This window comes from Zonotrichia leucophrys, chromosome 2 (genome assembly GCF_028769735.1).
Source record: "Zonotrichia leucophrys gambelii isolate GWCS_2022_RI chromosome 2, RI_Zleu_2.0, whole genome shotgun sequence".
Classification (NCBI taxonomy): Eukaryota; Metazoa; Chordata; class Aves; order Passeriformes; family Passerellidae; genus Zonotrichia; species Zonotrichia leucophrys.
Window position 1 is genome coordinate 89,996,227 of NC_088171.1, and position 72,089 is coordinate 90,068,315.

Sequence of the window (72,089 nt, forward strand, 5' to 3'; positions counted from 1 at the left end):
TCCTGCGTGCTTCTTTTATTCCCCAGTGGAAATATCTACAAGAAATGCACAGGGGACAATGTGGATTGAAATTTACTTTTCATATTATACAAAAGTTTTTTCCTATTTTGATAATCTGAGATTTTAGCAGTGTTTCATTATATAGAATAAGTAAATAGTGGACACGTAAAAATTGTACAGCTGCATGTGCAGTGTACATCACCTGTAAAATTCATTTCCCACCCTACTGATCCATTTTTGTTTTAGTGCTTTAAAAAACAAAATAAAAAAGAATATTTAATGTAGTGTACAACCCCTCAATGCTCACATGAACCACAGAATTCTTTCTGGCTTGATTCCCTAGTCCTTCATTTACTCAAATAAAAATCTCTACAGAAGTTATGAGCTTCAATCAACATGCAGAAAAATTTGTATTTCAAAGTCCTGTTTTAATTTGGCATGATTATTCACTAGTCAATGTAGACATCTTTTCCTAGTTTACTTTAAATACAGGTGTATTTGGTACAAATACAAAAACAAAAAAGATCATTTCATTTAGTCTCCCCTTTCCCATCGACATTTACAGCCATGCTTTCCAGATATCATCTACAGCACAAGTGCTGTTGGTGTGTAGAATGGACTCTTCTCCAGTTTCATATTAGAAGTAGCTCTGCTATCAGGCCAAACAGATGATAAATTATTAATTAGTAAGAAGCAGAGGAGATACATTCATTCCTTCGTTCAATAAACTACAAAATACAAGAGGAAGTACTTTCCCAAATACATACATATTTTAAATATTCTTGATATAAATGGGTAGTTCCAGTTTCCCATTTTAATCAAATGATTTTCAAGCATGATTAATTAATTGTTTCTTCTTGTTATAGCATCACAAAGGCAGGCTCAGTTGATTAGCTTATTAATGCACAGTGACAGTGTTTGAGGGCTCCATTCGGAGTCTGGGATGTCCTGCAATCAGACACATGGACCCTTGTGTCAGTAAAATTTCCAGCTCCTACAGCAGCTTTAGTTCCACAGATTGGAGTGAATTGTGAGAATACTTTGATATAGAGATTCCAGTACAGTACTATACCACAGTACTGTACTACATTCCTTGACACTGTGCCTGCTGGTGAGGCCACACCTTGAGTCCTGCATCTAGTTTTGGGCCTCTCAATTTAGTAAGGGTGAGTGAGTGAGTCTAGACGAGGGCAATGAAGCTGGTGAAGTCTAATGAGTAGCAGCTGAAGGAGCTGAGGTTGTGAAGAGGATGTTCAAGGGGGGCACCTTATAATTCTCTACAAGGACCTGAAAGGAGGGTGTAGCCAGGTGAGGGTTGGTCTCTTCTCCCAGGTAACAAGACTGGACGAGAGGAAAAAGTCTTAAGCTGTGCCATGGGAGGTTTAGTTTGGACATCAGAAAGAATTTCTTCAAATGAAGAGTGATTAGAAATGGGTGGACTACTCAGGGAGGTGGTGGAGTCACCATCCTGGAGGTGTTTGAGGGAAGACTGGGCATGGCAATTATTGCCATGGTTTAGTTAATATGGTGATCGCTGGTCATTGGTTAGACTCAGTGATCTCAGAGGTCTTCCCAGCCTAATTGTTTCATTAATTCAGTGATTTGGTAATTTTTGCACCCTTTGGTACCACTGTGAACACAGCTTGATATTGCAGCTACAATCCATCAGCTGGCAGTTGCTACTCTGTAGCAGAATGGGAAATGTGCTGCCTGCAAAGTAAACAGAAACAGCAGTGTAAGAGGTGGAAAGGAGGAGAAAAAATTTTGGAGGCCAAGATTATTCAGGAGCTCAAGATTAGAAGAAATTAAGGTGAGAAAAATCTGAAAATAGCTTCTCAAAAACATAGTTTGAAATAATGGAAGATACCGCACATCAAAATAGTTAGAGAGCAAAAAATGCCAGCAATGAAGACTGTGCACCTGGCAAGCCTGAAAGAACAGGTGACCACACAAATCTTTGAAGAAGCCACTAGGTTCACAGTTTGCAGTAAGTAAACATGATCCATCCACTTCTGTTTTACCAGCTGTCTCTTTCTGGTGGAAACCCAAAGGCTGGCTGGCTTCTGATGCTTCACTACCAACTTCATCAGTTTCTATTGCACATTTGCAGAACTTTTTCATTATGATTTCCATCCTGGCAGTTAGGAAGACTCATGATTCAGGTTTTTATTAATTCCTTCCTGCAGTAAGACGAAGTGTGAAAATGAGAATTGATACTGAATATCTTTGGCATTTAGCTACAGTGAGACACATCTGAGCTGAATGCAACATACTATCACTCTATTAACTTCAAACTCTCTTGTCAGTAAGCTCCTAAATTTGCATATTGACAAACATTCTTGAAAAACATGTTTAATCAATCCTGCACAGGAGAGAAGTCTTGTTATTGTGATGTGCAGTAAGTACTTTAATGAAAGCAGAGATAGTAATTTGTAGAACTAGAAACTGGAAAGAAGCTGCTGGGTGTCCAGGCCTAGGACAGAATATCTTCATACTGACATTAATGTTTTAACATAAAAGAGAAAATGAAATTATAAAAAAAGCCATTTGGAATGTAATCTAAAAAGAATCAGATGATCTCAGAGATAGAAAAATCAGAAATGGGATAGCAATTTAAATTTGAACTATTGATTTTTTTCTGTACAAATATAATCTTTTGATGTATTTGACAAGCTATTGCTGGATACAATATATTATACCAATTCTCCATTTTGAAGATGAATTACACCAATAAAATACAGAAGACTGCTACAGTAATTGGGAGAATGGAAAGCAAAACTGATGAAGAGTAAAGAAATGGGGCTTCTTGCCTTGACAAAATAAGGGGTAAGAGGATATAAAATGGACTGCTGCTATCCATAGGTACAGCAGAAGAATGGAAGAGCAGAAGACAGACTACCAAAGAGACAAAGAGGGATTAATTACATAAGTCTAAATAAAATTGTGATCAAAGAACTGCAGGGCCATGAACAAGACTAGGAAATAGTAGGAAGTATTTTAATTACCATAAAGTAACCAGTGCAGCAGAAATGAGCTGGATGTCCTAAAAATCAATTCCTCTCTCCTTCCTTTACTAAAAAGAATAACTTTTCAGTGAAAACCAGGATTTAGTGTAGCTACTTTCCTAGATTAATTTACACATTCTAGCCTTTATCACAAAACTCTGGGATTCTGTGTGTTTATGTACATAAACTTAATGGCAGAGACCACATGACTTTCATGTGGATCTCACAGTCTGTAAGGATCTCTTTGATTACTTTCATTTCACAGTGTGTTAATATTGCTGACATGGCAAATTACTCCGGACTAGAAAGGATGCGTTGAATTCACACCTGCAGCATATTACAAAAGAAGGTTTCCATGTAAATGCATCCGGAAATGATGAGGAATCTAACTGTAGGCTGTGCACGTGAAGGTAACTACCTCCTGGGAAAGATCTCCTATCAAAGCAAAAGGATTCCACTGAGGAAATTGCTGGTATTCCTGGCATGTTAAGATCTTACGATAAACTTTGCCTTTCCTTTACAGATAAGTCTTAGGTATGAAAGTTCAGTCCTGCTGTTCAACAAGTAAAGCTTAAAAATTTATAGCCTGGTTCACTTTTCTATCAGAGCAGTATGAAACAGGGGTCACAAAATGGTATAGCCCTTTTAATTCAAACAGTAGATATGGTATGCAGCTAATGAGCTTTCAGAATTGGACAAAAACTTACACTGAATCTTAAATCTATGAAGATGATTCATAGAAGTTGGTCAAAATCTTTTACATTGTCCCACTGTAAAAGTCTAAGGGTTATTCTACAAGGTTAGTGGTTGACAGATGCAAAATGAATGAAAAATTGAATTTAGCACAGCTCACAGCAATTTCAGGATCTTTATTTTGAATGATACCTCTGAGGTGTAATAAGAAGATATGGAAACCTTTCTTCCCTATCTGCCACACTTAGCCCAGCAGGGTGGAGCATGCAGGTAAGAAAGAAATTCTTCAAAGGAAACATTGGCTCTCAGGAGGTGTATATGTTAGCTGAGTTCATGTACAAAATCTGAACTCTACCTGCCTATAAAGTAAACAAAAACATATTAATTTTAAACAAAACTACATTTATCCATATCCCCCCAAGTGTAAATATGTGTGAAAACATGTCTAAAAATAGAGTTCAAAGACAAATGCCTTTCCTATGGGGATCAATGAGAGAGAATTTCTTTTCATCTCAGTAAAACCTCAATTCAAAAGGAAGGCTGAAGCCTTTGGGGAAATACCTAAAAACAATGTTAAGATATTTCAAAAACTGTTTTAAACAGTTTTGAGACAAGCTCACCTGAGCTTAAATTTCTGAGGCATGACAGACCTTGTTAAGTAATTTAAAAAGCAAAAGCAAAAGTAGCAATACAAACCCAGTAAAACTCTCAGATGTCTGTTTCCTTTCTATGTCTAAAAGCAAATATATTCCTTCAGCATTGTTCCACTAAAAAAAAAATGTTCTAATAGGGAATAAACCCCACTGTTCAAGGTACTGCCTGAAGCTCCCATGAAAACCTTTTCCATACCTTTTGCACTCTTGGAAAAGTCCCTCCACTAAGTTAAATTTCCTCCTCTGCCTCTAGACAAAAAACTGCAAGTAATGAAATGAACATAGTCATTGCACCCTGAAATCACAGACATCCTCAGTGCTGGGAGCACTTTAAATCACATGCTTGACTGGTACTAGACCTAAACTTTAATGAGCCAGACCCATACGCAGCCTAGTACCAGGCATGTGTCTGGTATACAGACCATTTATTCAATATTCTAGGAAACACATTAATAGAGACAGACTTGCCATTGTTAAGTATGAGCTATGGCAAATGTTGCCTATGGACCCACCCTTCAACAACTCCAAAAAACATAATTTCATGAGAGAAATTTTTGTCACAACTAAGTTCCTTCCCTTCTATGTATATTTTCTGGACACTCCAAAATGATTTTGCCTTGTACACCATTACAAGGTCCTTAGCATTTTGCTGAAACCAAAGATCAGTTTCTTTAACCCATTATATCACTCATTTGTAATGCAAATTGGATGTTTTATATTTCTACAGTAGACATTGTGATCTGTCATCACTGTCTGAATTTCTGTTATACCAGGCACTGAGTAAACTGGGAAAAAGGTGTGATCCCTCTTTCAAACTGCTTCCAGGCTAAGTAACTCTAAAAACCAATGAGAGTTTTTTGACTTATGCAAGATCTGTCTCATTATTTTCCAGCTTATTTCTGTTTATTTGTTCATCTCTAACAATACTTTATCATCCTCTCTCACATACTAGTTTTCTGACAAACAGATTAATAAATACTTAGGTTAATATGCCAGAAGAATTTATAATGTGTAGCACTGGGCTCCATGTGAGATATATCAGACTTGAGAATTATTGCAATGTAATTAAGATTGAAAACCTAGCTCCCTCTGGCTTGATATTCTCCAGAAGAAGGAGATGAAAGGCTTGTCTGTATATGTGTGGGTTTGTGGAAGAAAGTCGAGTTTCCAGGTACTTACTTCTCTTCCAAAGTAAAGGTAATCCATGCAGAAAAGCCTGGATGCCTTTTTCTCCTACACAAATTTAATGTTTTCAGCTCTTGCTGATTAGATGGTGCACTTGCTCGCATTCTCTCTTTTAAAATCCATGAGTAAATGTCATAAAATTCATATAAGCTTTTACTGAATTACTTTTTAAAGGGAAATGTACTGGGGTAAAAACCAAGATTTCACACTAAAATTATCTAAGGTGAAAAAGAAGGAAATCTGTATTATCCTAAAATGTCTTTGATTAAAATGTAGACTTATTTTCTTTTGAAGAGAAGAGGAATTTGATTTTGATTTTTAAGCCTCCTGAAGTGTCCATGTGTGCATCTCAGCTGTAAGATATGAAAATGAAATGCAGGACAGAAGATCTAAACCAGAAAATAATTTTAGAGCAAGATGATAATATTTCAAGAAGATGCATATACCATCAATTTTAAAGTGAATACCTAATTTTCTATAAAAATAATTCATTGTAGATTTGCAAAACCTCAACGCGTAAAATGGCTGAAGTTTATATAATGATTTAAACTATTCAGTGTTTGATATAAGCACAGACAATTTTTTCCTTTACAGATAATATGCTGGAAGTGTAAAGAAGAAAGTTGCCAGGAATTGCCATAATGTGCATGGTTGATTTTAAGTATATTGGAGGAATTAAATATATGTATATATGGAAAGGAAGTGAAAAAGTAAAGGAATGGTCCTGTAAAGAGGATAACAGATGGCTCCATTTGATCAGAAAGAAGGGTATGATTTCCTTGCCTCCACTTTTTGATAATTTCTAAGAATTATTTTCTTAGTTCATTTAGCTTGTGGATGTTAAATGTCTGATTTATACATCACTTTCTGAAGGTTTGACTTAAATAAAAGGTAACACAAGACATCTGCTCACTATCTTTGATATTTATAAATATCTAGACATAATATAGAATGAAGTTACTAAATTAGAAGAAAAGAAAATATGTGATAAGAAGTCAATGCCACTTGTTAAATTTACTCTTTTCTGTTTTCCTGGGTGATATATCACAGAAAGGTTGTCTGAGCTGTCATTGTGGCATCACTAAGAGGATGTACACAACATCTTCCATTCAAATTACCTTTCAAATCAATCACCCTCATCAGGCTGCTATCTTCATCTGATGGCTGTAGGACAAATGTTTTGGCTTATAGGTAGGAAATGTTAGCATTTGAAAGACCTCTGAGAAAGAAGGTTCCATGGTAAACTTTGATAAATTGTGTTAGGAAAGGGCAGCAAGTAATATGATTGTTGAAACCCTTCATCCAACTGGCTTGCAATTTTTGAAATAAAAGTCTGTTCTATAGTTTCTTTTCTTTTTTTTTCTTCTCTCCAAACTGATCAAAAAATGTGCCCCTAAAAACCTGGAACAAATACTTACTGAGTTTTTGCAGGGTTGTATTATTCAAAAATGCACTAGTGTGGCTACCCTTGTACTGCTTGTAGAACTGTCTTCTGAGTCCTAAATTCCTTGGTTTATCTGTAAGACTGAATTTTCCTACTGATGTGTGAGTGTTTGTGTAAGTGTAGAAAAGTGAGAGGTAAATAGCTGGGGCGGCATGAAGGTTTGTGTTATGTTCCAGTCAGATTAAACTATAAATCAGAAGCCTGGGTATTTTAATAACACATTAAATAGTCCTATGCCCTTAGTACTGCATAATTATGTGTTAAACAGCAGCTTCAAGTATTTTCTGTGGTATTCTCATTTTTTATACAGTAGCCTTTTAAATGTGATAAATGATACTCAGCTTCAAATGCATTGTAAATATTGCATGTATATTACCAATATACATTTTAGAATTTTCTAATCTTGCTTTAACACATATGGTATTATCAATTACCTACAGTATTTTAATATAATGTAACATTACTTTAAAATGACATACAATTTATACTGGATGTCACTAGCCCCTAGACTACCTTGGCACATATTTATATATTTCAGCTACAATTTATCACTTTGTGAAATATATTTTGCATAATTGAAAATAATGACACAAAAATCATCTACTCCTATACACTGGTAGTATGATATACAATCCTGATAGCTTAGTGTACTATATGAAGTCAGTCTGCACAGCCATGCCTTTGAAATATGATTTAAAACAGAATTTATAATGTCGCAGAATTACATAAAACTGTGTGAAATTGTGCAGATAATCATTTAAATCTCCCTACATGAAAAGATAATTGCTCCAGAAATTAGCTGTACCTGGGGTTCATTCATTTGGTCATGGCTAGTTTCTTATATAGTGATGATTTGATATTACAGCTAATTAAGATCAGGTCAGAGTTGCTGAAGGTCAGACATTAATGCACAGGATCATTGAAATGATAATTATAAACAGATTAGGAAGCTACGGTCTTTTATAAGGGGTTATTAGATAATTACTGTGAGAGTGTACGGCTTACTGTAATAATGGATTATCGACTACTTACAGCGTTTTAAGGGTGAGAGTATATTACTTCCTCAAGGACTAAGAGGAATAATGTTGTTGGAACTCTGTAAATAAAATAGCACCAATTGCTTTTCAATTTTCTTCTACAGAATACGTTCCCTCATTGGAATAAACTGTATCATTTTATCTCAATGAGACTTTAAATAAGAAAGGTCTTTAATTCTTCTTTTTTCCTTTTCAGAGATGAAAGAAGAAAATGAATTTTAAAAATAAATATTTTATTCTATTTTAAGTACATAGCTAGGGCTGCCTGAAGCTTTACAGACAGCAATAGAATGGGAACAGTAAACATTTTACAATGATACATGGAATAGGAAATTATTAACCCAAAACTTACCAACATAACAATTGCACACCTATTGCTATGGCTTTTATTCTAACATACCCTTTCACAAATAAAAGAAGAGCAAAATAAATAACTAAATAATAAAATGCTTATTGTCTAGCTGTAGCACACCTTGATCTGCTACTGGTTGAACTCCATTTCATTTGGAGCTCTGCGCATCAGAGCACGACCTATAAATCAGTAAGGGGGAACAGGGCTTGAAAAGAGCTTCTGAAAAGACAGCATCATTTAAATACTGCAGAAGACACTCACAGATTCCAAAAGCAGCCAGTGTAAAAGAAAAGAGAAATCATTTGTGCCACCTGTGGTGACAGTGACTATGCGACCAAAAAAGTAAAACAAGCATGAGGGACACCTGTGTGGTCTCCTTTGAAAAGAAGACTGTTTTTATTGTGTAGTCCCTCTATGCAGAACAAAAGAGATAACCTTTGGAGACACAGTACTTTATTCTCTTGGATGAAAGTTGTCATACATAATAGCAGTGTTGAGTTGTAGATGGGAAAGGTTATATTTAGCTCAATCTTTTCCATGGAGGGAGGAACAAGACAAATGAAAGTGGGTCTTCCTAGGTGGGTCCCACTTCTAGTTGTAGAGAAGACTGGAAAGGCTACAAGGGAGCTGAGTGGCACTGGCAGTGGAGAAAGCAGACCAGTTACACCTGCAGAACCTTGAAAATATTTTGGCACGTACAATTCAATAAAACCAGCTAAAATCAAGAACAGAAAGGGGGCTTTCCTTGCCCACAATTATGAGACAAGATCTCCACCATCTGACTCTTCTCAGATCTTTCGCCATCCATGGCAATAGGAGGCTTGTTATGCCCTACTGTGCCTTAGGATATGCTGCAATATTAGGCGAGTATTTCAGCATTGGAGACAGGAAAGTCCCCTCTCTGGTGTTTGGAAAGAAGCAAACTGGGAGGAGCTTTGAGTCATTGTTTTTTCACCTAGGAGACAAAGGCATTCTAGACCATTCTTGTGGAGGCCAGAATCCAATACTTCTGTCTTAAAAAAGCCTGTGTTGGATTTGAACTGATCCCTGATCTCTACTCTTCTTACACCATCAAGTTCAGGCATCAAATTGAAAACAAAGCCATTATCTTCCCAGTTTCACTTCTAAAAATATGTAAATATCATTTATTCACAGCAACATTGAACCATAGACTCATTGAAACATCAAGGTTGGAAGGAACCTCCAAGATCCTGTAGTCCAACTGTTAATCTAGCTTCATGCCAGACATACCTAAACCATATTCCCAAGTGCCATGAATTAATTAAATAAATTAAAGGCAATAAAAAAAGGGAAGCATTAGTATCCATTTAACATTAGCTTTATTTTGTTATACAGGCCCAAAATTCCCCACTATCACATATGTATATCAAAAATACACCAGATGATTCAATTTTTATTTGCATATGTTGGAGGTCAGCCTGTTCTCTATCTTTTTAGTATAAATCTTGCAGCACTGCCACATAAACACAAGAGTTACACAAATCCATTGGGCCATATCCTCACTCTTCCACTGAGACTCTTGGGGCTGCTTGGAGCAATGGATGAAGGAAAAGTTTACAGGTATATGGTACAGGTATAAAAGCTGTGTACAAAAGCTGTACCATGTTCTATAAAACACTTCTCCTGTATTATGGAGACCACACATCATTTTGCTCCCTCATCTCTTCACGTGGGGGAAAATCTGACTCACCTACGCAATTTTAACAGAATAGCTCTTAAAACTGGAGAAGTTCAGGACTGCCTCTGTGAAGATTTGCATGCCAATATGTGAAAGAGACCCCAAGGATAACACCCTGAACTGTGTTTTTTATGCAGCAGGTTAGAGTTTCTGTCACAGAATAGCTATATTTATTATATTTAATAGTGAACAATGAATACTGATGACCTACTGCCTTTGAATGTTGCTGCACAATGAATATTTTACACATTTTCTTACTATAAAATATGTCTACTTCTCATCTGAAAGTTATTTTAGGCTTCCACTAAATTTGCGCAATTGCTGAAATATACTGACTTTTCCCCCCTAGCTACTACTGTTGAAATACTTTTTAACTTATGGACTGTCATTTACCTACTGTACATCAATTGATTAAAGACGCTGAATTGTGATGGACATTCATGGGATATCAGAAAAAAATCCATGCTATTTTTAATTAGATTTTTTTCTTTGTATAATTCTACAGCTAGATTTAAACCACTCCAGTGTAAAATTCTGACTTTTCTTTAAAGGAATGAATCAGAACAAAATAGATATCTGATCTTTATCATGTTGGTTTTTTCAGGCATTATTACAAACATGTTTTAAAACAAAAGCACTTTACCTTAAAGGAGGAATCTAATTATAGTAGATATGTTAGATGAAGCCTTCTGTGTGTGAGTCACAGAAGTTTAATTGAAGAGAGACTTTTGTTTGTTGCTATTCAATCACTGAGTCTACACTTTGTACAATGGTGGTGTTGAAAGAAGATTTACACAATCATAATGTTATACCCTCCCTTTGTTCAGCTTTTGTGGAAGAAAATTACACACATCTCAACAGTTCCCGGAAGATTAAATCTGCAGTTTAAATTTGCTATTTGAACCCTGTATTCAAAACAGCATTCCACAATTAGTAAGCCATGCTGTGTGGCCTGGGGTTAAACTAAGCAGGAGACAAGGGCAAGGGGAACCCAGGACCAGTGTTTTCTGGTAGGGTGTGTAAATAATGCTGCTTTGATATTGCAGTTCTCAGCCCATACAGGGCTCATTCATATGTGTCCATTTTTGACAGTTATGCAGGTCGGAAAAGATTCCTTTCCGTGGGTGAATAGTGGCAGCACTTAGGAACAGCATTACTGCCTGTCAAAGTAGAGAAGAAAATCCTGGATGTTGGGATCTTCCCTGTCGTTCTTGCTTTGCATGAATGATACTACGATGGCCATGGAGAGATAGAAAAACAACTCTTTTAGAAGCCAGGAAAAAAAATAAAGCTGAATATTTACCACAACTTGCAGGCCCTAAAATACCTTTGACCACACATCAGTTTTATCTGTTTACAGTCAGAGAAGGCTGAAGTAAAGTTTTCCTGAGACATGAGCAAAGTGGGGTGAAGGAAGAGGGAGAAGCAAGCACAGAGGGGCACTTGCAGACAGTGAAATCTTAAAACACCTTCATGAACTGCAGATTACATTGACTGTTTCTTGAAGGTCTCACAAGATCTAATAAAAATCTCAGAAAAACATTACATTTAATGTATATAGGACGGATGCACAGATAACCCTTTATTTTTGCTCTGATATTTATGTCTATCAGTAAGGTCATTACATTATACTATGTCTTTAATAAATACTGGCCACATGTTTTAGATATTTATATCTAGGAACTAATGATATATCTATTTAAACAGAGTTTTTGTTACAATGCTGAAGTATTTTTTCCATCTCAGCAATAGTAAAAACCTTACAAATAATCCTAAATACAGTCTATGCATAAGTTTGTGATTAAGTATGTCTGTGTTAATATATGCATTGTAGAATAATTTTTCTGAGAATAAAATTTTCTGAGAAGGTAGTTCTAAGGTCTAAGATTTCAGGGTCTAAGAATAAGTAATAGGCAATTTCTCCCTGCCCACAGCTTCACCAGGAAGCACTTCCAAAGCAATGACATCATACACTATTTTTTTTTTCCTGTAGGATAATGTAAGTCACAGGTGGGTTTAAGGCTCATGTTGAAAAGGTTAATACTTTCTCCTTGGGACTAAACAGAATACTTGCACCCACTAGCTATGGTACTACAACAAATAATGTTGAAACTTCAAAGCCTTCAATACACATGAGAAAGACCCTCAAGAAATAAAATTTCAAATGAATCTCCTTTTGGAATTTTTCTTTGATTTTTTTTTTTTTGGAACTACCTTTGTAGTGTTTGCACAAATATTTCCACTGGGTGGATGCTGAAATTTTTTTTTCTATTGTTAAAAATGAAATTAATGAAGCACTGTACTGGAAATTGGAGTATGGATGAATAAATGGAGACTGAGCTAGGACAAGAATAGCTAGAATAGGAGGACAGAAGTGAAAGGGAACAAGAAAGAAGATATATAGAGAGAAATAAAAACCTAGAAATGCAAAATAAAGAGAAAAAAAATATATTGGGAAGGCCAGAACAACGTAGTGAAGGCAGTAACATGAACTTGTAAATATTTTTTGGCCATCTAAAATTTTATACTGAATCTTGGGATGCAACCTATCAAACCAAATGTTATCTGTCTTCATACCACCCCCCCCCCCATTCTTCTAACCTTTCTCTGACAACAGAAGCCCCATCTCACCACCATGCTGGCATATTGTACCTCTGCTCAAGAGATCACTTGTGTTTCTCCTAATTTTTTTAAATTTTTTCTTCTATTTTAGAAATGTTATCTGGTCAAAATAGTCACTGTAGTTTTATTAGCATAAACATAAGTTGAACCCATTTTAGAATCTATCAAAAGTATTTCTATTATAAAAAAAGAAGAAAACAGCCTATTATTCAAAACTTATTATTTTTGAGAAATTTGCATTATTCATTATTAAATGATTAAGCATTTCCAGGTTAATGTAAAAATGAAACAATTATTTTAATTCATGTCATTTCAATTGTTTTTTGGAAGTTGGAGGTTTCAGTTTCCAAGCTACTTGTAGGATAGGAAACTTTTAAAACTAAGAAACTCTCAAAGGATGAAATTTTTTTCTGGTTATCCCATTAGTCCGCAAGTCCAGAAAAAACAAAATATGTAGCCATAGTCCAAAAGGACAGATAGTAATTTCCTGATAAAATCCTGATTGTGCCAAGGCACTGTGAGTTGAAGATCCTATCAGGACCTCTGTTGAAAAAATAAAAGAGGTAGAACAATTTCTATTCAGAGGGAAAGGTCTCCGATGTTTTCCTTCTCTTATCCAATCTCTCTTTTCTGTTGAAAGAAGAAAATGAATTAGGTCCCCTACTTCTTCAATTTTAAGTAGATGATCAAATAAAAGAAACAACTAACAGCCTTCAGGTTTTTTAGCTTAAGATTTTTTCCTCCTTAGTCTTCTGGCCTATTCTTCAGCAATACTGGGAAATGAAAAACTGGTAAAATTTTGTATTGTTAAGTTTGTGGCAAACAGGTATATGTGCATACTCCAGAAAGTGGTGTAACGATCTTCAGAGTCCAGTCCATGCTTTGGCATTTTTCTGCTCTAAAACTGAAGCACAAGAGATTGAGAAATATTCAAACCTTGGTGTTGTTTGAAGTTTATGTTTAAGCAGGACTTATATTTCTCTTAATGACATTATAAAAAGTGAGGGGAAGGTACAAAAGGACCATTTTGCCCTCATAAAGAAGTTCCATTCTCTCAAATTTTATTGTTTTGCAGGCTGAGACTTTGAGTGGGGAAGACAGAGATGTACCTCCTCACTACATGGTGGTGGGTAGCTGGGAGCATCACAAGTACAATGAGACCAGGGAGAAATTTTCTGATGTAAGGATGATCCAGAGGAGAGGTGTGTTCAGAGAGTTTATGGATTGCTAGGTTCCTCAAATGCAAATTTCATATCTGGAGGTGATGGATGTACTCCCCACTTCCCTCCCTAGCCAATTCCCAATTATTTTTTTGATGCAGACATACCTACATCAGCTGCTGTTGTTGCAGCCATTTGCTTCATGATTATGGCATGCTCACCAAGAAGATGGGAGAATTGATTGGAGCTCTGCCTTGAGCTGGGAGTTTCTAAGCTAGGATCTCTACCTAGGGGCCTAATCACTACAGACTTGTGCTGGCAGAATTTTTAATAACTCCTTGTGACTCCATTATAAGTCCTGGAGAAGAAAGGCTTGGTTAAAAAGAGACATAAGGAATTTTAGTGCTGATTTTGAATTTTATTAAAATGCTAAAATTTCTTCATATATATAGAAATGAAGTTTAATATTTCTAAAGATGATCAGATCTTTTACATTTCTTCTAATTCCATCGGCTTTGCTGCAGAAAATTGCCTTTATAAATTGAATGAACTGATTGAAACAAATATGAGGTGAATGAAAATAAGTGCAGAGAAGCCCAATTTGTGTTTTTGTTTTAATTATTAGACCTAGAATGACTTTCAGAATGTTTAACTTACTTCTTACCCAGATACATGATTTTTTTAAAAACAAGGATTTTTTATGCCTGTTGTCATTTAATGAAGATATTTCTTGTTTGTCTATTTCTGACTAACCCATGCCTCAGTAGAAAACATAAGAGCATATAAAGACTATAAGTTATTGGGATAAATTTCACCTTTTTCTCTTCCAAAGGACATAAAGCTATATTTTTGGGTAACCATCACACAAAAATGCTCAGTTTCCTTGAAACAGAATTCATTATTATCAAGTCATTCACTAGTGCATGAGATTTTTTTTTCCTTTATTTAAATCCTTAGAAGAATATGTTATAGTCTCATATCTTGATTTTCAGTAATTACAAAGCTGAGCTCCAAATATGTCTATAAGTAAATTCTATGCCTATCTAGAAATGTATTGGTATTTTGATGAAAATAAGAGATTGATTCACCTTCCTTGGCTTGACTAAGTCAGTGCTCACTGCTCAGTGTAACAAATCTTAAGGTTAACCTCTACAGAAGTCAATCAATACATCTTTATTATTCTGTGTATGTGTGTAAAACATCAAAGACTAACTGACAAGAGACAGCTAACATTTCATTTCTAGGACAAGAACCTGTGAAACCTTACTGTATGGTTAATGGCTGAATCTTAAATAAATTTAATCTCTTCTCGTATTTCAGTGTCTGAAGAGCTCAAAAAGTTGAAGTACGTACATGAAATGAAATAGAAAAGAACGTGTGTGCAGGAAAAATGAAATACAAAAAAAAGGGTAAATTTAAGGAACTTTTAAAACTATCTTTCACTACGAGGATCTTCATTATACTAGCTGCTTTCTGTAAACATGTGCTTCTAGGCAACATTTATATTATCCAGGTTGGTTGATTTTCTTATTTGATGAAATATACACTTCAGAAACACGTCTAGTTGGTTCAGAGGAAGAAGTCAGTCTTAAAAGCATACATTCAATTCCCACAGTATATTTTATATATCCTTTCAGTTGAAAGAACAGCTTTCAAAATGCATGAAACGATGCTGAAAAATTTTTCCACTTCAAATGGGAAATAAATGAAAAATCTTGTGTAAAAAAATGTACACCATCTATGTTGATATGGTATGTCCTTAGTACGCTTTCATAAGACAGTTACCCTATAAATAATTTGATTTAATAGGAATGTTATCACATTTTGAAAATGAAAGTGTTTTCTAAAAAATATATTTAAGTATTTACAGAGCAGTTATGTAGTGTTTTCCCTAATTCACTTTTCAAGCTTTGTGTAAACATTAAAAAATAACATTGTTCAACTACTTTTATTATATGAAACTAAAGTGAAAATAATTAATAAAACCCCCTCCATGTTCTGAAAGGTTGAGTATATTGTAAACACAACATCAGCTCTTTTGTTATTACCTGATCCTGCAAAGACTTCTGACATCAACCCTTTAATGTTTGCATTATAAAACATTTAAAATCAAATCTCTCTGAGACTTCAGCAAAATGAAGCACCTGGCCTATCCTATATGCAGTGTTTCCACACCTCTCTAAATGGGTGCCATGAAAATATGTTGTGCTTGTATCCCAAATGGTGTGGGAGATACACATGTTAATAAATTTCAAAAAGTCTCAAACTCATGACCCACATTAGTTTTAGACAAGGGAGGCTCCCTACTTACACAGATCCAAGTGTGGTCCAAACTTCTCATGATCCTCCATACCTGTCGGTAGTGCTTGAGGTGCTTGAGGAAAAAGTGGGGCAAGAATTACCAAAGATGAGGAAAATGGGATTGCTTAAATAAATTTAAAGTCTACTTTAAGCACTAGCTGCCCATTAAGTGAAGCGGCATTTTACTAGAGTTTTCTGTCTAAGCCAGGTCAAACATAAGTTTAAGAGAAATTGTAGTGTGATAACCTTGGCTAACAGCAAAACTCCCATCCATTTGCTCTCTCTCACTTTTGCTTCAGTAAGGTGGGACAGGGGAAAAAAAAGAAGAATGAGAATGAGAAAGAAAGCTCATATGTCAAGGTAAAGAAGGGCTACTGTTTCTCAGTTACTCTCACAGGCCAAACAGACTCAGAGAAAGTACATGTACCGACAATTAAAATTAATATTTTTGGTAGCAAAATACAAACAGAATCAAAGACACAAACATTAAAATGTCTTCTTTCCTATTTCCTTTCTCAGAGTCAACTTCACACCTTCAGTCCAGATTCCCTTACCCTCCAGAGACCTGCTCCAAGCTGCACAAAGAGAATGGAGGTTGTAGTTAGCACCTAACCATTTTTTGATTCTGCTCTTTTTTCTTCATGGTTTTCCTTGGCACCAGAATGTGCTGTCTACAGGCCATGGCTACTGGCAAGAATATTCAGGGCAGGGTCTTCACAATCTGAAGTCATCTGCCTTTATAGGATCTTTTGTCCTTTCTTAAATACACTTTCCCAGTCTGGCTGTGGGGCTCAGCTGTGCCCTGTGCTGGGTCTGTTGGAGCCAACGAGAATTGACTGGAAGCATCTGTGTCCAGCACAGGGCAGTGCCTGACCTCTTGTCACAGAGGGTGCCTTTGCAACAGAGACCCAGATACCCATCCAACCTTGTTTTGGGGCAAATATCACAAACCAGATTCGATTCTTGCAGTTGAAAATTTTGCTAGTGCCAGCAAGGCGTGCCCTGATTCCGAGAGAAGCATGAAGAATTTGGCCATGAAGAATTTTTTTCAGAGTGCCTGTCAGCAGAAGATGAATGCAGCATTCATATTTGTGCAATTGGATCCCTAAAACCTGATCATTAGATGAAAAGAGGCACACAAAATCTACCAGCCCTAGTTAAAGTCAGAGGAATGGAAATTGACAAAAAAAATTTGGAAAGGGGCTCAAAGCATGATCTAGGCAACTGTAGGTCTAGAATAATGAGTAAGAAGGGTGACAAAGTTGTACAAGGCCTTGAGGTACTGAATGACAGTGGTAAAATTATAAGAGAAATACTGATAAATGATCAGTAAATTATACAAGGAAACCAAAGCCTAGCTGTACACAGAGTGAGTGACCTGAAATTATTAACATCAAAGAAGAGTCTCAGAATGATTGCTTTAAAGTGTTAGTACTTTGAAACCATCAGTTTAATGTTCAGTTCATCTGACAAAGAAATGCCAAAAATGTGAGGGATTATTAGAAACAGAAGAGAAAACACATGAAACCACAGTGTAAATCTAATGATCTCACTTTTAAAAATATTGCATCCAGATCTAGTTCTAGTTCTAGACACCATATCACAAAGTAAAAGGAAACCATCAATGCTTTATGACAGGAAGGATGATTCTGTGAGTGCTGGATGCCTCAGTTTTTGAAGGGAAGACATATAGGGGGAATGGTAGATGAGATGTTTAACCATATATAAGAGATCCATGTACAATACAAGCTGGGATTTTTGTGTATGTTTTATTTATTTATGTTGTTCCCCTGGACTTCTTCATTCCCTTTTTAAAAATGGCTGTTATGTTTCCCTTCCTTTAGTCAGTGACATCTTCACCAGACTGACACAACTTTTCAAGTATGATGGATGGTGACTTAAACTCTTTTTCTACCTGTTCCCTCAGAGCCCAGCAATATAGCTCATCAGGTCCCAAGGACTTGTGCACCTACAGGTTCCTTAAATGATCTTGGACCTCTTTTTCCTAAAGTATTACAGAAGAAATTTCTGAGGCCCAGTCTTGAGATTTTGGTTCTGCAAGAATGATTTCACAAACCAAATTATTTTGATTTAAAATCTCTAAAGGCATAATAGGCTTAATTTTTCAAATATCTTAATTATTCTTTTTTTTTTTTGCACAAAAATGAATTTAAAAAGGAGAAAAGACATGTATTAAACAAGACTTATGATTAGAATTTTAAATGTTAATTTGTTAACAAATAAAAAATAAAACACACAAAAATCACAGCTTGTAATGTACATGGCTCTTTTGTTGATGGCTAAACATAGCCTGTCTACCATTCCCCCTGTATGTCCTCCCTTCAAAAACTGAGGCATCCAGCACTCACAGAATCATCCTTCCCGTCATAAAGCATTGATGGTTTCCTTTTAATGTGTGATATGGTGTCTAGAACTAGAACTAGATCTTGATGTAATATTTTAAAAAGTCACTCTGTGCACAGCAAGATCAGAGAGCACATTCTCCTGAAAATTATGCCAAGGCACATGTTAAATAAGGAGATGAGTGGTGGCAGTCAACATGGCTTCGCTAAGGGCATTGTGACTGACAAGTCTGGTGACATTTTATGATGGAATTAGAACAGTGGTGGGCAAGGGAAGAGCAACCAACATGATCTATGTGGACTTGTGCAAAGTACTTGACACTCTCTTGGATGAAATTCTTGTTTCTAAACTGGACAGACGTGGATTTGATGGATAGGCCACTCAGTGAATAAAGAATTGTCTGGATTATTGTACTCAAAGGGCTGCAGTCAATGACTCAATGTCCAAGGGGAGTCCAGTGACAAGTGACTTGTGTCCTCAGGGACTGGAATTGAGACCAGTGCTCATTTTTGTTGGTGACAAGGACAGGGGGATTGAAGGCAATCTTAGCAAGTTTCTGGCAACATCTGGCTGTGTGGTGCAATTGACATGTGGAAGGGAAGGGATGTCATCCAGATCGACCTCAACAGGCTTGAGAGGTGGGTCTGGTGAACCTCATGAAGTTCAAGAAGGCCAAGGGCAAGGTCCTGCACCTGGGTTGGGGCAATCCCAAGCACAAATAGAAGCTGTTCAGAGAATGAATCGACAGCAGCCCTGAGAAGATAGACTTAGGGAGCTGCTAGTAGATGCGCAGCTCAATATGAAACCTGCCCAAAACCATACCCTGGCCTTCATCAAAATAAGCATCGCCAGCAAAGCCAAACCTGGCAAAGGAACATCTTTTCTGCTGCACAAGAAAACTTGGCTACCTGGAGAAAAGCAGAAGTAGGACGAGTAGGGCTGCAAGGAAAGCGGGGCCCATTCCCACGCCGCGGGCCATGGCTCCAGCCCCAGCCGCGGCCGCGGTGGCGCTGCAGTCTCGGCGCTGGGCAGTAGAGGGCGCCGCTCGGTTGTGCTGCCGGCCGGGAGCGGGGCCGTGCCGGGCCCGAGGACTCCCGGCCTGCCCGGGCCTGGGGCCATGTTGAGATGGTGCTCCTGGGGCTGGGGCCATGCTGGGATGGTGCCCCCGGGGCTGGGGCCATGCTGGGATGGTGCCCCTGGGGCTGGGGCCATGCTGGGATGGTGCCCCCGGGCTTGGGGCCATGCTGGGATGGTGATCCTGGGGCTGGGGCCATGCTGGGGCCATGCTGGGATGGTGCCCCCGGGCCTGGGGCCATGCTGGGATGGTGCTTCCAGGCCTGGGGCCATGCTGGGGTGCTATGCCCACGCCTGAGGCCATGCTGGGGTGCTGTCCACAGCCCTGCCATCCACACAGGCTGGTGCTCCCTTCTATGGGACAGGGGCAACTGGTAAAACAGAAGAAACCCCTCTGCCTCCCACATCAATATTGCTTGTGCACCTCCAACTGTGCTTACAATCTGTTATAGCACTTGGGTCAGCATTGGAAAACAACAAACTGGTACTTTGCAACAGAGCTTTTTGAGCATTGCTGCTTTTACATTGTCTTTGAGCAGAAAACAGTATGTACTCTGTGCTCACTCTTTGCAGGTGTTCGGTATTGTTTCATTGATGCTCATTTTTTTCCCTCCTCACTTGTCTAAAGGACTCACCCTAGCTGAATCCTTTAAGCTTTGTGAACACAGACCTGGTCTGAGAAACTGTTGCAAGGAAGGTGATTCTCCCATGGTCATAGAACATGGCATATGACATGGTAACAGGAACACCAGGCATAAGGGAGGACTTACTGTTAGAATCAGACCTATGGTCACAGCTGCAACTTGACTGGGTTTAGAAAAGTCTGGAGTTTAGAGCAGAAGCTGAGGAAATCGGCAGTGATTTGGCTTTTGTAAAGCTACAGGGTTAAAAAACTATTAAAATACAAGGAAAACTATACTGTTGATGAAAATCTATACAAAATCTGAAAATTATAATGATCCTACAAGAGAAATGCAATCTTTGGGGAAAGAATAGATATTATCTTCTGCCATTGTCATGAATCCCAATCTAAAATATGTGATGTGGCCAGGAGAATGTGTTCAGTTTTGAACATGAATAGTTGTAGTCATGCACAGTAAATGATTTTGTTACACTGGTGAAAAATGCCCCAAAGCAATCTCCCAAAGTCCCACATGTGCCCAAATCAGGCTGTTGAAGCATTATGTGATAGTGTCTCTTTATTTGCTATATCTGTCCTGTAGAGACAGCATGCTTGAATTTATTTCTCTCCAAAGATCATGGATTTCTGAAGGGTTTTGTGTGAAAACAAAGACCTATAGAATAAGTAATCCAATAAATGTAAAAAATGCTGTGTATGTACATATTTGCAAACAGTACTTTTGATTCTCAAGAGGCAGGCTGCACTCCAGAATTGCCTAGATGACATTACTACACTTGGAAACGTTGCTAGAGGTCATGGAATCATATACAAACATCAGTTAGACTAGGCTGAAAGAAGATGTCCAAATGTCTCTACAAATAAACAGGCATGCCTTCCTTGAAGGCTAAGAGGAGCAGAGAATGCTCTTTCAAACAAATTAAGAAGCTGTTCTTAATAATTTATTTGCAATTAAATTCTTTTCCTGAATACCCTTGAAGATTCAGGGTGAATCTAATTGTGACCTTCCAATCCCTGAAGGGAGTCTACAAGAAACATGGAAAGAGACTATTTACAAGAGTATTTACAAGACAGGACAAGGGGGAATGATTTCAAACTGAAAGAGAAGAGGTTTATATTAGATATCAGAAATCAGTTCTTTAATGTGAGGGTGATAAGGCACTGGAACATGTTGCCCAGAGATGCTGTGGATGTCTCATCCCTAGAGGTGTTCAAGGCCAGGCTGGATGGGGCTCTAAGCAACCTGGTCTAGTGTAAGGTGTCTCTGCCCATGGAAGGAGGGCTGGAACTAAATGATCATTAGGGTCCCTTCCAGCCTAAGACATTCTGATTCTATGTATTTCTTACAATTCCTTTATATTTAATGTCCTGGCTGGAAACTATGTTCAAATTACACTGATTTGGAGTTGCTACAAGCAGGACCCACATACCATCCTAGGCTGCTGTCAGCCAATTCCTGAAAAAAGAAAAAAAATCTTTGAACACAATCATGCAAGATTCTTTGTTTCTGTGCTAACTATACCTGTGATGACTGACATAAAGAACATGTCTGTCTTGTCCAGAACACTCAAGATTGCCTCTCTCCCTTAAATTCATCCTGAGAAATTAATGTTTAATGTGAGCAGTTTCTCTGGGGACCAGAGGTAGTGGTGATAATTGAAATATGGTAGACTATCTTTCTGAAAGTTCTGTCAGCTCAGAGATGATGTTCTTTGAAGGGAAACCAACAAATGACAAAAAAGGCTCATATTGCTGAAGAACTTTTTACCAGTAATCATAACCATTCTATGAAGATCACTATGTTTATTTTCCAGTGAAACACATTTGGGGGAAAAAAGAAGAAAAATCAAGAATTATTGAGAGAGGAATAAACACAAGAAAGTGCTTATTTGCATATTGGCTACACAAAAATGAAGATCCTGCTGTGGAAGACACAGATTCAAAAGAACCATAGATTACTTGGTGATGGTACGAGAAAACAAGGACTCAAAGGGTAGGGATCTGAATTATCACAGAGCTGCTGAGATTTTTTTTTTGTTCTCTTATGACAAGAGTTATACAAAAGACCACTTCAAGTGCTTGTTCTTCATTAGACACTTCACAAGAAAATTGCAAAACAAGGACAATTATTGCATTAACAGAATTTTAAATTTAAAGCCTAACATGTATAAATTACCATAAAACAGGTGAGTTCCTTGCAGTGATATACTAAAAAATACTGAAAAACTTGGTATAAGGTTCACTCTTCCACATAACGTTTGTCAGAAAAGCTATGAACTAGATATGTGGTATGACATACTCATCTGCTGTGCTAGAGAGAATAGATGAGAAAATTTCATGCCAGTGAAATATTAGATCAAAAATCTGGCCTAAAGATAGGCATTGGTTATTGCCATAGGATATTTAGATTTAAGGCACTTTAAACTCCTGTGTTGCTTCTTCATGGCCATTTGACATGCACCATGCAATGAAGGTGCACAATGACCCACTCTCTCCTAGAGTCTTCAAACCCCACAACATTTAGTGTCAATCCATTTGACAGTGTAGCACTTGATTGCCTTGATTTGACCACTATGATAATGGTTTCAGAACAGGCCAGAAGCAGCTTCATTTCTGTATGCTGATTTAGGTATTTCTGAGAGAGCACACCACCATTTTACCTGTGTACTAAAGCAAGCTAGCTGAAAAGTGAAATATGTCAGTATTTGAAACAGAGTTTACACACAAATAATCTGAAAGAAAAAACTTTAGCAGATTTTCCTATATTTGGCATCTTCTGAGTTGCTGGTTTGAGGGAAGGTATAATAGAACTCGATTGTTGGTTCTACTAGACCGTTGCTCAAAACAGCAATTCAGAAGATGCCAAATGAATTCTATATGGAAAGAGATGTGTTAAATATTGCTAGGTTATGGATGCCTAAGGCTAGAACATGAGTCCAGATGGCTGAAGTTCAACAGATGCCACAGAACTACAGAACTTGCATAAATATGTGATGTCAAGTGTGGGAAATCAGAGTGAGGTTTTTCTGTGCAAGTATGAAAGCCTGAGTATTAAAAAAAAAAAAAAAAAAAAGTTCTCTGTCTTACATTTTCATTAAAAGAAAAGAAAAAAAAGAAAAAGAAGACCGTGTTCTATGTGTCTATCCTATCCATCAGATACTGATGGAATTTTTCTTGCAAGTTCCTGCAAAAAAAAATTCAGAATATCTATTGTAAAATATCAAAGATATGGGCTTTATTTCAGATCTAATAAGTTTATGGAGATTGATATCATAATTAGAAACATACCAAAAAGACTACGTAGTCATATATGTTCAGTTCTCAAAATACAATGCAGCACTGCTGAGACATAAGGTTTGACACAATATTCTCTTCTGTAGAGAATGAATGAAAATCAGCTTGCTTGTACTGTGAGAAAACTTATGCCAAAGATTTGGAGCATTTAGATGTACCAGGTGGCACAGTGTGAAATAAAAAGCTAAATCTCACTTACATTTAGTGCCACCACTTCCCAGAAATAGATGTTGGACATTTGTAATGAGAAACAATGGTCGCATGAAGTGCTGGTGTCCTGAGAGATTGGTGCAGTAGTCATATCAAATCCTCAATGCACACAAGCACGCTGAGCAGGGAAGCAGCCACTGCTTCATCCAAATTCCATGAGGGAAAAATTGCAAGAGGCTCTGAGAGCCTTCGGGCAGAGAGGCAGGGCAGGTGCAGCCAGCTGAGCCATAGGATGCATCACTTCACTCGGAGAGCTGCCGGACCCTTTGCAGCAGCAGTGCTGATGGCTGAGGGTGCCTCAGAGTGATTGAAAATCGTTGTGCGGGTGAGACTTTGCGCCTTTTTAACCAAACAAAGCACAGTTTCTGACTCTTTTAAAGAAACAATCACCTCTTTTAATGTAGTAGAAACATTATTTGGAGAGCTTATGTTCGAGAGGTTCAGCTGGGATGCCTTCCAAGGAGGAGTTAGATGCTCATTAACTTCAGCATTTAGCACTGCGAGACTATTCCTAGGCTCCGATTATTGCGTGACACACATTGCCCAGGGGAAGTCTCTTTTAGTACTTTCATCAGAGTATTTTTCAGTGTACTAAGTCTATACCTAGAGGAAAATGAGATCACTACCACCTTTTTATCTTTGTGATGTTTTACATTTTATTCCTTATGAAGTTTGTGTATTTGTGTCTCAAAAATCTATTCATTTCCTTTGCTGACAATCTTCTTCAGGAACATCTCCAGCTTCTCTAAAACTTCCTCTGTCCATTTGAGACCCTGCTTTTTTTAAATTTTTTTTTTTTGGCCAGACACAAAACCAAAATTTTTTGCGTTTTGTGTCTAGTTCCAATTCCAAACTAAATATTCTAAATATTAAGTGGTGAGAGATGATGAAAAAAATTACTATCAAAGGTAATCTGATCAAAAGTAGTTTGTTATACAGGCAGGATATCTGAAAAACAGTTTTCTATGTCTTCATAAGAAAGAATGAAAATGCAGCCAAATCTCACCTTCCTTCTATAAAGCAGATTTCCTCGGTGATGCTGGATTTGTACTTTAGGCAGTAGCCACTACATTTGGACTCAATGATTACATATCTTGACTTTTGCCATTAGTTATAATAAAACAAATATGTATGAATTTTTATTTTTTTTTTACCGTGAGCACTTTACAGGACATGAGTTAAGCATATGTGTGGCTCCAGACTGCATGAGCATAATCCAAGCGTAAAACAGCACATTATCTCTGAAGTCTCACATGTCCTTTCTTTAAACTTTCCAGTTTGGTCTGAAAAATCTTGCTGAAAAAGAACTTTCATATACAAATAATTGGAAGAAAGATGAGGATTCTTTTTTCTGACCTTGACATAATTTAAAAATATTTTTAAAAATACAGGAAATTATGAGGGCAGAGCATAACATTGTAGATCATGTGTTTTGGTAAAAATGAAGACCCTTTGATGTTAGTAAAAAAAGAATCACAGTTGTGGAGAAGTAGGCCCTCTAGCTGACAAAAAATAATGTCTGACTAGAACTTTTCCAAATTCAGCTATTTTAGTGAAAGACAAAAAAAAATTTAAAAATGAAGCTGTTGTTTGAAAATTAGAAATTATGATTGTTTTTTCTTTCTCTTCTTTGTGTGTCTGCCCATGAAAGCTGTTTTTCCGTGCTTGCTTTCTTTTTTTTTAGAAGTATAATTTGCTATATATTTGTAAGTCATGAAGGTTTATGTTGCATTTGTTCTATGGCTAATTGTTTTTCTTAGATTCTGTAACAATTTTTTTTTCCCAAGGCTGAATCCTCCTCCTTACTTTTTTACAGTGTTTTAATATTAACTGAAGCAACTTACTTGAATACTATATATAAATATGTATGGCAAGTGAAGCAGCTGCTAACAGTGGGACAGCCAAGAAACCTGTATAGAGAAGAGCCAGCATTTCTTTTTTTTCCTGGTGGAACCTTTCTTGTGATTGTGATGCTTCCAGTATCTCTGAATGTCTGCAGAATTTAGAATTTTGTGATGTCAAGGCTTCTGACTTCATAGAAGGGAAGCAGACAATTGCTTAAAAAATGTCATAAATGGCAGATGATCTGTAAAAACATGAAAATGCATTAATTTCTTCATAAATGTGTTAGTTAAAACGACTTCCATAAAGCTGTTCTATCCAAAGTGGCAGTTATTAAAAAGACAGAGCCAGACTCATGCATGCAGAGCAAAAACAAGAAAACAGTCACAAGCTGAAGGAAAATACTGATGACATAATACGACGAATAAAAAATTCACAATGAAGGTAATTAAGCAGTGGAAAGAGATTTTTCTGAATCTGATTTGAAAAGACTATGAGCAAAATGATCTAACTCTGAAGTTAACCTTCCTAGATGATCTGCAGAGGCCTCTTCTAACCTTTTCTATGTCATATATATCTATAAGCATACATATATAAATGTATGTGTATATATGTAATTGTTCTATTTATACATAATATATATTTTTTGCTGAAAATCCCAATAAGGGAAAGAAAAAATGGCATCTTCTGTCCAGAGGCTTTCAAACTGCTAACTTGAAGAAAATCCTAAGCAAAACAGATATGCATCCAGGAGATCAAGGGCATGAAGAAGGTATTGGGACATTTCAGAACCATATCTAAATTGATGAAGGAAAACATCCTTTCAATTTTTTTTTCTCAGTAATTGCTATTTGTTAAGAAATCATATTTTAAAAAAAGTATTTATAGAAAAAGAAAACCAGATTTAGAACAAGGTAGGACCTAGAAAGACAGTCTGTTCTACCTCATAGCCAAAGCTCAGTGATCTATCCTTTCCTTTTTTAATATTCAAGTATATCTAGCTGAATTATTCTGGCATGTAAATGCATTTTGTCAATTCAGAAGATTTATAATCTGCAGTTTAATACTCAAAAATAAATTCCCCTTCCTGTTTAATTCATCTTTCCCAAAAAAAAAGCCCAAACAAAAACTTAGAAATGTTTTTGGATTTCATCAAGTTGTAAGCTTGAACTTTAGTCTCAAAATCATGCTTTAAAGTTAAGAAGATCAAAGTTCTGCAATTCATGCCATGAAATGTTTTCTTCACTAGTTTTTAATTGAGGAGAACATTTTGCATCAGTTTGTTGAGAAGTGCTCTGGCTGAATGTCAGGTTTCTGCTACTGGAGTGCAGCATTACTGCAAGACAGTTTTAAAGCAGGCTTTCTGGCTGGATGAACAGATGATTGCCTGTTCTGCAGTTGCCTTATTGAAACCTACTACTCACACAATCTTACTCCTAGAAGGAATAAAAATACCATAATTCAAAAATATAGAAAAGATTAATTTTCAAGCACTTAAGACTGACTCTTGAACAAAAGGTCCTGTGTAGTCTTACACACATGCCAGTAGTATATAATTCTGCACCTCTTAGAAGAGTAATGCCTCATTACCTGAGTCATACCCTGGGTGAAGACCACCTGAATGATGTTAGATTCAGGCAACACAGAGGTGGAAAGAGGAAAATATTTAGTAATATAAATCACAACTAAGGCCATCTGTCCTGCAATTGTCAAGGCAGTAGACCGCCTCAGGCTCCTCCTGGGCTCTTCATCACTACCAGCTACCTGAATAGTAACAGCTGCTGCACTTTCTTTCATCTGTGGATAGTGAGGAGGCAGTATTCCAGCTTGTCAGCTGCTAGTGTGCCCACAGTGAGCCATATATTTTTTATCTTTTGAATCAGGCTATTACAGTAACACACTTCACATGGGAATACGTTCCTATATATAGAAAAATTTCCAATGTCTTAACATTTTAATACAGTGGATGCACTTCAACCAGCAACTTTTTTTTCCTTTGATTAAACACTGACTGTTCCTCAGTTATCAAATCAAATTTGAGATCTTAGTTCTTGGTCTTCAAAGCTCTCAAGAGAGTGGATAAATTTAGAAATATAAATGTTATAATAGACTGGAAGGTTGCATGAAGAGAACATCTAATCCATCTTTCCTGCCAGAAGGCATAATCAACAAGGCAAATATCACCTCAGGTATATATTGGTCCAAGCTATTTTTATATATCTCCAAAGGGAGAAGTTTCACAGACTCCCCAGACAATCTGTTCTCTTTGCTAACTTTGATAAAAAAAAAAATCATATTAGTAACCTAAATCTTCTCTGTTGCAATTGAAACCCATTATTTCCTGTTCTATCCAGCTTGAATGTGGAAAACAGATTTTTCTTTTCCTACCTGCAGCAGCCTTTTGCTTACTTGAAGACTCTTGTGCGTATCTTCAATCTCCTCTTTAGGTTAAACAACTATAACTCATCAAGACTTTCACAAACCTTCTCATCAATCTCAGTGCTGACTTTCAGACTCTTTTCAGTTAGTTCAAAACAGAACAGAGTGCTGCAAATAAAGCTTTATTTTAGCTTCTGAATAAATGAAATAAAAAGGCTAAAATATTAAAAAAATACAGACAAAGGTAATTGTCTTTATGGCTTAATTCTCATTGAATACTGGTAAGGTAATATTTTCAAAAGTCAGATGAAAATGGGTTTTAAAAGCTGAGATACCAGATTATAGGAACATGAAAGAAACATGTAAGGACATATTAGATTAAATATACTGAAAAACATTACAAAATAATTCCATCTGGCTCTGAAGTGCTTAATGAAAGGGCAAAATAAGAGATGGCACAAATGGGTATCAACCTAAGAACACTAACACTGAAAGGGGAACAAGAATAAAGTATTAGGCATGTGCTTTAGCCATGCTAAGTTTCAGGTGGTATGTAAGTATCCATTGAAAATATTAGAGAGAGAATTGTGACAGGAACTGTGAACTGAATCAAGGGATCCAAGTCTCATTTCTGAAACCTACAAATATGCCCATCAAATCCATTCACCAGATATTTCTGCACATTCTATTGATAGAGCTAGAATAAAGAGGAATTTAATTATATTCCTAAACACAGCACTGCCAAATTCCTATGGAGAATTATAAAAATGTACGTAAAGGACGTGTCTATCTTGTCCAGAACACTCCATGGACTCAAGGTTCCCTCCCTCAAATGTCATCTTGAGAAATTAATGTTTATTATGAGCAGTTTTAGTGGGGACCAAAGGTAATGGTGATAATTTAATTATGGTAGACTATCTTTCTGAAAGTTTTGTCATCTCAGAGAGAGATATTAGTTCTCTGAAGGAAAACTAACAAATGACAAAAAAAACCCCTTCTCTTTAATATGCTCTGTTTTTTATACAAAAAGCTGAATCTATCAGAACTATATTAAACATAGCATCCGTTGGCTTTGGATCATGCATTTGGATCATCTACTACAGAAGATTTTCTATAAGCAAGTAATAATCCCAAATATATACTCTTAATTCTGAATACTGTGGAAATCTTCCAGATGTGAATGGAGCTGTAGCTGAAACAGCAGTGCCTGTTCAAATCTGAACAGTGACTCAAGGCTATGAACTCTTTTATCCCCTGTTGATAATGACACTTCATTGCCACTGTAATCTATTTAATAAATTCACACAAAAGAAAAGGCAATGGAGAAAAGGTAGAGAGGTAAGAGAGAAAACATGGAGAAGCAGGAATTAATAGCTTCTTTCAGAAAAGGAGGGGAAGGGAGGAAATAGAGCAAAAGGAAGGTAATAAGCTAGAAAAAGAAGCAAGTGGTAGAAGTAGCAGTCTTTAAACAGTCATTTTAAATTGAATTGTACTGAGTATACCAACCACCTCTTTGTTTAGACTCCAAAAGTTAGGGACCTTAGTCCGAAGGAGATCTGTGTGTATTACAATAAATTAAAAGTAGCCATTGACATGTAGAATAAATCTGTTTCAAAAATACAGCATTACATTGCAGTGACAGGCCATCTCTGTTATGTAATATTAATTAAAGATTTAATTTTTCTAGAATAAACAGCCGTATGGTGGACAAATCCAGTTCATCTGTTAGAGTTTTGGCAGTACTATTGAAAATGCTTGGGAATGATAACTTAGGTCTATTAACAATTTTCTCACCTTTTGAGATTTTTATCTGAAGAAGTAAGAGCAGGCCAAGAAGAGTTCTGCCTAGATAGTTGTGATTTTTACAGGATGTCCTCCATTTAGGGATCTTTTGACCTGGAGGTGAATGTACTTAGTGGCAACAGATCTTGAGGAATTTGTGCCTGCATTTGGTAATCTCACTTGATGTCTCCTCACTTGTCTGAACAGCACTTCCTTATCAATCCTCATTTCACACATAATTGTAAAGTTATGATCCCATGCTTCATCTTCTATCTCTCTGTGGATTCCTTACTTGTAATTTCTTAATTTGGAATAAAAAATACTAATCTTTTAACTCAGTTGTCATAAACAGCTTTCTGTACGCTTTTATTACCCTTCCTTGTAGCTTTACAGTCTTACTGTATACTTCTGAGATGAGTAGCCTAAAAATATAAAGTGTGTACAAGTTCTTGAGCAGTCTACATAACTTGGACAAAATGTTTTCTTTTCCATTCTACTCATTTTAACTCCTAAAATTTACTTTCTTTTCTAAACACCTTAGTGTATTGGCCTGAGGCTCCAGGATTTTTTGCATGGTAACATTTAGTTTGGAGCTCATTGCTGCATATGAACAGTACCGCATATGAACAGTGAGTACATTTTCCCATGTACATCACTTTGAACTTGCCCATGTTGGTATTGTCTACCACTTTATTTCCCAGTGATTCGGCAGTATGACAGTGTCCCACAGTGTTGCACCAAAGTATTCCTTCTAGTAGATCCTTAATGCATGTTGCAAAATGGGAGTCCCAGCACCCTAGTTCTATCCTATTCTAGTGTTAAAATCATCAACTTTGTAATTAATTGCTTTCTGTCTTTCTATACATTTATTATTAGTCCATGGAAACTCAATTTCATTATAAATCTTTCCTGAAAAAGTTCTTAAAATCTTCCTGAAAAGCCAGTGTCAAGTAAGTATTTTCCATTTGGTCATTGATTCTTTGAATAAACTCCAGAAATATATTTACAGGAGGAAAATTATTTCTTCCTCTTTATGCTCACATTTCTCCAAATACTTATTCAGTCTACTTTTTATTCTATTTTCTACCATTTTCTCCAGCATGGAACTCAGGCTTTCTAGTCTGAACCTCAGTTCAGTCTGAGAACCTTTCTATGAACTAAAACTTTATTTCCCACCATCCGTGCTACCAAGGATATTTTATATTTTAACTGAATCATTTATTGCATTGCATCTTTTTCATATTTTAGTCCCTTTGAAACTCCTAGGTGAGTACCATCTGGTCCTTGCAATTTGCTACAACTCATGTTATTGATTTGTTCTTCATAAAAATGTAAGAATGACTGCACTATGTCAGACCAAAGGTCTATTCTACATCAGTATCATTCTCGGACAACACCAGATGTTGAGGGAAGTTTATAAGAAAGAAAGAAAAGTGTTTGGGTAGTTCCTTTAAATTTTCCCCTGGCCTTGAACCATTTGTCATTCAAAGATAGCTCAACACCAAATTGTCTGTTTATTTTAACATTCTTAATGAATTTTTCTTCTACAAACCTTATAGCTGTGGAAGAAAAGACTGGACTTACTTCTCACATCTGCCAGACACCATAGCAGAGGTACTGTGTACTGTGCACAAAGAAACAGATCCTTTTGTTTTGTTTCATGGTTTTAACTTCTGGCAAGGAAATTCACTTCCTTTTCTGCATCTTCATTAAGTTTGCAGATACTCATTAATTTCACAGACTTCCATCTCATCCATCCCATCCATCCTTGATTATCACTTTCCAAGCTGAAGCATTGTATCTTTTCAATTGTTCCTTGCATGGAATTCTTTCCATATACTTATACTATTACTGCCTCTGTCTCAGCCTTGTGGTGGGATGTTTTTGTGGTCAGCAAGGAATCTCCAAGCTTCCTCTGATTATAACTTTTCAAATGCACCTTCTACTTTATTTTTAATATACTGTCACATCAGATGATTTCCCTGTTTGAAACGAAATCCCATTTGCCCTTATACCTGATCTTACCAGCAGATGAATGTGTGGTTACAATCTGTCAGAGTAGGTATTTGATAGAAAAATTTTGAATGGTATCCCAGTCAGTCCTGGGAGTAAGGTAAGCACTAGATGTCTTCTCTTGGATTTGCTAACTAACAGCTCCCAAGAGGGCTTTCAGTATCTCTGGATGAGATACCAGAGTGTCATCTCTCTCATGTCCTAACCCAATATATAGCCAGACTATATATGATTGAAATCTGCTTTCATTATTGAGTTTTCTGATGCTGCATCCTTTCTCATTTTCTTGTCCCCAGTCACTTTGACCATCATGATGTGAAGAGGAATACAGAAATAATTAATGTAACTCTAGTATTACTCACTTTCTATACAATCATAGGTGCTGAACACTCCTGATTGATATCACGTTATGCCCTTTCTCATTTGACCCTATTTATACTACAATGTCCCAGTATGGTCAAATGATGGAATGACTGGTACTTTGTAATTATTTTCTTCTTACTTATTTTCCTTACATCACATTTGTAATATGGATCTTAAGTCAATATCTTAATTTAAAAACAGGCATTCTATTTGAATAGTCTTGCTTTTGGGAATCATCTCTTCCTTTGGATCCAGTGAAGTGATTTTGCAGGGCTTTGTTGAACTAGATTGAAAATTAGATTCATTGCAGTCGGGGTAAATGTCATATCATGTAGATATTATGCTTCTGGGAGTACATTTTTCATCTGTCCTTCTCTACCTTTTTAGATGCATTTCCTTGCTCTCTTTGATTTGCCAACTATGAGGGTAGAAAATAACACTGACAAGGAAATGATTCCTCAGGAAGCAGAATGTGCTGAAAACAGTTACTTGTTCAGGTAGTGCCTCTCATTCTATTTACTGCAGTTTCTGGGAAAACACAAATCAAAACAGAAAGTTTTTGCCTATCTCTGAAAGATACTAATTCCATTCAATCACTCTTACAGCCAACCTCTAACCTACCTCACTTTAGCAGAAGTCAAGATTTTGTTATCTAAACATTTTATCATGCCAAGGAAGAAGGGAAGGAGAAAATTTAGTCATCAGTCCACACAAAGGTTGGAGATAGTCCATAATAGTCTGCAAGAGCTGTCATGAAAAAAGATGCAAAGCCTATGCCTGCAAATGTAGATAAAAAAAGGCCTGTTTAGTTTTGAATTAGTAAAGTTCTGACTCAGCAACCACCTGAAAACAAGGTATTCATCTTATATGACCTTCCTTTTGAACAATCAAAAGATGAATGGGAAAAAAATATTGAGAACAGAAATTAGCTGGGTGAGCAGTACATGTAAACTCGAGTGGAAAAGCTAACTTCAGTAATTTAGAAAAGAAAGAATGAACAGATATACTGACTAGTGAATTGTGTAATGAAGATAGATGGTTTGGTGCTCTTAATTTAGTCTTATAATGTGAGAACAAGAAGACACTCAATTACTCTGAGTGTTAGCAAATTTAAAAGTGATAAAAGGAAACAGTTCTTTATGCTGTGAATAGTAAATCTTTGGAACTCAAATAGTCTAACATTCAGTTACCTGAGAAGTTTAGATTATTAAAATCAGGCCTTACTGAATGAGAACAATCACAGCTTTGGTTGCTGTTTTGAAACAGGAAAGCGCAGTGAAATAACTTCACTATATCTAGAATGTCTTTTAGAATGTTGGAGAGCATTTGCCATTTGATTTCAAGAGCATGATCTGCATTGGACATTCACAAAAATTTGTGACAACTTTTGCTGTTTTATGATCTCTCAAAGAGCAGCTGTGGTGTGCTGCTTCAAGTCCTCACCTACAGTGGCAGATTTATTCTCATGTCCTAGGCAGAGAATTGTAGTCAGCATGCCACCCTTCCTGTGAGGATTGGAATAAAATCCCTTGGGCAATTGATCTGGCTTCTACACCTAAGTCTGAGATAAGCACTATTACTTTTGTAAGCCATGTGACTGAATCTTTCTTCTCTTATTGGCATTCTGCTTGATGACATCTCTCTTCATACTGAGGCTGAATTATAGCTGAATTCCTGTTCACTGGATAGCTTGGCTATCTGCAGGGTGTATGTATCTGTGAGAAGTGTGCTTGGTAGAACAAGGAACAGGTTGATTAAAGTAAAGAAGCTCAGGTGAATATTTACAGGTGCCAAGGACAAACTTCAGACATTAAGGCTTTCAGGCAGCATTTACACTGTTGGAGTGATGATCTGCTATTCTCAGGATTAGGTTCAACAGTCAATCATTGGCATGGTGCACAAGACATTTTGACATTTCAGTATTAAGATTTCACTGTTAATGAGAAATGTCCTCCCTAAGGCAGGCCAGTGCTATGTCATGGGTGGGTCAAAGGATGCCATTTTAGCAGAGTGCATAAGTCTGGCCAACTTGCAAGCCCTAACTCACGTGCTCCACCAACTTCTACAGATACTGTATTAGAATATGGCACATGAGATCTTAAGCCATGGTTTTAGTATCCATTTGTGACCCTGTTGTTTATGAATTTTTCAGTACCTTTTCTTCTTCAGATCTCCCTGTTTCTACTGCCCCCCTGAGCATCAAGTTCCAGATATTCTCCAACCACTGGTTGAACAGATATTTTGTTCTAAATCCATGTTTTACTACCTCGGAGCCACTTTACTTAGTGTCACAGAATTTGTCTATTGCTGGGTTTAGTGAAGAACAGCTCTGCACTTCTGGTAACCTCCCCCTCTGAGTTCATAACCCCTGGTCAGGCCCTTTCCTTAGTGTTCTCTACAGGAAGGATGCTAACCTATGCTTGTGATGTAGCTACTCTGTATCCTTGATTATTTCAGTTTTTCTTTCCTTGTATTCACATTGTCTATATCCACTACATCCTTCTGAGCTGCAGAGATAAAGGACACACAAGCTACAAGGACGTAGCCATGCTAGACGCAGTCTTTGCCACAGCCTTAATGGCCTTAACAATCCTATGTGACTTATGCACATGTAACTGCCAGTTCAGAGCATATCCTAATTCACCCCTCATAAGAAGTCAGCAGCCTAGGAACACAAGCCCATCTATTATCCTCCTACTCGAACTCTAAAATGTCTTACACAGGGCTTGACACTTCTGCCAGTCAAACTTCCACATTATAGACCCCATGTGACTATTTTAGTTTCCACTGCTGACAGTTTGGTTCTGTTACAATGAAGGTTCAGCCAAGTCTTTCTAATGTAGGCTCTTTCGTTGTCATACATGGAGATTATGAATCCCTGCCTGCCCCTCACAACCTGCACAATTTCAAAGAATATTACTATGCAGGTCAGGGACTTTAGTCCCCTACCTAGCAGAGTGAATTTAGCTTTCAGACTTTCCCTCTCGCATTTGCCCCCTGTGACTAGACCGACAAGAACCAAGTTTCTCTCCGGCATCCTTAGCAGGTTTAGTATTTTAACCCACTTGATTGAAAATAAAATAGTCTCACATTTGGACATTTTCCTTTGGTTTTGGGAAAGACAGAAACTGTTACAGTCATGCACTTGTGTATGATTGTGGTGGGAGGGATTCCGTGATGGATGGTAAAAGATTTTGATGTTAAGGAACATGTTGTCTGAGATTGCCAGGAGAATGTGGTTAGCTGAACGGAAACTATAAGTACTTAAACATTTTGTAGGCACTACATACCTCCTGTTGTCTGAGGAAAGAGTGTTCAAATGTCCTGCAATCTTAATGACAGTAGGGGTGGGAACAGATCTTCAGCTTATCTGTGGAGTTAGGCACAAAGGCCCCATGGTCTTCCCACTGTAGCATAGGATGTTTTAATGTTTATCTTTGCAGTTCATCTTCTCAGCATTTATACAACTCTGATTCCATGGTACCATGATATGGCAATTCTCTAAGGAACTTTTTTAGCATCTCTTTTTTACTTGCAGAATCACAGATATCTTCATTTAGTATTACTGGCAATTTTTTTTCTCTGCTTGCCCTTTCTGCTACCTACCCCTTTGCACCACTGGGGCCAGCATTCAGGTTGTTACTACAAATTAATTTTTTTTTCCTTGAGCTGCACACTTTTGCTTGCATTGACATAATTAACATACACAAATCATAATTACCATGCTGGAGTGACCTCTTGGATGGATCTTTTCTCAGCTTTGAACAAGCAGGAAATATGAAGATTTTTGAAGATCTATTTTTACAGCTCCTGCCATGCATCGGATGCTGACACTACTGCTTGTGCCCTGAGGTGCCCAGCACTGTCAGTGCCCTGTGCTCAGGGTATTAATTGGCCAGCCAACAGCAAAACAGCCAATCAAACAACTTAAGTAACAAAGGCAGCATTGTATATTTACTCTGATTATCTTACTTTTGCCTAATGAAGCTGCTTTAAGGTTTCTCTCCTGGCAAGGATCCAAAATGCTTTTATCTGCCTGCATGCAGTGGGCTGTCAAGCTGAGAGAAAAAGCCTCCTTTGTGTGCACGGTCTGTCTTGTTTTCAGAGGAGTTGCTACAGAGGAAAGGGTGGATATCATTGTGGGTGCCTTGACTTTCATATGTTGAAGGAGGCCTATAAGGGTGTCTTTTTTATAAATGTTCTGATTTTTTTTTTAAACTTTGATCCCAGTGAATGGAGCGTGTGTTGAGAGTGCATCAGAAACACAGTTTCATGTGGCTCCTCCATTTTGGTTAATTTTTGTGTCACTAGTGATATTACTGGGCTCACTGCTTGTTTGCTAATTCCCTCTAGAATTGGCTATATAGCCCTGTCCCCATTCTTCTCAAAAAGAGTGGAGGGATCTTAATGCAATTCTTATAAAGAAGCTTCCGAAGGAAGAAATCAAAAAATACATCAAGAAATGAACTTGGGAAAGACTTCAAATTAACATGGCCTTAGTTTCCAGTGCAATATTCAACACAGTGATGCAATTCTTTAAGAAAAATGGCGAGAAGTGTGAAGAGGATGTAAGCAGTATAAGAGCAATCAGGTTTGTGCTCTCAGGAAAGAAAATCATTAGTTTGTGTACTTATTTCTCAACTTTTATTTCCAGTTAAGATCTTCTCTGAATTTACAACAAAATTTTTCTTCAATTCTAGAGTTAAAACACTTTCAACAAAATTGTTCCTAAAATTTTGCAAAAGATATGGCATATTAAAAATGTGATGATTTTATGTATTGTGGAATATTTTTCCCAATTATTTTATGACTGAAAAAATATGGTTCCACTCTTGTCTATATATAATTTTATTTTTCACTTAAGAAGTTCCTTTCATAGTCAAATGATGCCCTGCAATAACTATAGGCCATGCAAAGAAACTTGTGTTGGAATGAGTTCATACTTGCTCCAACCAAATATGTAATTTTCACTGCTGTATGTCAGAGTGCTTCAGTATACTTCAGATTGAATTTGCAAAATGCTGCTTTTTCCATTGTTGTTTGGCTTTTTTGGGTTTTTTCTCTTATGTTTGCCTAAACATTTACAAAATAGGACTGCCTGGCTTCATAATTTCCATAGAAATACAGCCAGCCACCAAACTGAAACTCTTGGAATTAGGAGTAACTAGGAATAACTCTAGGATTATTTCCTGAATAGATGTCAGGGTGCTGCCTGCATGCCTCTGCTCATCTTCAGCAAGGATGGTGACCAGATCTGTGCAGGGACTCAGATATCCCTGAGTCCTGACAGCCAGATCCTGGGAAGGATGTATTAAGTTGTCTGGCACTAAGTCCTTAAAAGAAATGCACTAACCTGGAGAAAATGCAGGGTATTAGGAGGACAGGGATCAAATTGGTGGAAGGTGGTAGTAACTTGATCTCTGCACTTTTATAATCAAGATAGTTCTTTGTTTTTTATGGCTGCAATACCAGAATTTACAGATTTTTATGAGTGATTTGGTAAGAGTCCAAGGACAGAATAAGTGTTATGTTCCAGGGAGACTGGCATTGGGAGCTGCATAATGATGCAGCAGGTCTCTGTCTGACACCTTCTTGTTTCTCCAATGACAGAGGAGATTGAAGTGCATCTGGAAACTTGAAGGAAAGCGAAATCACAGTGATTACAAATGTTCTTATGCTGAAATCACCATTTTTCTCCATTAATCCATTAATGAGGGGGACTGAATTAAAGAGGAGAGAAGTAAACTGCTAGAGATGGCACTCGAAACCTAATTCCATCCAACCAGCTCTTTCTGTTTGGAGAGTCCTATCAATGTCAAATCATACCTGTATAAAAACCTTTAACATATGCAACATTTTTAATGCACAAACTCTTTTTTTTCCTCCTATACAGTCCTTTTGATCTCATTTCCCTTCTGCTGCTGTCTATTTCTATTCTAAGTTCTCAAGTAAGAAATTTTTGTGTCTGTCCTGGTAGTGCTTATTGCTACTGCTCTAATAATAATTAATCAAATGTTGTTATTATTTTATTATTATCCTTCAGATAATGTTTTATCCTGTTATATAATTTGACACTAACCATTCAAAACCAGATGAATGGAAAATCTATTTTATCTAACAATAAAAGGTAATTTTTCATTAATATGCAGAATAGTTTGCATTTTTTCTACAATAATTACTTATTTAACCTTTCAAAACTTAGATTTTTTTATGAACAACAGTATCAGATATTGTTAGATCATTTTGCTGGCTTTTGCAAAAGATAATGAGTAGTCTTCCTTTGCATGTTCAGTGTAAAGTAATTGCAGCTATCTTGTGGTTTTAAGAAATGTTCAGCCACCATAAACAATGTATTTCAGCTCATGAAAGACGTACCATATATGTCACTTTCTGTTTAGTGTGTGCCTATTCCAAGATACCAAAGGAGCTGAAGTAGGTTCATAATGGATGTCGTTGTTTGCTTTAGGTAAAGCAAATAAGTTTTTTTGATCCTGTGTGTATGAACAGAAAATGCTGTGTGACAAATCCATAGATAAAAGACATATGCAGCTGCTTCTCAGTATCTCAAGCATGGTGCAGAGCAAATAACTAATCAATTTTCTTTTAGATCAGTAACAAGTCATGTATTAATGAGTAAAACCTGTTTCACAGTTACGTGCCGTATGAAAATTCATCCTCTGGAAACATAACTTGGTTGCTGGACAACATGCAACCTTTCTGTAACAGTCAGTGTTCTCTTTCCAGTATCATGTTAAGCTATTGATAACCAGCCCAAACACTCAAATATCTTACATCACTGAATCAACAAAGCCTTTTGCAGAAAGTCTGTTACTTCATTGATTATAATCCAGACTTATAATTCAAATTTCCTTGTATTTCTTATGCAATGATGAAAAAAAAGGAAAAGAACACCAGAAAAGCAAACCAGTCTCACTCAAATTATGATTAGAATGTAATTTAATTCTTATTTCTCCATACCTGTTACTGACAGGTAACTATTCGGTGCTGCATCAGAATGGAACATCCCACACAGTGAAAATTAAATGGATTGCTGCTCGATGTATCAAAGATCTAATTAGAAAAGCTTAACATTTTTTGTGTTTTGACTCATTTTCAGTTTTACAGTATCTTTACCCATATATGTGATAGCTATGAATTTTCATTTTAAGTGGGCTTATTTCACCATGAAATTATTTTTGGGGTTTTTACCTTCCCTGAGTGAATCTTTCAAAAGAAAGAAAACTTTTACCTTACTGTCTACATAAAAATCTTAATACATTTTTCTTTCTATGCAGAATCAACATAAATGTCCAGAATCATAGAATCACAGAATATGCTGAATTGAAAGTGACCTATCAGAATCATTGAGTTCAGCTCCTGGCCCTACAGAGGACATTCCAAGAATCACATCATATCTGAAAGCATTGTCCAAATGCTCCTTGAACTCTGTCAGGCTTGGTGCTGTGGCCACCTCCCTGGGGAGCCTGTTCCAGTGCCCAAACATCCTCTGGGTGAAAAATCTTTTCTTGATATCCATCCCTGACACGGTTTCATGCCATTTCCTTGAGTTCTGTTACTGGTAATCACAATAAAACATAATCTTATTATAAGTAGGAGTATGTGGGTGTGAGTTTAGGTCCTAGATTTGTGAAAGAAGAATGTAGAAGGTAGCTGGGATTGCCTTTGTCTCTGGTATGTCTGCAGTAGCAAGTAGACCAGCAGACGCAAGATCGGCCCTATGAAACACTTGGTGTTCATGCCCACACAAGTCACATTTTAATGGGGGGGGAAGGAGAGGGGATAAACTCTAGGCTATCCTATAGTCTCCTGCCCATTTGCAGCTGGTGTGCATTGGAACTCCTCCTTCTTCCTTAGTTTCACCTCAAAGGATTTCAGTTCAAGTGCTCCATAGCAGCTCCATGGTGCATATCAAAATAGAGTAAATGGGGACAACTGGCAGTTCAAAACTGCTCTCCTGATACAAATTAAGACACAAAGGTAGGCACGTATACTTTGTCTCAAAAGCTGTAATCAGGCCATAATCAAAAATATAGGAAATGGCGCTTAAAAGGCAACAATAGGACTTAAGAAATGGCAGGTCTCAAGGAAAAGTATATTTACTATGGATATCAATGCACAAAACCAAAGAAATGAAATGAATGCTGTAACCTGATCAGAAGGTATGAGATGTAGGGAAAAAAGACTGTTCTTAATACTATAGCTAAGGGACATTAGTATTTTCTTCATAATATTAAGGAACAAATGGAATTAGAAAGCAACATTCCCTGGTCTTTATACAAAGAAGGTCTGTCAAACAAAATACTGAAAAACCACAAATATTCAGCACAAAAAGTCTGTCTAGGGACAAGCGACAATACAGATGTAGTATGCTGCATTCCAAAAAAAATAAGCCTTTATACAAGCTTGAACAAGTAGAGGGACTGGAGGATTTGAGAAAAGATATAGTGTGCAGAACCATCTGCTGCTGAAACAGAGGATTTACAAACTGAAATTCTCCTGAGTTGCATTGGACAAGAGCCCTTTTTCTTCTCACACACTTTTCATTGCAGTTACAGGTGTAGCAGCATGATATATGAGGGAAAGAATAATAAAAGAAGAGGGAGCAAAGAAACTGCACAGATGTCTTCTCCCTGCCCCTCGCCCTGATTATTCCTACAGGTTCTGCTGAGACATTAGAATATCTATGAATTCATTGGTGAGGATCTGTGCCATCTAATAAAGAAAACTGACTCATGAAAGGAAGACCTTATTTCTTGCTATTTGAGTGGGAAATTCCCTCATAGCAGAACACTTGTTGCCATCTAAACATAATGCAATAAATAGATGGCATCCACTTTGTATTTATTGAGCAATGTGTTTACTGTAATTCACTTGAATACATATAAATCTGTACTAAAATTTTTTTAGTAGGTGCTGGGCTTGACTCAGTAGGTGTTAACTTTGATTTAGTAGATTTAATCTCTGATTCAGCATATAATTCACATGTTTCAACAGGTTGTATAGTTGATTCAACCTATGAAGTATCTGTCAGTGTTTATTTTTTCCAAAGCTTGTTTTATGCACATTAGAATGAACTTTGTTTTGTTCTCCATATGACACATTGCTTTAAGTGCAAGTTAAACATTTTATCAGGAATCTATATTGTAACGTGTTCATTTAAATATATTTATACAGCCTTTCTGAATTTCAGATTATTTTCTTTATGAAAAGTTTTGTGTTTAAACATTATTATTCTATTAATACTAGTTTTTATTCAGTTTTGAAACTGAAGTTTCAGAATAAAAAAAGATATTTTTCTAGAGTTTTTTTAACTATTTCATACCCAAAGGATAACAAAAGCTGAAAGCAGAATAGGGAAAAGATGCAGGTTTCAAAATATGATGGTTCATCTTTGAGAAATGGATATTTATTTTTTGGTTTTTTTCCCAGTTCTTTTATATCTTACAGGTTGCACAGCAGAAACTAATTTAAAAGAAACCTTGACAATAAAGTAGACAGAGGAGAACTGGCATGGAGAAATATGAAGGAGAAAGAGTAAGGAAAAATTAAAGATTAATATGGTGGTGTTGGTTGAATATCTAAGGACAGACTGTGGAAGAACATGTTACAACACCCTCCTGAAGTAAATGTTTTGGCAATAGGTAACATTTAAGTACACACGAACTGTATACAGTTCACAGGAGCTGTATCAAAAATGAATGCAGAGAAGAACTGTAGCATTTCACAGTAATGTGTGTCAGAGCTAAGAAAGAGCATCTATTTTAGGAGGCACCACAAACATCCAGGGAAGTCGTTGCCCTGTCTGTCACACCCCCATCTAGTGGTCCTTTCTGAGAGTCTCGCTATACAAAAGTAAATGTAATCTTGGCTAGCAGAATGGGCTGGTTATGAATCTTTCCTGGAGTCTTAGCAGTAGATTTAACTGGATTTTAATGGCTAAAATCATGGAATCAGGTAAGCAGGAGTTGAAAAGTAGGATCCTAAGTACTCAGGCCAAAGTCCATCATAGCTAGACACATACCTCTTTTTACACTCATCAAGTGCTCAGTGTTTTGTATCTGTTTTTCCTTTCACACGTTAGACTACTGATGGCAAGACATAAACCTGTAGTGAAAATCATAGGACTTTATTTTGACTTCCTAGAGATTTCACTGAAAGCTACTACTCCATACAACTTATCCATCTTGGGGTGGCAAATATTCTTTTGTTTGATTGGACTTCTATTTTCTCTTGTTCTAAATTATAATTGCAGTTCATCACTTCAGACAGATAAACTTGTTTTATTTTGCAATTATTTTTTTAATTTGCATTTTAGTTATATAATTAGTGTTTTCTAGGTATAAGAGAAAGCTGGATTGTTCTGGAAAATATCAGGCATGGCAAACAGTAGTAGGAAGATACAAAATATTAAATAGGTAAGACAAGAGAAGAACAACTACTGAACTCTTGTAAATAAGTTATAAGGTTTTAGCCTTTCAATCTTATATTAGGCTATCATAACTTTACATTTCACAGTCATACTGAGTATTGCCTATACTGACTGCTTTTATTTACATCTGAATGGATTAATAAATTAAGATGCAATATTTGCATCTCTAATCTTATTCTTTGTAAAATGCTAAAATTAGAATTTCCTAGACAAAGTGATTTCATTTATTGAAATTGATTTTGGATGTTGCTTGCTGTTGACTTTTTAAACACCTGTGCTAAAGAACTGTAAATATGAAGTTCACGTACTATGTTCTTGATCTATGTTGGAATGGGCGAAGTTTTACCTTTGTAATGCATGACTAAAGATATTAGAGGTAAAGAAAGCATGAATATCAATCTGTTTCTGTACTCAAAATGACCCCTGGTTTTATTAGTAATGGAATCTAAGTGACATCATCTTTTGACAGTCATGATCTTTAACCCAGTTTGATCTAAACCAGACTCCTTTGGAATGATATCATTAAGGTAAATCCCTGAAAGAAGAGCAAACCATTTTATTATAAACCATTTAAGGGTATTAAGTTACTGGGAATGATTTCACTGATTTTTTTCCTTATAGAGGACAAACAATTTCAAGATTGCATGTTAATATCAAGTCACAACTGAACTTTGAATTTTTTGCGGTTGTATTATGTTTAATCTTCTTAAATAAATTAAAAGTCCTCACGTCTTTTAAAACATGATTCAGAAGTCACTGAAATATTTCTTACCTGAACACTGCCATGCAAACTATATTATTATATCTAATTCTATTAAACAATATTGAACTTCAATAAAAATGAAAAACGAGTAACTATTTTGTAGAAGGAATCTTATTCTTTCCATCCTGTCCACTCTAAACCCATTCCATCTGTCCTGTGAATTCATGATTCCTTTCAGTAACTGGCCATCCTGGGTTTGTTCTCCTTTACTGTCACATATTGACTCAGAATTTAATGAACTTACCAAGGTCTTTTGTTTATGCTGTATCACAAAAGATTATTTTAAAAATTGGACACTAATAGTAAATGAAGAATGCTAAGTTTTGATTTGATACCAGAGAGAAAAGTATTGTTCAAAATACCCACTTAGGCAATAAAAGTTGTAAGCAAAAATGTGTGATTTGATTGTGATAGAAATTTTTGCTCTTGATTTTTTCCATTTTTAAAAACTTTTAAGTCATTGAATAGAAATGAAAATAGCAACTGGACACTCTCAATAGCAAAAATGCACAAATACACTTTGAAGAGTATTGCTGCTACAAAGAGAAACATTATCTTAGAATCAATTGATTTGTTTTGTCAATGTTTTTCCCTGAAAGCAGATTGCATACAGACAGTCTTATAGTGGCATTATCTTGAGCTTAATCCTGATATTTTTGGTAGCCTTACTTTTGTTTTTATCTTCCAGCCAGGTGTTTCCAATAGTTTTGACTGTAAGATAACCCAATAGCTGGTGATTAATGTATCCCATCGTAAAGAATATAAACAGTCCCGGAAACAGAACTCAAAGTTCAAATATGGATGCTAACAGTAATTGCTTTTAACAAGTGCAAGGAAGAAGTGAGAGGAAATCTGGTATTGAATTTTGTGTTTCCAAAGAGCAACTGACCAGCGATAACAGAAGCATCAGAAACACAGAGTGCAGAGAGGTAGCACTTTGCACAGGAAGTATCATGAAACAGCCCATGTCAGCCCAGTAGTAATTGGGCCTTTGAAGTTTCAAATGTGAGAAGAGATGAACATTCATCTTTAAAGTGTGCTGAGTCTCAGGGATTACTTTTGGTTAAAGTAGGAATGTGCAGTTATTTGAAACCTGACCCTGAGGTCTCTAAAAAGTTTGGCTTAGGTTGTGCTGGAGCTGACCTTGTAAATTTAGACAGCTGCTAGACTACTGCTAGGAGCAAATTATTACAGCAATTGTGATTTTCATGACTAGCATAAAAGCAAAGGGCACCTATTTAAGACCTGTGAGGTCAACTTTCACATTTACTACATTGCAGAGAAGGAGAAGTGGTGCAGTCTCGCGAGAATAAGGTACTCCGAAGAACTTTGAGATTCTGCATAAAGCTGGAGGAAAAAGAAGAAAAACACACATAAATATAGCAGTACAGTTCTTTCAAGACATGAGTCATTCTGGCAAAAAAGATATTAATTCAGAATATTTTATTTAAAAACAAAATTCTCATTTACAAGTATTTAGAGAGAATGTGCCAAATATTAAAAATATATAGCAAACCTTGAAGTCATAATAGGTTTTTTAATTTGATTGTTTTGCCTCTACTTTTAAAAGAATAAATACTTAGAAAAAATGGGTTTATCAAAATCAGTTGATTTTTTTTTTTGAGTTTGTTGCAATTGAAGACTGGATATAAGCCTAAAGATATGATTTTGTGCTTACTTTATTTAATGCCTTGTCAATCAGAGATAAAAATCATCATTATTTTATTTGAACTTTTGAATGGTTTCTATTTGATCTATGTTTTTAAGTTTGGGTGATTGGAATTCTGCAGTTTTATTCACGTGAACTAAAAAAGCTGAGAATTATTTCTTTATGTGAGATTTTAGGATTTCATGTTGAAGCAAGTTTTTGGGGTAGGTTTTTTTTGGGGTGGGGGTTTGCTTCACTTTTAATTAAAAGAACAAAATTACTGCTATGGTTTTTAGCCTCTTCACACATCTGCACTGCATTTGATTATGTACTTTCCTAAGAACACTTCATATTTGAGGCACCCAGAATTCAAGCACTCATGTACACCAATCTTTCCTTATTCAACTTACTGACACATCAGAATTAACCCCTTTATTTGGTTTATTTTCACCTTTTTGAAAGTAAATGTTTATCAGCAAACCACCTGAATTCTAGAGAAAAAAATCAAAAATTGATTTTGTATGTCTGTAATAAAATCGTCATCCAAAATGTTGAAAGCTGATTTTAATATGGTTAATATTACTATAATTTGGAGCTCAGACTCATGAGCTTTGTTGTGCTGAATACTATACTCATCAAAAGTAGAGCCTACAAAAGCCAGGTAGAAAAAGAAGCAGCAAATCAGATTTTACAATGAGTGATATTGGTTATGTTGTTCAGGTGTTGGGAGCATCACATTTAAAAGATATTTTGAGGAGGAACTCACTGACAGATAAATTGGAAAGATTAGGGAAAAACCTAAAAAAGTAATGGCAGATGGTCATAAGAAGATAGGCATTTAAAAAAAAATTGGAGTTGATGAGTAACTGAGAGAACAAGGAGAAAAGTGAATACTGGTTGTCTAGGAAGATGCCATTGGGGATTTGAATGAGAGTGGTTTTGACTGATTGCAAAGCATAGGATCTTATTTGAGAGGATCTATGATGGAGTGCATTTGAATTTGTGTATCGTATAGAACTTCATTTAGCTCAGAGGTGCAAGACAGATGGACCACCTGGGCAAGCAGATCAGTAAGCTACACATATATTCAAGGAGACAGAGACAGAGGAGTTTTAGAAGTGTGGAAAAACAAGAAAATGCATAAGAATGAACTCAGGAAGGATCAACAAATGAGCTGGATTCACTGGTGAGCATGTAGGAAAGTGTTTGGTCTTGGGTTTTGTCAGTCATTATTTAAAATGAATCAGTGAGCTCCTGTGTGCTGAAACAGAGATCTGAGGAATAAGCCAAATGCCACAAAGTGTGATGTGGACAGGGCACATGAGTTCTAGGAAGAAAAGCAGACCTGTTTGGCCTGAACATAGACCTGCTCATTAGATAAATTCCAGAGCTGAAGAAGAATATGAATATAGATATTTTTTAGGCATTCACTAATGGTGAGTACCATCAGAAAAACAGACTGCAAGAATGAGTGATGGCTTGCAATCGTAGAGTAGACCTTGCACTACAAGAAATGGAAGGTGAATGAAGGACAGGAAAAAGTGAGAAACAGTAAAGATCACGTTTTAATGATAACCATAGGCTCTTTGCCTTTGTACATGCTCAGCAGTCATCTCTTCACCTTTTAGATCCATTAATACAGACAGGAATCTTTTTTTATTTATATTGCGACTTTTAACCCCCTGGAGCTAAACAGAGCTAAATAAATCCTTTGGTGTCCTTTATGTTTTCTAGAACTGGAAGGCTTCCTGTATGTCTGTTCTTAATCCTCTTCAGGTTTCAACATTTTTTTTAAAGTGTGTGAACAGAAGTTAAATTTTCCAGAAGGTATTTTTTTAGTCTATACTCACTCTAAGGTCACATCAATACATATTATCATGTTCTTGGTGCAACAATTAAGTATCTTCTAAAGTTTAAGAAACTTATTTTTATTTCTTTCCTGTCAGTAAGGTTTAAATTTTTGTGGAATTCATGTATTTTGGAAGAAATACTGAAGAAAGTTTATTCAGTAATCATTGGATTAATTAGTTTACTGACTGTGCTACCAAAAGAATTTAGATGGTGGTAAATGTGCAACTAGAAGCCTCACTTTTAAAAGGGAGAAGTTGGTTGGTACAAGAAGCATGTATTTCTGCTGCCATGGTGTAATTTTGCTATTGATTCCAAAAGCAGAAATCAATGCTTGTTCATTAGGATTACCCACACTGACCCCTACCCTGTGCTCTTTGCTGACTTTTTTCTGTTCAAAAAATATTAAAACTCTTTGTTGAGCTTACTTACTCTCTTCTACTGATGAATTCATAATTTTAGTATTTCCTAAATGTTTAATATTTGTAAGTGACATTAAGTATTGTGTACTCTGCTGTTTCTGACTGACACTTCACACCTAGCCCTTTCACTCTCATCTCAGTAGTGTAACAACATTGTTCACTATAATTTCAGTTGTCAGTGGAGATGAAAGTTATTCCCAGCAAAATCTGCCATGGAGTTGACAGTCATAGAACAACTGACATCAAGCAAAGCCCTTTCTGTCAGGGTTATGGCATGATACTGGTTGGAATAATGTTAGAGTTTTGTATGCCACCCACTTCTGGTGAATAAACAATAGATATGCTTGTTGGACATTCTTAAAACCTAACACCAGGGCTGGTAATTGTAGTGGATTGTTCTTGAAAGTCAATGCATTTTCTTTGTGGTCGATTATTTGCTCTTCTGCCTATAGAAGAGAACTGTATATATTTCTTTATAAAACCTAATAAAATGTTGGGACATCTATTAGCAAAATACTAAGATGCAAAGACTTAAAAAACATTTATGTAATCTCACCTTTACGAGCATCAAGCTCTTCTAATGACTTGGTAAGAGATGGAGATGGAATTTTGTAGAAGGGAGTCCAGTCTGTCTTTGGGTATTCTGCAATTTAGGACTCACAGATGGTTTCATCCAGGTGGATCTAGCTTCATTTGCTTTGTTAAATGCACTAATCCTGATGAGCAGGCCTCAAATGCAAAACTAGCTTGGACAGGTATTGTCAATAACCCTTTATGGTAATGAATATTCCTGTAAATTGTGTCCACTGTTTAAGCAATGTGTTGTGTAGAGTAAAAGTTCTTAAAGATGGAGGAGAGACATGGATAGAAACATCTTAAAGATGGGCTGGTAAAAGGGGAGAGATTTCAAGAGCCAGAAAAGCATGGCACCCTGACAAACAGGTAAAAATATCTGGGATTAGGGAAAACATTTCTGCAGTTTGGGTGAAAAGACACAGAGGAATTTAGCAACCAGGATCTTCTAATAAATTCTGAGAAGTATTTTCTTTTGGAATTTTTCTTTCTTGTTCGGTTTTATGTCTGAAGTTCTATTGAGAGGTATTTCTGCGTTTCCTCGCCCCTAAAAATTGGCTCCAAAATAACCAAAATAATTTTCCAAGCTCTTTTGAGCTGTCCCAGCTTGACTGATACTACTTTTCCGTTGGATTAATCACTGTGCTGTCAAATAACACTCACGTTACTCCTTTAATGTGAATTTTAGTGCAGGCTCAATTCAGGCTCCAATTGCAATTCATGCATCTTCTCAGCATTAAAAAATGGGGAGGATATGTGTGTTTGTGAGCATACTGACTAAAGTGCTTTCAGTAGACTGTAGCTGGTGTGTCCAAGAGAGAATACAGAAATTAAAATATCATGACTAAATCGTATCTGTATAGCAGTATCACAGTGTCACTAATCTAGTCATTGTTTCGGTCATCACTCAGTGCTTACTAATGGATTTTTCCAACTTTTTACCCTTGATTGGCTGAACTGATCTTGATTCAACTCTAGGAAAAGGATGGAAAGTGCAACTGCTTAGGAACAGGCAACAAGAACCCCCATGTTAAAATACTTACCGAGAGTGCATGAAGCACCTGAGGTCTCTCAGTGGTTGACTATAATGCTATAAGATGGTTACTGTAATAATAATATGCCTGTTTGGATAAAAAAAAAAAACAAACACTTCAAGACTATCACTGAAGCATTTTCATAGCCTTTTTTCAGGTATCCAGGGGCAGTTCTAAATGATCTTGATTATTCTATCATGTACTTTGCACATTTGAGGCTTGTGTTCTGCACTTTCTTACACCTTGAGAAACAGCGTTGTTTTGCCAAGTAACCTATATATGACCCCCTCCCCCATCAGTTATTAACTCTGTGCTAATTTAAAGAAATATTATGCGTTACAGTTTTGCTATTTATACAACACCTGAAAGCTTGTTTACATTGCTCCATTTCAAAAGAAACTCACTGCTCTATGAAATGCTTGAGGTTGTCTCAAGTCCGGTCAGGGCTCACATCATTAAATAAATATCAAAGCAAAAAACTGAGTTTTGTCTTTGATTGGAGAACTTCAAGGAATAAATATGCCAGTATACTTCAGTCCTGCCATAACTTTACCATGATTGCTTATATGCTTATGAAATGAAACAGTCTATTAGTACAAAGTAAATGTTGAAAATGTGAACCAATATTTATCTCAATCATAAGCCAAGCTGTTTCTTTTCCGAACGAAACGTTTACAATTGCATCTGCCTGCTGTGACTGATAAAGCTTGATAGTACTTTTGCTAAGTATGCCTCTAAAGTTTTTCATGCATGTTGACTTTACAACCTCCTGCAGACAGAACAGTCATAACATAACCTACCTGTAAAAAGAAATGAAGAAGTTGTCAGTAATGTATGCTAGCAATCTGAATACTACAGACCCTTTTAAAAAGCAGGTTTACATGTATTTATTGCAAAAAGAAATTCTATTGGATTTCTATCACAAATAGTAAATGGTAAAACAATGGCCCAATTTTTAAGGTGTAAATGGGTTTCTATTAATTAAACTGATTCAATTTTGCTTCCACGTAGAACTACTGTCTGGGTCAATGAAACTGGTACTGCTGTACTAATAACCCACAAATGTGCACAGAAATGTGAACAAGCCTGCTATATTATGTACTGTGGTTAAGCACGTCTCGTGAAATTTGGAATGGTAAGTTTCTTCCAAAATAGCTAACACTTCTTTTTTTCTTCTCTTCTGAATAATGTTGCCACTTTTAAAAAAGCTCATTTTGCTTTTCTAATTAAGAAAACTCCCAATTGCATCCTTTCTGGTGGCTTGCAATGCTCATTTGAAGCTGATGGAAATATTTTTATTTTATGTTAAAAGAAGAATTAAGAAAATGAAAATTACCATAAAAAGGATGGAAATGTACTGTTTCATAAAGCAAAGAGATACCACCTTAGGAAAACCAAGTAAATATGTTAGGAAAACTAAGGAAAAGGAGAGAACTGTGGGCCTTGAGAGTGTCAGGGTTTTTCCTGGCTTTGCTGGAAGCTGCTTTGACAGGTTCAGATGTTGATTATGACCTTGGTCAGAAGTGTCAAGCCACCTTTTTTTAGGACTTTGAGTTAAGTACTTGTTTATAAAGTAAAAAAAAAATAAGGTGTTTTGGATAGTCTGAATAAGAATTACTTACCTTCTAGAAGTTCTGTTTACATATTTTTCGTGTTACTATAAACTTTCCAGCACAGTTTATTGCTACAAACATTATCTTCAGCAGTCATGTAGAATGGCTGAATATGTTAGTTAGACTGAATCTGATTTTTGACTAACAAAAAGGCACTCCAAAAGTGTAAGAAATAGTGAAAATTACTATGTTTCAGACAGCTTTATAAGTCAATTGCAACTGTTCTAACAGCAGCTGCTGAGAAACTTCTTTGAATTCCTTCGATACCATATCCTGACATTACAGAATCTGTCATTGTGATATATCTTGAAGTGTAGAGTAAAATATAGTACAGGCTTCTTGCATGGTATGAAAAGTTTCAGTTTTATGACTGTACTGTTATTCAGCCTTTCATCTGCAGTGCAGATCAACATTTCTGAATTTATTACATACATCTGTCTGAACTCTTGCTGCTCAGTGGGGAAAAACAACAGTTGAACATAGGAAACTGGAACTCCAGTTCTGGCAGGTTTTGTTCTAAGTAATCAGAATATGTCACAATCTTGTTTGAGGCAGATGAGCTAAAACAAAATGAAACAAAATGAAAAAAGACCAAACAAACAAAGCTACCATGTTTTCCCTTCTATAAAATTAACAGAAAACGTATTTATTTTCCCTAGAAATAGTCTGGTTTTACATGATTTTGATTCTCAGCCTAACTAATTTTTAGTTGCTTTCCCGTGAATATCTGAAAATCATCTGAAAATCATCTGCAATGCTGGCATTGCCGTCTTCTATTTTTTAGGTGTTCTTGAAAAGGGACCAGGATTGAGGAAAACATAAATTAGGTAATTAAAATCTAAAGTAGAATTTTCTGCTTTGGCTTATTCTTCAAGCTTCTATATGTTTCTGGGAGGTAGACTAAAATGTTCCAGATAGCTTAGCATCTACATATAAAACACAGGTGGTTGTGTAAAGAATAAGGAGGTTGCATAGAAATAAAAGGAAAAAATATTCATTCATCAACTTAATAAGAATATTGGATGGAAATAAGAAAGCAGAGATGCAAATGGAGGAAAAATTCGGAGTTGAGATAGAATCAACAACTGAACCACAAGGAGTGAAAACAAACAGCTTTTAAATCAGAATCTGTTGAACTATTTGTATCAAGAAATGCTTTTGCACCTATACCTCTTCCTTCTACTGTTGTACTGGATTCAACACTTAATGGAAAGCAGAGTGTTTGCATTCTTGATAAACTATCACTCAGGAGCTGTCTTTCTTCCACAGCCTACATAGATGGTAAAGAGCACAAGAGACAGAATAAATCTCTAAGAAGGCAGGAAGTTTGGATGGCAGGGAGGTTTGCTTCAGCTTGCCTCTGTTTAGTCCATCATGAACAGAATTTCTCAATGCTGGATTTTTTCTATTAAAGAATTTTTTTTGGTCCCTCCACAGAGCTATGATGCCAATCATATGGTAAGAGAGGCTTGGTATAACACCTTTCTTCAGAGGTTCTTTTGTAGTCCATTTTGAGGGCTTTTCATTCTATACATCTGGTCTCTAACAATTCATTTCTATATTAATTTTATCACCTGCTGTGTATTCTGTCCCATAACTGACATTATTCCTTTTATTCCTTCTTTCTCTCACTGAACATTCTGAGTCTGACAACAACATAGCAAATTGGTGTCTTCTCTTTTCTTCCAGATCACCCTGATCTCCTTTCTCCATCACCACAGATAAATGTCTTCCTTCTAGGTCCAGATTTCTCTTCCCTCTCTTTGTGATGTTGCTCTTCTTTGCGTACAACATACAGATCATATCCAGGTAATGAATTTTATTTATTTTTGAACAATAACACTCTGCTGCAGTGGTTTGCTGCCTAATTACTGATCTGTTTTCCCCAGGTGGAAGCACATGGCCATTCCTGTTTGAAATATTGCTTCCATCCTTATCTCTTTCTCTTCTGTTACTCAGAAGTACTCAGACTGGAGTTCACTCCACCTGCCGTATCTTTCCATATCAAATTCACATCACCAATGATCATGAGTCTAATTTAATTAGTTCTTCTTTTCTGGTGCTCATCTAAGCACCATCTTAAGGTCACTCTTTCTTCCATATCCCTTTCAAACAGTGAAACATCATTTCCAATTTTATATTTCCCATTTAACACCACCTTTTTCACATCCTGTAACAACAAATAATGAAATAATTATAAACATGAAATTTATTATATTAGGTAAAAATTTCTACAAACTAAACTATGGCATATATTCATTACAGGTAGAAATACTGTGACTTAAATATGTGTAAAAATAAGATAATTCTGTATGTGAAATCCCGTTGAAGGAATGTTTAAGTGCCTTTTACCTTTTTGTCTATGAATCCTAGCAGAGTATTTTATAAACATTTCAATTTGACTTTATAAAACAAATTCAAAATATGTTTTCTTTCTTCTGAAGTATGGCACTATCTAAAAATTTTATAAATTGCTACCTTCATTTTATTTTGAATGTAAATGTTTCTTCATTTTTGCATGCATCATCTTTTCAATGGCTATCTCAGGGACGAGCTAATAATCTAATGCAGAAGATGTCCAGCTTTGTTTAATTCACATTTTTGCAGTCAGCTTACAAGACATAGTGCCCTCAGCCTGTGAGCAGGATTCAAGAATACTCAGTGCTGAACACATATGAAATATAATCCCAGGGGCCCAGACATGTCCCCACCAGGGAAAGCTGACGCTCTTTTGCAGTTTAAATAGTTATTCCTGAATTTGTGTCCTGCATAATTCCCTGCATAATTTATTTTTAAAAGAACAGATAAAATATACTCTTGTTTTATTGCACTTTTCTATTTGCTGATGGAAGGAGATCCAGATGAATTTATATGGACATCATCAGACTTGAACAGGGTTAATCTGCTTAGGCTCAGGTGAGTTCATTTTAGTCTTGATTCACTTCATTGCACATCTATAATGGTTATTAACAAGCTTAAGGACCTTTGGGAGCTTATGGATAACAATGCAGCGCCATGGAAGGTGGGAAATCATTATCCTCATAAGGCTGGTGTAATAATTTGTAGTCACACACAGTTTCTGTAGTAATCCTTGGGGCTGAGATAGGTCACTAGGTCTGTAAACCTTTCATCAACTTTATACATTTTTTGCTCTTGCTCTTTAATTAATGAATATACAGTAACATAAAAGTAGATGTAAAGTGTTTAACATATAAGTTTGTTCAAGCATCACTGGCAAATTTTACAGCCTGTATGTGTATATTCATTTTAAATACAAAGCTTATGATTTTTTTTCTCACTATCATATATATCCACTGTCTGTCTTATGATAATTGATATACAATAATTAAGAATTTAAAGAAGCTCCACTGAAAAATTTTAAATTACTAGTAATTTCAGATAATATTTCTTAGAGTATTCATTTAGTTCAAACTTTGTATTTAGATAATAACAGGTATGAGAATAATTCTATATGTAAAAGAGATGTATTCTGTATTATTCTGTAATTTTTCTGCTTATTCTGTAATTTTTTTTTAAATATAAGTCCAAACACTGGGAATAAGTACATATATTAATATTATAATAAGTTGTGAATATATAATATTCAGAATACATATATTTTCAATACCATGTTTTTCCACCGTTTTTCAAATAATTGGTTATGGTAAGAGGATATTTTACACTTTGTAAGAGGTTGATATGAGGTTGAATTGAGGTTCTGTAAGGTTGAAATTCAGAGTAATCTTTAATGTCTGTGTTTTTTCATGCAAGCAGCAAAACAGCTTCTTTAACATTTTAAATTTTGTAATGAAACAACATTTTCCCCCCACATTTATGATATTCTTCTCTTCTACATAAGCATAAGTCATTACTTTTAGTCTGAGCAAGAGTAGCATTAAATATGAATTAATAGAATAATCAGTTCAAGGATTTTATAATTGCCAACTTAATTTTTAGAGATGCTTCTGGAAGACAGGAAAGTTATAAGAGCTATAAATTTCTAGTATTTTTCCTCTTCTGGCAAATTTTGACACATTGGACCTATTAGTCAATCTGAAACAATACGCTGTAGAGCAGATGGCATCTGAGACTGTATCCAAAGCAGTCAAAATATTGAGAAGGATATTATCGAGAGTTACCTAGGTGAAATTGCAGCCCACAACGCAAGCCCACAAAGGCTCTCAGGCCCACAGCCCACTCCATTTCAGAAACATCAATGTAGTCCCTTCATTTCTCACTCAGAGAATGGAAGAGGTCAGAACTAGTTGCATTTCCTATCTTATTTAGTGTTTTCTGGAATTTTTTTTGTAGACCAGAATCAATGTCCTTCTCTCCCTAAGTGAAACCAACTGTTTCATATTGCACTACTCTGAAAAGTGTCTTTTAGCTCCTTCTAGGGAGCACATTATTAGCAAAGATGGAGGCAGATGTGTTGCTCTCCTTTTGATGCTGTGTCCTAAAGTAACAACAAAGTCGGGGGTTAGAAAGAGAATATGCAAAAGCGGAGAATAACCCAGAAGTAATTAGGAGATGCAGGAAAGAGAGGAAATGAAACTGTAAGCTTCTTAAATTTCAGTGATGGCTCTGAAAAATGAATTTTATGTTGGATAAAATCTGACATATCAAAGAGCATACAGACATTTCTCAGCAGGTTTCCAGAACCTTATAAACTGCTGCTAGTCGGCAACAAAAGTTTTGGCTTGGGAAAGTCACGCAGCTTCTCATGGATATAATGAGTTATTGTGGCCATGGTCCTCTCATATGGTTGGACCTATGCCAGGACACTGTTAAAAATGAAGATATTCCCTATATTGTAATGGATGCACGTTTGATTAGTCAAAGAGTCATGGTAGCATCTTCCACTAGTACTGCTTGGTGTGTAAGCAATCTGCTATTACCTTGCCAGACATTATTTTGTCTTGTGAAGGGAGATACCTGAATTTTGAATGAGCAGATGTGCAGTTGGCCAAGAAGGTACAAGATTGAAGGCTGTCATTGAGCAAGAGTGTTTGGGTATCATTTTCAAGTCAGTCTTTCATTGAGCCCTTTATAATTATTTGTATGTTAATGCATTTTTTAAAACTGTTTGGCAGCTACTAGACAATCTGAATTAAGGCAGTTTTGCATCTTGTTTTCAATAAGGAAGCCAAAAATTTCTGGTGAAGAAACAGTAACAGCCTGCCTTTGGGGGCTGGTGTGTGTAGCATAATCTATTGATTCACTGGAAATTAGAAAGCGTGGGTATCTCTCCTGGCTACACTCCAGTGGAATGTGTTAGTTTGGACAAATCACTTAGCTTCCGTGTGCTTCACTTGCTCCATCTGTAAAATGGAGATAATTATGGTATATGCCTCTCAAGGATGTTACAGTACTTAATTAGTGAATTTTTAATTCCTTGGAGGTCTTAAGAGGAAATATATTATATGTTAAATATGTCTAAAATATATTCAAATAATTTAAAAATTATTATAATTACTCCCTATTTAAAACATATATTTTTTCTTTGAAGTTATGGAGCTTTGGGACAGAGAATGAAATATTCTTAAGAACAAATGAAAAAATAGTTTTACCTGCTTCTCAAGTGCTTGTTAGTCAGCTGGTGACTTTTAAGGCTGTGTTCATTCATTGTAGCAAAAAGAAGAAGAAGGTTATAATTGTTTATATCTTCCAATATTTTGTGTAAAAATGTTAGAGATGGTGGGAAAGCCACTAATTTCAAGGAACAATCATAGAATCACAAATCATAGAATGGCCTGTGTTGGAAGAGACCTCAATGATCTTTTAGTTACAACTCTCCTGCCATGGACATGGAAACCTTTCACAGGACCAGGTTGCTCAGGGCCCCTCCAACTATAGCCAAGGACCAGCCATGAATTAATGTAGACCAGAAACTGCAAGCAGATTTCTTGGGTAATCAGGTTCTAGAACCAGTGAAATATGGACAAGTGTTCACAAAAAAACTTTAAAAATGCTTCATTTACGATCAGACAGTAAGTGAAAATTGTTATATATTTCAGCAGACAAAGTAACAGAAGGCTGCACCCAAACCTTTAGGAACTACACTTTACTACAACTGAGTAAGCTTTGCTATACGTAGCAAATATAAATGTGGCATCATGTCATGGCCACAGAGGCAGAGCAGGCTCTATCTCTGCTATGTGCAGTCGTATCTCTGTTATGTGCACAGGACCCGTGTCAAGCCATTCTGTCAGATCTGATATAGAGCAAGGAAATAGTGCCACATGAAGGAAGTTGTTCATACTGCTCTGTGATATTCAGAAAAAAGATTATCATATGTCTTATCAGTCATAAGTTCCTCATGACATTTGATTTCTGCTCAAGACATATGTAGCATTGCAGTTTTCACTTTTAGGACTGAGCAAGAGTCAGATGCCTTTTTCAGCTACTGAGTGTTAATCAATCTGTGCTGTATAGAGTGTAGTTAGAGTATCTACATAGAGCCATACATTGATCTACATGCTTGACATGGATAGAATTAAATCTCACTCAGCACCTTCTTCTCAGTAGCTAGTTGTGGCATCTGGCTTAGTTTCAACCTGGTTCCAGATTAAGTATGCAACAAATATTTAAAACTGTCTGTTAAACTATGAGGAACTAAACTTCTCTTTTTCTTCAATAAATCAATAATATAGGTGTATACACAGTAGATACAATTCTCATCTTTGATGCAACATCATATATTTATTAGTGTAAAAAAAACTGATTCTAAAATATCAATTAAAATAAATAACTGAAATATTCTATGATGAGTTCTTTCATTATGACAAAATATTGTTAAAGATTGTGTGTACAGTTGCATTTTGGTTGAGAACAGCTGCTTGAAAACAAATTCCCTGGCTAAAGCATTTGTTGCAGTTTGATCTGGATTTGTAGAGCAGTTTTACTGCATGCAACTGGATTTCTAACAAGTAAAAATGTTCTGCTCTTGTTGCACACCAAATGCAACTCCAAACCTGGAGTAAAGGTATAAACATCCGCATCTATGACTTGTCCTCCAGATGGCTAAGAACCATCACATGGTAAGGACCATCAGCCCAAGAGACCAAACCAAATTGAGTACAGTGTAAGACTGTGACTGAAAAACCATTTAGATGTAGGAGCTGCAGCAGCAGCTGTTTTGATCTTCTGACTCTTCCTATTGCACTAAACCACTTCTTAGTACCCACATTAGGCCAGTATTATCCTGACCACAAACAATTTTTCATGTTATTCCATTATTTTGTTTTTATATGTGAATTTGTGAACCTATAAATGCACACAAATACACAAGCATGTATATAGGAAAACACATCCTGCATAGTTTAAGACAGAACCATCTGTAATTTTTAAATAAAAATTCACAGGAAAAAGATTTAGAAGTTTTTCTTCTCTCTTCAGTAATGACATTGCTTAAGTTCTTATTCAGAAATGGCAGCTTAGGCAAAAAGTACAAAGTTGTCCAAGATTCTCATTGTCTGGAAACTTCTGTAAAATGGATTATAGAAGTGAATTACTGGTGAGTGGTAAACCAGCATGCATTCAACTGATGTGTACCAGGATGTTGATTTGCAGTAGCCCTATGAACACTAAGGATATTCCAGAGGACTGGAAGAAAGATAACACCATGCCAGTACTTAAAAGACTAAATGAGCCAACCCACATAATTATAGGGCTGTCAGCATGACATCGATCCCAGGCAAAATAATAGAGTTACTGAAATGGGACTCTGTTACTAAAAGAATGAAAGGAGGAAAATGGAATGAATACCAATCAACATAAGCATATGGAAAATAGACCCTGTCAAAATAACTTTCTTTTGTGCAAGATTACTTCTTTGGTTGCAAAATGGAATTGTGTTGATACAAGCTACCTAGGTTTCGGTAAGACATGACATGTCTTACAAACCCGTGTATAAGATATATGCAGATAGTTATATACATCTGTATATATACATTATTTTAGTTTAAAATCAGTGATTTAAAATTAACGCAGTACACAGGAAAGATCTTGTCTTATGAGTCTTGATATGTAAACATAGAGTTAGCACCAAATGTATGAGTTTTGAGATCAATATTGCAGGTTTTGGGGTTTTTTTTATTGTTATACTCTGTCAATATTTTGTATCAGTGATGAGATGTGAAATACTTGAGAATTGATGCATTTCCACAGTTTCTGGCAGTGGAAAAATTTGAAGAGATAGTTAATGAACAGGATCTATATTGTGACAGAATATTCTGTTTATCTCATTTATGTGAGTGCAAGCTAATCATGGGATTTGATGTGGTGTGTTCACTTAAAGAGTAGAACACCAAGGACCTGCTACATGTCAGGGTTCAGATTTAATTGCTCTCACTGCATCCAGACCACACAAAACAATGGAGTTGTTTTATTTTCCAGACATTTCCTACAAAGAATGGGATGAGGAGAGGCAGGGGAAGCAGTGAAGCTATGCTCACAAACACAAGAGATATTTCCATCCATTTACTTTTCTACGGAGAGAAGGTTGCTGGCAACCTCCTGCATTCCCATCCTCCATGACAGGACACTTCAGGACACTTCAAATGATATTTTTATCACTCACAGTTTTCCCTTGTGGCCTCCCTGATTTGTTTCCTTGGGACTCTTGTTTTCCCTCCCCCTTTATATTGTCCCACAACTGATATTTTGCTACTCCCAGTGACACCAAGGAGCAGAACTCAGTTGCTCATGAGTACCTGTGTACTGTATGCTCTTAATATTAAAGAGGTTAACTATGTTGAAAATTTTGGAGGTAAATTCTGTAGGGCTCTGCAGACAAAACACAGAAGAATGAATGATGCCTATCCATTAAGTATGTAGCCCAGGTCTTGGAATATGCCTGTGAGTTAGTCAAATAAATTCCTTACACAGTGTCCAGGAAGAGTTAGTTCCCTTGTAGGGGGATCCAGAAGAAATAGGATACTAAGTAATCAGCATGTGAAACACAGAAATGTCTTAAAAGCAGTACCACACAAATAATTGACTGTGGACAGCATCATCCTTTCCTTTTTAACCTCTACCTCTATTTAAACATTTTAATTTTCTGTGGCTGCAGGCAACAGAATAATGTTTCACAGGCTGCATGAAGCCACTGAGTTAGAGGAAAAGCAATTATTTTCTTTTAATTCCTAAGTAAGATATTATTAGAGGTAAATTGAGCCTTACCTCAAAATTTCTTGGCTTAGTCCACAAAGACACACAAGACTCTTGGCTTATTCCATAGACATTTGATAAAGGAAAGATAAAGTTGGATTTTGGAGAAAGCTGCTGCTGCTGCTTTCAATTAGTGAAATAAAATATAAAATTTAGAAATTATCAAGCTTAGGTTCAGATTTGCTTGGGCAAGATTCTCAGCTAATGTAAAGCAACATAATTTTCCATAGTTACAGTTGAATTTCTTTATATCAGCTGAGAATCTGGCAGCTATTATTTATTTAGGCTTTCAGTAGGACATGAAAGTGCTCTGAGATACTTCTCTTTTTTTTCTCATTCAACCATAAGCCAGAGTACAAATGTTTGGTAATAAATTTTTCTTACCACTGGAATTTAGACTAGATACAAATGTAATTTAGCTGGTACTTTATTTTACAGCTCAGGGGATTTGTTGGATACTTACTTAGGGCAAAAGCATTTAGCTTTAGATATTGACACCAGCCGTGCTGTCATCTGGCAAACACTGGAGCACATATAGTACTTAGGAGAATTATATTTGGTAAATAAAAAAGATGTGTAAGTAAAAAATATGTTGATTGTAGTATAGGCTGATATTTTAAGCAGTCACAGATGGCAATGTACTAACTGGTTATTGACAGCAATATCAGCTCTAGAAAGGATTTTGACGGGTCTCATCATACAATGATTAATTGCTGCGAGGCACTCCAATTTCCTCTCTTGTTCAGCTCATGGCTCAGAGTAAAATCTGTTCCTCTTATTACACTCTACAACACAGGAAATATCTTCTCACTGCTGTATCCAAGGACCAATCAAAAGCCCAAAAGTCAGTCAAATAAGACTCACAGTCAATGCTGGAAAGGTCTTTCCTCAAGGGATTGAGAAAGGAAGGAAGTTAATATGGCTTTGCTGTCTGTGTTTTAATTTGTTTTAAATGACCAATGGGTAGTAGAGATGAATAGGTTTTCTGGGGAGAGCAGGTGGGTATTAGTCAAGTCAGTTCTCAGATTATGTATAGAACAACATAGGTGAAAAATTAACAGCTGTGAGAGGAAGCAAAGGATAGTAGACCTCATACCTAAAAGAACAAGGACAATAATTGAAATAAGAGCTATGTATTTTTCTGAGACTGTTCCTAAAACAGTGATATTACCTAATTGAAGGGTTGCTTCTATGCTCCTGGTATTGCATGCACAGTGATATTGGATGTGAACTGGTTGTTGAGATTTCCTGGAAATGAACCAAGCCAAGTCCTGTCTGATCAGTTTCAGAGAAAATATTCAGCAACTAGTTCTGTCAAGAAGGCTTTTTACAGTGCAATTGTTTTTAATAATTCAAAGGAGAGGCTATATTGTGAGAATAGTGAAATGTGTTTAAAGTCTAGAAGTTCTCCCTTGCGTGACCTGAAACAATAGGAAGCATGTATGTGGGGTGAACTGCTTTACAGTGTGGAATTCTGTTTAACATTTTCAGGCTAGCTCCAGATGAGGTAGTAGATCTACACATCTGTACAACTCTGAACAGAAATTATAGTCTGGGTCCTGGAAGCAGTGCAGATGCATGATTGCTGCACTGAATTATGCTTTGGCTAGTGCAGTTATGCTGACGTGGCTATGCTATTAGCCTTATTTTGAGCTAGCTTAGATCTCTGTGCCCTATAGTGCAAACTTATCCAATGTCTTCACCCTTCCCAGAATCTAGAAATGTTGAAACTTTAAATATAACACCTGTTGTATCTGCAAAAGAGAGTGGAAGTGCTCAAGAGTATATCCAGCTGTAATTAGCAAGCTGTACTATGAGGTGGGCATTGCTCTTTATTTCTCCTGTCCTTCCTTATGAAACTAGACATAGGACAATAGATTGCTCAGAACTGTGCCTAAAGTCAGCAAAGGCAAACTCTTTCTTTGTGGCTGTGTTTTGCATCAAGGTTGCGGATTGGGCCAATTGTCTCATCAAGGTCAAATCTGACTTAGACTGACAAGGTTTTAGATGCTGGTGTGTGTTTGTGTATCTGTGCTGAGTGTAAAGGTGTTTTCAACTTCCTCTGCAACATAGGATGTGGTTCAGGTTTTGAGAATCATGAGGGCAGCTCTCACTTCGTCAGTTTCCTAACATCAAAGGATCTTTTGGAATTACTAATGCCTTGATCTCCACTTCTCAGTCTGTAGCACAGAGTTTATTCTGAAACACTTTGGTCTAATTAAAACCTTAGGGTCTGTATGAAACTGAGTGATGTATAAGGTTTGTGATATAAAAGAAGGAGAAGACCACATGATCATCAGGGTTGGTCACTTGGTGATCTTTTTCTGGAATTATGTTCTACAGGTCTTCATCTTCTCTCTGCAGAACAGAAGGAGGTAAGGATATTGTATCTATTCAAGAGCTCTAAATCTGTAAGGAAACCTGCCTTGATTTCCAGAGAATCACATAATCATGGAATGGGTCAGTTTGGAAGGGACCATAGTGGGTGACCTGGTCCAACTTCCCTGCTTAAGCAGGGTCATCCCAGAGCACATGGCTTAGGATCCTGTTCAGAGTCTTCTGGAAAAGCTCAAGGGAGGGAGACTCCACAACCTCTCTGCCCAATCAGTTCCAGCGCATGGTCACTCACAGTAAAGTTCTTCTTCATGTTTAGGTGGAACTTCCTGCACATGAATTTCTGCCCATTGCCTCTTGTTCTATTGGCTGGTACTATCGAGAAGAGTCTGGATCCATCTTCTTGGCATCCTGCTTTCGATATTTATAGACAGTGAAGTCACTTTTCAGTACTCTCTTCTTGAGGCTGAGCAGGCCCAAACCTCTTGGAATTTCCTAACAAGACACTTGCTCTTGTTCCTTGATCAACTTAGTGGCTCTTGCCTGTACCCACTCCAGGAGCTGCATGTCTCTCCTGTACTGATAAGCCTGGAACTGCACACAGCACTCCAGGTGTGGCCTCACCTGGAGGACTTAAGAAAGAGGGCAGGATCATTTTCCTTGACCTGCTGGCTCTGCTCTTCCTAATGCACTCCTTCATGGCTACAACAACAACAACAAAAAAATAACCCTATCCTTGGCTGAAACCAGGACAGAGGCCTGAATCTTCTCTCACTAAATACTATTCAGTGATCAAGGGTGAAACATATTTAGTTTAGTGTTGCTTTTTTGACCTGATTACCATTGATGAATCATGAGTTACATTGCATCAGTAAAACAGGCAGACAGCAGTTTGATGTGTCTTAATTGTTGAGAGCAAGGGAGCACCCCACAAAATTTCTTCATCCAAAGGCCTAGTTGATATAGTTGTGGTGGGTGGTGTGGAGGAACAGAGGAGCAGGGAGGCAGGTGCTGTCTGTCACCCATACAGTCTTGTTTGACATGTTTCATTTCAAACCCATAAGGAAGAATACACAGCCAAGAGCCACTAAAAAGAAAAAAAAATAAACTTAGAAATACATGGATAATTTCTCTCTATTGAACAGAAATTAAAAGATAGAGGAAAAAAACTATGCCTTGATGTGCCTGACCCTGTAGCCTATCTGATCACAAAGGCCCAATGTCACTCAGGTCAGGCTAACAAGACGTCACCTCACATGATGATAACTGAGATTTGTAGATTTTCAGACTCCACCTGTATAGAGCAGTCATGGGAAGCCTGAATTCCAGGGGAAACACACATGGTATTGGGATCTCACAGACTTCTGCTCAGCAAAGTGACAATAAAAAGCCAAAGAGTACAAAAATTCTATGCTATAACTGATTTCTGAAAATTATAAAAGAAGTCAAATTAAAGCTCATGACTTGAGATGAATACTATGAATGTTGAAGAATCATGAATTATTCCTAGGGAACATAGGAACCCAACAGGCAGTCAAGTGATTTAAGACAGGTAGAAAAAATTAAAGATGTTTTTAATGCTAAAAGTTTGCACTTCAATATGTCCTTCAAGGTCAAACATACACCATAGGTTTATAGCCAAAATATGGTTTTTCTCTATTTGAGGTACTGATTTGAGGTTACTGATGCTGAAAGCTGATGCATGAAATTGCCTAATGGCTGCTTGAATTCAAGCAGCAGGACTGTTAATGAGGCATTCTTTCTTAGTGTAAATAAAACTCCTTACTTTGAGAACAGTTCTCCAAGTTTTGCAATTCAGTGAGTTTACAAATTGTTGCAAACCAATATCATATCTGCAAAATCAATTTCCAAATTCAATCTAGTATCACTTCCCCACCCAAACTTCAGCTAATAATATTTACCACATTCCTTGCTTTTATTGAGCACTTAAGATGTTGGGTTTTTTCTATTAACATTACTTTTAACAATCCAATTAAAATAGATCCTGTAGATTTGTTTAGTCCGTTGATCTAAAACCTAGACATAAATATGACAATAACATATCAAGTAGTTTTTACATGCAAGGTCTTGAGAGTTACAGGATCTTAAAGAGTTACAGCAAATTTTCCTTACTTGGAATTATCTATGGGATCTTATTTTCTTGTCCCTAAGCCTTCAGGTAGCAGTGTTTTTTTATAGGGCCTTATTGATTGTCTGTAATTACTCTTAAATAGCAAAAATAATTGATAAAATTAATATTGAAATTATACAATTATCACTACTATATTTATAAAGTATTGAATATAGGTATGTAATAGCCAAATACCAAAATTACCAGATATATAGCTAGATATCTATTATATCAAATTTATATCTGAATTTTAGAGGTTTTTATGAACTTCAAGTGCTATTGCTTTACAGTTCTAGTAGTAATAATACCTTTGTTCCCTAAATAAAATCTTTTTATATTAACATTTTTCCTAAGGCTGAGGTGATGCAAACTCTGACCTATACCAAGTGAAATAATGAAATAAAATGTAAATAAAATATTGATAAAAAGATACTTAATTTCAGAAATAAACTGGACCATGTAAACATGCATGTGATTTAAGAGAGAGATAAAAGTTGTTAGCTGAAATGCTTTATTTCTTGAAAGCTGTTTTAGAGTAAGAAGAGATGATGATGTCCCTGAATAGAACAGCATATTTTGAAGAACAAGCCAAAATTAGAGTTTTGTTAATAATAGAGTGAATCTGGTAAAGCTTCCCTATGTAAGTTTACACCTGGCATATCTTTTTTTCCTTTTTCTTTTTTTCCCTTCAATCTCCAGATTACACATGAGAAAGTTTCTGGTTAGCATAGCTGTCATGGGGAGACCTAGTGAGGAGATGGTGGTGTACACAAGGTTTATCAGTCAGAGGGAAATCATCAGTGAAAGGAGAATCAAGAAGAGCAGCAATAGTGTTCAATGGGAGCAAGACTGTTGAGTAAAAGGTATCAGCTGGGGCTCTGATCTGTGGAGGCCTGGATGGTATTTGGGTGAGAGAATTTAGATCTTCTGTAGGAGTGCAACAATACTTTGAAATGAGGGTTTTAAAGACAGAGCTCCAGAAGAAATATATCTTTGACTGGGAGAAATGGGGAAATTTGTGTTTGGAGATTCTTGAAATATGAATGGACTTTTGGTGTGAAATTTTGGGGTGTCCCCACTAGGCATTCTTATCCCTTAATCTCCTTTTGCAGGGATGATGACCCATACTCAGGCCCTTATATGTTTTGTAGGCTTAACTGTGCCCTCAGAATTCTTAAGTTTATGCTAATCAGCATAACCTTCCAAGTCATGCAAAGGAAAATGAATACCTGTAGTATACATGTGGGAAGAGTATGTGATACTTCTGTATCTGTATCATACTAGAGAATAAGGGATTTGCTTTGTTACTCAAAAGATGTTAGAACAATAATGTGCAGCCCCGTGTAACTAAACTTGTGTGTTGAGATAATACACTATGGTGTGTAAGCAGAGAAACACTCTAGTTATTTTCACAGCCATAAAAAATAGGACCAGAAACCCTCAGCTTCTTTCTCAAAATGACAGGCTTATTTTCTGTCTGTTCAAAGGTAAATGGTAAAGTTATAGTCAGGCCTTAAGTAATATGGTGTCTACACATTCTTCCATGAACAATTAATGGCTTTCTGCTTCTGAAAATATATCACCTCTTATGACCAAGGAGATTTCAATCCATGATACTCAGTATGAGTACAATCTTGTCCAGCTCCCCATTCCTGAGCATTCCTGCCACAAATATGATCTAGGGAAATTCTGTGTGGTGCCATGGGTGGCATTTTTTCATTAAATCAAAAAAAGTGAAAAACACATCAGTGTTTTAGGCATTGCACAAAGAAACAGCTAGACCCGCTCTCAGTAAAATGGTGGGGCTGGGATGATTGCCATCTAGGATGTCACTAATTGGTGTTTTCTCTAAGGTGTGATAGGTTATTGGGCTATTAGGCATAATATTACTGTCTTATAAAGCTACTGCATAATGCAACCAGTAGAGTGTGCCACAAAGGTTATATCAAAGGACAGCATGATTTTAAAGTCAGTCTGGTGTTACTGTGATGAACCAAGGATGTTTCTACATGAATAGGTTAATGCAAAATCTGGTTCTAGCATGTATGCTTACTGTAACATGCATTTAGTACATGTACAGGTCTACATGTGTTCCTGTATAAAGCTGTGAGAAAGATGTGAAGAGATAACTGGAGACATTCTGAAGTGGTAGAGACAGACATTTTACACTCACTATGACCAGGAAGCAGTGCAGGTATTGTACTGGTGAAAATATTCAAGTGATGATAAAGGAAGCTGGATGAAACAAAAGTTGTCATTAAGAGAAGGCTTTAAATAAAAGACTCCAAAAACATAGGCACATACTGTGCTAACCAAAAGGAATTTGCATTAGCAACAATAGAAAAGAGAAAAATTGTCAATAGAAATCAATAATATTTGGTATAGTGTTTATTTTTACTATTTATTTTTATTAATGTTGTAATGGCAGATCATTAAATATTTTTTACAGAGAACTTAGACTGGATTGAAGAGGAAAAATGTACAAATTATACACTCCCCTGTGCATGTGCCACTTACCTTGTATGTAGATCAGACCCCACTGACACTAATTTAGGCTCATATTATATTGACTTATTACAGTTTGGTCCCCTCTCCACTTCCAAGTTTGGGCCAAGTGAAAACCTTTGTAAAACAGACATGAATCTAATTCAAGACAGAGACACCACCACAATACCCCTCTGCTCCCCCAAACCACAGACTGCAATCTGAAAACATTCTAACATTCTGTGCTGGACAATACCTGACTGTAATTCTGCATTTATGCAATTTGCTGGGAGATGTTTCTGAAGCTGACTGGTCAACACTTCTTTATTGGCCTTTGGCAGGTAAATGTTGGGATATGAGGGGGGAAAATAATGAGGCTTTTATTAAAGATGCTAGAGTTCTTATGGGTTAAGTGGACTGTCACTTATTTAGATAAACAAGGAAAATACACTGATCAGAAATACTGGTGATAATAGAGCTTACAGCACTGTCGGATCTCAAGATCTCAGTCCTGAGATGCTGAGCCTCCGAGACCACCCTTGGGGGGGCTCGGGACTCCTGGAATGTTGCCAGAAGTGTCTGGTAGCTGGACTTTAACCCTACACAGGAGACGACAAGGATGAGGGCTTCACAGGGTGAATGGTGAAGGGATTAGCTAATTAGAGGGTGAGACACAAGGTTTAAGATTTATGTACAGGGGAGTTTAGAGGAGTAAGATGGAGGAATTGGGGTGTGTCCTGTCCTCCTTCTTCTTCCTCTTCTCCTCCATCTTCTTTGGCCACGGTGGCACCTTTCTATTGGTTATTACTGAGAGTACACCGAGTTATAACAATAGATGGTATTGGGGAAAAATGATAAATATTGTATACGTAGCAAAGGGTATAAAGATACGTGGCTGCCAGGGAGGGAGAGACAGTGTGCCCATGGCTGACTGCTGTGCAGATCTCTGTTCGGCTGAAAGAACATCTTTTAGATAAACAATTAATAAACATAAAACCAGAAAGAAGAACTGAAGCCTCTTCTCGTCCTTCAATACGCGGGCTGCCCCAAGGCCACCCTCGGGCCTTTCCAGGCCCCTCAAACAGCCGAAATAAACCGGACACAGCACCCAGTCTTGAAGGAAGCAGAATTTTCTGGCAAAATGTCAAGAGAAAACTTGGTACTTAGTAGCTCAAAGATGACATCTTCAATCTGTGCAATAGTTAATAAAAAGCCAGGTGTCTTTGGTAAAGGAGTAATAGGAAGGAAGGAGGGATGGAAGGAAGGGTGACTAATGGAACATAATTGCGTATGGATATTGGATATGGATTTTGTTCACTCTGCACAGCAACTAGGGATATTTTCATACATGTTTGAAAAATTGTCCTAGGGGACAAATGTCAGTTCCTTAGGATTTAAAAGAAAATACAGCTGTACAAAAACAAATTTGCGCAACTGGTGAAACCAGTGAAAATCCTATTGCTGTGGAGAAGCAAAATCCTGCATCACCTAGTTTCTTATCTCACCCACTTTGCTGTAAGAGAAAGATACATAATTATGTGGCTGCTTGTCCATATAGTTGTGGTAAATTATATTCCTTTACTTTTTGCCTGTATAGGAGAGTGCTACTTGTCAGTTATTAGAGGCAGAGTGGTAGCATCACATCGTTACCAATATTAAAATTATCAATAATTTTCATTATCGGTCCCCATTTTAAGTTCCTGTTATTCAGTTGTTTATAGCTTGGCACAACTTCAGTCCTTATGGTGGAAATTTCTCCATGTTTTGTGTCAGCCTCAAGATTTCTGATTTTTACATTTTATTTTAGTTTCAAACAAAGTGATTCAGTGGTCCATTATTTCTTTGACCAGCAACCCCTCCTTTCCAATAGAGACTTGGAACAGTATCAGGGATGTGTGGGGGTATTTTTTGTTGGCCCCTTCAAAATCTGTTGAAATTCGGCCAAATAATAAATATTTGAAAGATACACTCAGCCAACTTCCTTCATATTAAAAAGCTAAACTCTTCCTCCACAAGCATGTGTTTATTGCTGATTGAACCATATGTGGCCTCTTTCACAGCAGGCAAGGGAGTTTCCTGGATCCTGTCTCTGGTCAGAGACTTCCATTTTATTTGCAGCCTTGTGCAGTGCAAGGGAAAGGCAGGAACCAATGTCAGAATGAAGGTCAAGTTGCCCTGTGTGTTTTGTTTTGCATGTGGCCTCCAGCTACCACTCAAGAAATCTGGAGAAAGGAGGGGTTCAAAAAACAGATCTGGAGAAGGATAAGGAGCAGAATTAGGTCAGTAAGTCTTGTGAGATGTAATCTGAAGTGTGAATCAGAGCTTCTGCCAAGGTGTTATAACAAGAAGAGGCTTGTAAGAGAAGAAAGGACTGGGATAAGGGTAGACAGATTATACTTGGTTGGGAGGTGATTGGTTATTGCTAAAAGTAAAATCAGGATTAGGACAAGTTAGGAAAAGATTGGGTTAAAAATATTGCTGAACAGAATCTGGGTTGCACAGACAATCATGATTAAAAAAAGAGTAAGATGAAAACAGGATGGAATGGGTAACAGATTGGAGCAAGTGCATTAGACTCCTCTCTGAAGAACAGAGAAAATGTAACTTTATCTTTGCATCCATTCCTTCTTTTGCCTTTTGGCAGATTTTCATAAATTGAATGCAATGTAACTTGGCTTGGACAAAAAAGTTGATTGCAAATATGTCAAAATTTTTCCTTGCTTTTGAAGATACAAACCTATAGTCTGTATAACTGAAAAACAAATGTTAAAAAATGAAATTAAGGATGTGTTGATAAAAAATTCATGTGATAGAAAATAAGATAACATTTTCAGTATGACATTAGCCCGAGTGATTTAGGCAATTTCAAGTTACTGAAATTATAATTCCAATGTAAGCAGATTGCATGGAACCTAATTCTGGTGCAGGTGATTTCAGTTGGAGGTAGTGACTTTGTAAAAGGTTGCTTAGATAGTTTGTATTTTTATATTAGGCTTTAGGGAGCAGCAGGTGGAAGTTCTGCGATACTGTGAAGATATGTCTAGGCTGCAACTTACTTTTCTTTTTTCATGTACAAGTTCTTTTTGAGGTATTTTTGTTTTTATCCAGCAGCTCCACCACAATCTTAATTGTCTGATATATGGTTAAAATGCACTTATCATATGAGCTATGTACTTGATTGAAGAATACTGATTGACTCATACGGGCTTTGAAAACTGTTCTGCACAGTTACCATCCCATTGCAAGAATAGGACAAATTCTACATCCTATGAAGACTATTCCTTGTCTGCAGTAATTTCTGAACTCTCACACAATCAAGTATTATTAATTGTTACATAGTATGTAATGGAATTTTATACTGAATTTTTTATGATTTATTCATAAAACACTGTGAATTTTCTGAAAGTCTATTACAACCTTTACCATTATGACTTATATTCATCATTGGCAACAAATGATATTTTTTAAATTTTACATGAGCTGTTTCAGGTGAAATTATGGACTGTTACTATCCTCTCCTAATTCCCAGATAACCAGGATAACTAGCTTTTACTTATTCATCCTTTTGCCCTTTTGAAAGGTTGCCACACAAGATTTTTCCCACTCTTATGAAATTTCCCCAGGACTAACTTGGGGTCAGCATTAAAGATTCACAAGAGTCTCTTCATTGCTGTAACTGAAGGCCTAGCTCCTAAATGGTAAAGGCTGACTTAAGAGTCTGTAAGAATATATCTGAAATAAGAGTTGTCACTTTTCCATATCCATTTTTTTACCTATATACCTACCTTCAGTGAATTTCATCTAACATTTAATTGCCCCATGCCTGAAGGTGCAATACAGTGCCAGGTTAAGAGTAAGAAGTGACTGCAGTATCTGAATTCCAGTAGCACTATCTGCACTACTTCACAGTGAGCTCTTTTTCCTGCTGCCTTAAATAGCTTAATATCATAAGGAACTGTTGACACTTTATATTCACCCTCTCTTCCTTCCAGTTCTTTAGATGCAGTACAGACCCAAAAACATGACTGCAGAGCTCCACAGGGATCCTCCTTCTACACTGGGGAAGGACTCTTAATCTCTGTTTCCAATCTTAAACAATTATTTATACATGCAAGAATCTTCTTTTTAATCTTCTGACTTCTCAGTTCCTTTAAGGACCCTTGGTAAGGGATCTTGTCAAACGCTTTCTGGAAATCCAAATAATCTGTATCATCAGGGTGAATCTTATTAATTCTCTTGTGTATCATTTAAAGAAGTTGTATTGATTTGTTAGACATAATTTCTTTTTAAAGAAGTAGTTCTAACTCCTTCCTATTACATGTAATTTATTAATATGTCCACTGGTTATATTCTTACAATAGTTCCTGCTGAATTGCACAATATAGATGTTGGATTTCTTGGTTTTACTTCCTTCATTATGCATAAGCACTCTTTTAAAAAAAAAAATCTCTTTTAATCACCGCTTAGTTAACAAATTATTTCAAACAAAGATTGTCCAAAACAATTCAGATAATTCATTCTTCCATCATCTTAGGCTTCTTGGATAGGTATGATCTCTTGTTGGTGACTTAGCACTGTTCATTTTATATTTTTGTATGATAAATGAGTTCGGAAACATTTCATTATAAAGTGGAATTTCAGAGGACCCCTTATTTAGAAGAATAGTGGCCTAGGAATTTATCCACTTTTTTCATGTCAGTCGCCAATAAAATTTTACTCCTTTTCTTTTCTTTTCTTTCTTTTCTTTTCTTTTCTTTTCTTTTCTTTTCTTTTCTTTTCTTTTCTTTTCTTTTCTTTTCTTTTCTTTTCTTTTCTTTTCTTTTCTTTTCTTTTCTTTTCTTTTCTTTTCTTTTCTTTTCTTTTCTTTTCTTTTCTTTTCTTTTCTTTTCTTTTCTTTTCTTTTCTTTTCTTTTCTTTTCTTTTCTTTTCTTTTCTTTTCTTTTCTTTTCTTTTCTTTTCTTTTCTTTTCTTTTCTTTTCCTTGGAGCATTTTTTAACTGTGATGAGCATGTAAAAGCTTTACTTAAGGTTTTTTGTACTTACTGAAAGTTAGTACTCAAACTTTTGTTTGGTCCATCATATTGTTTTCACATTTGCCCTGCTTAACTTTGTGTTCTGTTCCCTTTTGCTTGTTTACAACCTGTCATGTCTCTGATGATAAAGGAAAATGGAAGGACTCTTTCTCTTACCTGTTTTTTCTGCCTTGAGTGATGTTTTTAATGTCTTTGGCCATTTTAGCCCTATGAGGGAAAAGAACAAGATGAACTTTCTTTCACTACAAAGTTCTGCAGCTAAGTTGGAAACTTCCCTGATCTGTTAGTTCCTCTGTGAAAGATCAAGTTCTCCAAAAGCAAAGATTATATTGCCAAAACCAAGCCAGCTTTTCACAACAGAGAGTAACATTGAAATGTTTCAAAACCTCTCCTTCAATACAGGGCACTTGGTTGGTTCAGCCTTTGGGACTCTTCCAGAGCAACATTCATTTGGTGACAAACAATGTGCGCCTG

At 36.4% G+C, this 72,089-nt stretch overlaps 1 long non-coding RNA gene across 1 annotated transcript; it reads right to left on the bottom strand.

The window, feature by feature from the left end:
• Positions 1-12,907: 12,907 nt before the first annotated feature.
• On the bottom strand, positions 12,908-16,855 carry LOC135443239 (uncharacterized). Its single transcript, XR_010438905.1, has 3 exons — positions 16,706-16,855; positions 16,162-16,224; positions 12,908-13,320 (listed from the first exon to the last, which is right to left on the bottom strand). It is a non-coding gene; the product is annotated as an uncharacterized LOC135443239 (long non-coding RNA).
• Between the last annotated feature and the right edge of the window lie 55,234 nt (positions 16,856-72,089).